The sequence below is a fragment of the Zingiber officinale genome, chromosome 6A (assembly GCF_018446385.1).
Source record: "Zingiber officinale cultivar Zhangliang chromosome 6A, Zo_v1.1, whole genome shotgun sequence".
Classification (NCBI taxonomy): domain Eukaryota; kingdom Viridiplantae; phylum Streptophyta; class Magnoliopsida; order Zingiberales; family Zingiberaceae; genus Zingiber; species Zingiber officinale.
In genome coordinates this window covers 87,066,569-87,138,657 of record NC_055997.1, presented here as the reverse complement: position 1 = coordinate 87,138,657, position 72,089 = coordinate 87,066,569, and the positions used below count along the sequence as shown (strand labels likewise).

Below are 72,089 nucleotides of genomic sequence, written 5' to 3'. Positions count from 1 at the left end.
AAGACAAGTGAAGAAGAAGAAGAAGTCTTGGAAGTCAACCTAGTGAGCACCTCCACCGAAGCAAAGTCAAAAGATCGCATTGTGTGCTTCGGGTGCAATGAAAGAGGACACTATAAGAGTAGATGTCCTATGGGTAAGAAGAAGGTATCTCCTAAACTCAATTCAATTCATTTTGAATCTAATTTGAGTTGTAGGAAGAAGAAGGAGAAAAGGTACATTAGATGCTTCACGTGTGGAGACATGGGTCATTACCACACCAAATGCCCAAAGAAGAAAGAAATCAAGAAGTTGGCGCATTTGAAGAAGGAGGAGAAGAAGTGGAGAAAGAATGGAGGCTCAAATCAAGGGGGAACTTCAAGGGTAAGGGAGGTATACCCGAACTTGAATCGTAATTCAAATTCTTATAATCTCATACATGCTAGGAAAAATAATGATTATCATTATGTAGCCATGCAAAATTTTGGTTTCAAATATCATAATAGGAGTAGGGTAATTGTAGATCAAAACCCTAGGAGGCTCATTCATGAAAAATCTAGAAATGGTAGACCTAAGGAGACCCAAGGTATTAATCCCAAGAAGAGGAGACATATGCCTAGAAAGGGTAGGTCTAGGAATGTCCAATTTGGACAAATTAACTCTAGGGTTAGGAATCTAGAGAAGGAGAATCAAGCCTTAAGGGGAAAGCTTGATAAGTTAGAACAATTCCTTAAGAGATTCAATGTTGGATCTAAGGAATTAAATATGGTGTTGGGTAGCCAAAAACCCAACCATGATAGATCGGGCTTGGGATACCGATCTAGTCCCTCCAAGGCTAATAAGAGATCATATGCTAGGGTGGTAAATGATCATGGCAAGGGAGAGTCCTCCAAAGCTAAGGGAAAGTCTTATGCTAAGGTTGCATATGACTATAGTAAGGAGAAGCCAATAAATGGCAAGGGAAAGCCATTTAAAGGTAAGGAAAAATTAACCAAGGATAAAGTGTCTAAGGTTAAGAAAGTTAGGTTTGTAGGTCAAGTGTCATCGGAGGTGCACCGATGTGGCCTAGCCATTGTGGATGAGTCACCTAGGGAGGTGGCTAAGGTTAAGAGCTCTAAGGGGAGCTCTAAGAGTCAAGTTGGGACCCATGGAAAATGGATCTCAAGTGGGTACTACTTGGGAGTCTAGATTGGGTCATGAAATGTGTCAAGTGGTTTGGAGACAGACTTGAGTCTCAAACCTAGGATTTTGGCACAATTGAGTTGTGTTTCATGCTTGAAAATATGGCATTGGGGTTATATAGCATGATAATTGATTTTGGATGTAAAGATGTCATATAAACCAATGCTAGGGATGCATTGTGGGTTAGTATGGGCAAATACATCAAGAGGAAGCCAAAACTAGGACTTTAGGTCAAGGTTCAATTGAACTTTTTAGCTAGTTTTGTGTTTTGTGTCAATATTGGAATTGGTGATAGATATATTTTTCTATATATTTTTCCCAAGTAGACATTGATATAATAGACCTCTCCACAAAATTTGAGAATTTTTGGAGGTCTGTGGAATTTCTGGCGTATTTCTGAAGTTTGGCAGAAAAGGTTGATTTTTGCATGAATAGTGTACCAATCGACTGGTACAGTTACCAGTCGACTGGTACAGTTACCAGTCGACTAGTAACAGTGTTTTTGAGCACAAAATTTCTCTGTAAGCTCATTTTCATGGGGGCAGTCGACTGGTACTTCTTGCAGTCGACTGATACCAGTCTGAAAGTGTTTTCAGCACTAGATTTTGACCGGGTCAGCTCTTATAGGTGTATGAGATCCATGGAGGATAAATACATGAGTTTAGGGTCAATTTTGATGACAAGTTTTCAACATTTGGGATATTGTTGGAGAACTTTTTGGATGTTAGGCAAAGGGGGAGAAGTAAGGTTAAGTTGGGAAAACCTGAAAGGGTCTTTGCGTAGGGGGAGCCTTGGGATAGGTCCTTAAAAAGTCTGTGGTAAAATCCTAGCTCAATGGGGAGCATAGGTGTAGGGGGAGTCTTGGGATAGGTTCTAATGCATGATGTATTCTTTCGGCGGTGTAAGTCCAAGTGTGTAGCCTTGGCAACGTAAGTCCATTCGGCGTTGTAAGTCCAAGTGTGTAGCCTTGACATCGTAAGTCCATTCAGCGTTGTAAGTCCAAGTGTGTAGCCTTGGCATCGTAAGTCCATTCGGCGGTGTAAGTCCAAGTGTGTAGCCTTAGCAACGTAAGTCCATTTGTTTTAGCATATTTATTTGCTATTGTTTTCCCTAACTTAAACGTATTGCCAAACACCAAAAAGGGGGAGATTGTTGGAGCAATCCCAATGGTCCGTGGGACCATATGTTTTGGTGTTTGGGCAAAGGGTTTAAGTTAGGTTCACCTTTGTTATTTGATATGTGTATGTGAGTGTGCAGGTATGCAGGATACACATGTGACTCAAGTTGATGGCTTCGGGTCCGGTGAAGGATGGAGCATCCGAGGGACCGTGGACAAGGCAGTGAGGACAAGGGCCGAGGGAAGCGACTTCGAGGCATACGCGAAAGATGACATTGGGGACGAGCCGCGGGCTTGAATGCATCCGAGGGACGAGAGCCAAAGGAAGTAGGCTTGAAGACAAGAGGTCAAGGCTGCAAAGAAGCGTCAAATGAGTCATAAGGGTGAGGGTACGAGTGCACGAGAGATTGTACTCGGAGTAAAATCCTAGTTTTAGCGTTACTGTAGCAGTACTGTAGCGCTACTGTGGCAGTCGACTGCATGTTTTAGCAGTCGACTGGTGCAATCGACCGCGCAGTCGACTGGGTGCGAACAGAATGGTTCTGTTCGTTCGGTCAGTGTGGATCAGTCGACTGCATGTTTTAGCAGCCGACTGCACTAGTCGACTGCAAGTTTTAGCAGTCGACTGGTATCGAGCTGTTGGGATGTAACGGTCGAATTTCCACAGAGGGCAATCGACTACATGTTTTGGCAGTCAACTGGTAGGCGGGTTTTCAACCCGCGACCTATATAACCAAAGCTTGGAAGCTTGGTTATCCCTGACGAAATTAGTGGTGGGTAACCTCTAATTAGTAGTCAACTAGTGCCCTAGCAATCCAAGTGCTCTTGATCGAGTTGTGGCGAGGTTTCTCCACCGACAAGGAGGATTGTGCTAGCCGGAGTTTCCGGGGATTAATCCACCGACGGATTGAGAGATCGTCCACCTTATGGATAACCGTGGAGTAGGAGCAAGTTATCTCCGAACCACGTAAACGAGCTTGTTAGCGGTTTGCATTCTTTCTTATTCTTGTCTTTAGTTTAGCTTGTTTGTTTTGTATTTCCGCTGCGCAAGCTAACAATAGTGTAGAAAGCAATCGATTTGGGGGTGCCGTCTATCCAACCCCCCTTCAAGCCGGTTGTCCGATCCCCAACAACAGTTTCCTTCTATAATCAATAACACACACTATAAGTAATATCATTTCCCAACTTATCGGGCTTATTGATTTATCGAGTTAAATCTTACCCTTTAATAAGTCAAAGAAATAAATACTAAATATATGTGTTTGTTATTATATTAGGATTAAGAGCACACACTTCCATAATAACTAAAGTCTTGTTCTTTTATTAAGTCAGTATAAAAAGAACTTACCTTAAATGGTCCTGCTCAATACACTCAGAGTATACTAGTGTAATTTATCAGTCAAGATAAACTAATATCTAATTACACTACGACTATTTCAATGGTTTGTTCATTTCCATCTCAGTCGTGAGCTACTATTTATAATTTATAAGGAATTGATAACATGATCTTCTGGGTGTGACACCACACACCATGTTATCTACAATATAAATTAATCGAACAACTACACTTAACTTATAAATATAGATATTTGACTAATATAATTCTTATTTCTAAGTAAATGTTTATACAAAAGCTAGGCTTTTAGTATACATTCCAACAATCTCCCACTTATATTAAAAGACTATGCTATAATATATCCTGTCATACATCTGATTCCTATCCCTTCAACATGACCATCAAAAGTTATTGCCTTAAGGGCCTTAGAGAATGGATCTCCCAGGTTATTACCTGATGCAATTTAGGCGGCAACAACTTCTCCTCATTATACGATGTCTCGTATTGGGTGGTACTTGCGCTCTATTGTGTTTACTTGCCTTATGGACTTTGTTAATACAGTCTGACCTGGCTGTTGTTTTGATGTTGACACTGATTTAAGTTTGTATCAGATATTAATTAAACTCAAACTGATTAATGATCAAGGTTGATCATGTGGAGAGGAAAAGTCCAAATACGGATACTTGGCACGCGAAGTCGGAGAGGGCTCGGTAGCTCGTTCTCCGGACTAGGTCAGAGAGGGCTCGGTAGCTCGTTCTCTAGACAGGACGAAGTCGGAGAGGGCTCGGTAGCTCGTTCTCCAGACTAGGTCAGAGAGGGATCGGTAGCTCGTTCTCTGGACCGGACGAAGTCGGAGAGGGCTCGGCAGCTCGTTCTCCAGACTAGGTCAGAGAGGGCTCGGTAGCTCGTTCTCTGACCCGGACATGGAAGTCGGAGAGGGCTCGGTAGCTTGTTCTCCAAACTAGGTCAGAGAGGGCTCGGTAGCTCATTCTATGGACCAGGAAAACGTTAGGATTTTGGGCTGGGAAGCGCTAAAACCAACAGAGGCATTGGATCGGTCTGTTAACCGATCCAGTGATACTTTGGCTGTCTGGATCATTCTGTCGACCGATCCAGTGATACCTTAGTTATCTGATCGGTCTCGTGACCGATCAGTAACCACACAGTAGCTTTCTGTGGGTTATCTGATCGGTCTGGTGACAGATCAGTAACCAAACAGTAGTTCACTGTATGTTATCTGATCGGTCTGTAGACCGATCAGAAGGAAGCGAAGGATTCAGAGGACTATAGGGGATCGGTCTGTGGACCGATCCACCTATAGGCTGATCGGTCCACAGACCGATCAGAAGCCTTCCAGACCGATCAGGATATGTCCTGATCGGTCCAGAGGGTTATGGATCGGTCTGTTGACCGATCCACAACGATGTCGTTTATCTTCTGATATTTCTCTACGATTTCTGATTCATCTGATCTAACTATCTGCTGTAAGCTTTTTGAGTTACAGATTGCAAGTGTCATGCCAATGCTTGAATTCAAACTAAGCACCATCAGAAGAATAAGACAGTGCTCTTTCTGCTGTGTTTCGCTGCAAATTGTGCAATTGGAGCGTCAACGTTCACTGGCTGCGATCAGTTGGCAACAGCTTGACTCTTGCTTATTGGTTCGAGCTCAGAAACACCAGTGAAGACCATGGATGGTATTGGTGTGAGTTCAGAGAACCAGATGAGGAGGAAGAGTGATTGGCGATGCCTGAGTTGGTCGCAGTGATTCGATACAGGTGACAGTGATTCGGTTCTGGCTGAAGACAGTGAGAAAGCAGAGCAATAAGAAGAAGGAAGAAGAGAGGTTTGAAGCAGAGTTTTTGAAAAACTCTCTGTCGATCAAGCAAGAGGCTGTGTGTTTGAGCTCTTGGCTGAGGAACTTCTTCTGTCTCTGCGTTTTGATTTCATCGTGGCTGTAAGTTGATTGTTCATTCCTTTTGGCCACTAAACTCTGTAAGTCTTGTGCTTCATTTCAAATCTTTTCTGAGACTTTGTGGAGAGGTTACTCTACCGAGAAGGAGAAATACTTAGCCGGAATTTGTCCGGGGTGTGATCTACCGAAAGATCAAGGGATCGTCCACCTTACGGACACGCCGAGGAGTAGGGGCAAGTTATCCCCGAACCTCGTACATCCTTGTTGTGTTAGTGGTGGGTTGTTTCTTTTCCTTGCATCAGTTTTCTTTTTGCTTATTTCCGCTGTGCTAACAAGTTTTTGTGAGGAATTAATTGAGTTTTTAGTGGAGGCTATTCACACCCCCCTCTCTAGCCATCCGAAGGTCCTAACAAGTGGTATCAGAGCAAGGCGCTCTTCATCCGGATTAACACCATAAGAGCAAGAAGATGACTATGAATGAAGGTTTTAGCACCAATCGTCCACCCTACTTCGACGGAGCGGACTTCCAATATTGGAAGAGCCATATGGAGTATTATCTCAAGACCGACATCTCCATGTGGTTCTCGGTCAAGGAAGGGTTCACACCTCCGAAGGACGAAGAAGGTAAGGAACTAGAGTCGTCAAGGTGGTCCGCCGAGCAAACTCGCAAAGGACAAGCCGATGCCAAGGCGGTGGTCACTCTACAATGTGGGATATCCAAAGATCAACTTGTCAAGGTAGGTCCATTTGTGAGTGCAAAAGATTTGTGGAACAAGCTCATCGAGCTCCAAGAAGGAACCCGAGACTCTCGGATCGCCAAGAGAGACTTGTTCCTAAACCAACTACAGAATCTCACCATGAAGGAGAACGAGACGGTAAGTGAACTACATGGAAGGTTCAAAGAGATCATCAATGGTCTTCATTCCGTAGATGAACGCGTAGAGAATCGCGATCTTGTAAGGTACGCTCTCAAAGCCTTTCCGAGGAATGCCTTGTGGTCATCTATGGTAGATGCATACAAGGTCTCCAAGGACCTTTCAATTGTTAAATTAGATGAATTCTTTTGTGAAATGGAACTTCATGAACTTGCTAACAAGGGTTAAAAAGAGAAAGGTATTGCCTTAGTTGCAGGAGAAAAGAGCAAGGATGGAAGAAGGAAGAAAGAAAAGAAGAAGGAGATAGAGATTCCTACATCCTCATCCTCCTCCGAGTCCGATGATGAAGGTGGATCATCATCGAGCGAGATGGCCAATTTCGTAAGGAGAATCATGAGAAGGAGTCGGAGATACAAAGGGAAAGGTAAGTCTATTGATCAAAATGTTGATAAGACTAACGTTACGTGTTATGAGTGTAGCAAGAAAGGACATTATCGGAGCGAGTGTCCAAAACTTAAGAAGAAGGAGGAAAGGGCCAAGAAGAAGAAAGCCCTCAAAGCTACTTGGGATGAATCCTCCTCAGGCTCATCGGAGGAAGAGAAGAAGGAGAAAAGCACTCGTCAATTAGCGCTCATGGCAAGGGAGGAATCGGATTCTGGAAGTGATACATCAGTCGTGGCTTCATCATCTTCGGATGATGAAGAGGTAACTTCTCCTCACTTAGAAAAATGCTATAAAACTATTGCACATTTATCTACTTTGCTTAAGAAATCAAAAACTGAAATCAAATCACTAAAAGATGAAGTAGAACACTTGAAGACTCTTAGGGAAGATGAGGTTGATGACCTACATCAAGAGCTTCTTGAGGATGAAAACAAAGCCTTAAAGAGTGAAGTTGAGAAACTCAAGAAAATGCTTGAGAAATTCTCAACTAGCTCTAAGACCTTAGATATGATTCTAAATGCCCAAAGGGCGGTCTACAACAAGGCTGGGTTAGGATATCAACCTAAGGAGTCTAGTTTCATTTCCCTAGTGTCTAGAACTCAATTTCATAGATCACATGCTTCTAGGGTTCATGAGACTACGAAGGGTGTGACCAAGGCATGGGTTCCTAGGTCTTTCATTGTAGATGCATTAGGTCCCAAGATTTGGGTACCTAAAACATCTATCTTTCGTGTCTTGTAGGCATTTGTCAAGGGGGAGCATCTATCAACTTGGTTTGTTGATAGTGGATGCTCCAAGCACATGACCGGGGACAAGTCACTCTTTACTATCCTTCAAAACAAAATTAGAGGTAATGTGTCCTTTAATAATAATGGTAGCCTTAAGGTTATAGGAGTTGGAGATATTCAAATATTTGAATGTCTCCAAATCAAAAATGTCCTTCTAGTCAAGGGGATGACCTTTAATCTCCTAAGTGTCAGCCAATTGTGTGATACGGGTTACACAATTGAGTTTCATTCAAGTCAATGTCTGGTCAAATACATTGACACACTTGACACGGTACTAGTAGGCACAAGGGTAGATAACATTTATCAAGTATTTTTTAAAAGTGCTACTAATGCCTCTGCTAAGTGTTTCATGTCAAAAGAAGAAGAATCATGGCTGTGGCATAGGAGGTTGGCCCATGTGAACATGAAGAATATTCGAAAGCTGGCCAACAAAGGATTAGTGCGAGACTTACCAAGCATCAAGTACCAAAAGACAAAATTATGTGATGCATGTCAAAAGGGTAAGCAAACAAAAGCGTCTCATAAAGGTAAAAGCGTTGTAAGTACATCTACTGCTTTAGATTTATTGCATATGGATTTGTTTCATTGTAGTAATGTCATTTCATTGAATGGAAGTAGATATTGTTTAGTGATCATTGATGACTTTACTAGATATACATGGACTTTCTTTTTGAAAAATAAGGATCAAACCATAGATATTTTTGTTTCCTTTTGTAGAAGAACTGAAAATGAAAAATCAACAACAATTAAAACAATTAGAAGTGATCATGGTGGAGAATTTCAAAACCATAGATTTTTAGAATTTTGTCAAGAAAAAGGATATAGGCATGAGTTCTCTACTCCAAGGACCCCACAACAAAATGGGGTTGTGGAGAGAAAGAACCGAGTCTTGCAAGAGGCTGCACGAAGCATGCTCAATGAGTACTCGCTACCGAGCTACTTATGGGCTGAAGCTGTAAATACCGCCTGCTATGTGCAAAACCGAGTCTTGATACATAGGTTTTTAGGAAAGACTCCCCATGAACTTTAGTTTGGGAGACCCCCTACAATTAAACATCTTAGGGTGTTTGGTTGTAAGGTGTTTATCTTGAACACCAAGGATCATCTTGGAAAGTTCACGGCTAAGGCTGATGAAGGGATACTAGTCGGGTACTCTCTCATCAGCAAAGCCTATCGAGTCTACAACAATAGGACTAAATTGATTGAAGAGTCCTCGGATGTAGCATTTGAAGAAATTCCTAAATCAAATGATCAATCAAGGGATGTAGGAGAAATTCAATTTGAACTTAGAAATCTAAGTTTAAATGATCAAAACATGGAAAGAGTCGAAATTGACTCCGATGATGATGAGCAAAGGCAAGAGATGGCTCAGTCTGATCCTCTGCCTGATACTGAGCCCTTGCCTGTGTCTAGTGAGACCACTCATGAGGCACCGCCAACACCAAGGCAATCTAGGATAGCCTCTAGTCATCCCCATGACCAGATTGTGGGAGACATTCAACAAGGGGTTAGGACTAGATCATTCTTTAGAAATGAGTCTAATGAGGTCGCCTTGATCTCAGAAATCGAACCAAAATTAGTTGATGAGGCATTGCACGATCCTGATTGGATCTTAGCTATGCAAGATGAGTTAGGTCAATTTGAAAGGAGCCAAGTGTGGGACTTAGTTCCTAGACCTAAGAAGACCACCATTATTGGAACCAAATGGGTCTTCAAAAATAAGTTAAACCAAAAGGGAGAAGTCGTAAGAAACAAGGCAAGACTTGTAGCCAAGGGCTATAGTCAAGTCGAAGGGCTCGATTATGATGAGACTTATGCTCCCGTGGCTCGATTAGAGTCCATTCGTTTAATGCTAGCTTTTGCTGCACATAGAGGTTTCAAACTCTATCAAATGGACGTTAAATTGGCTTTCTTAAATGGTTTCATTAAAGAAGAGGTCTATGTTGAACAACCACCGGGGTTTGTGAATACCGAAGCTCCAAACCACGTGTACAAGCTCAAGAAAGCTCTTTATGGGCTTAAACAAGCACCTCGAGCATGGTACGAAAGGTTGTCAACTTACTTACTAGAAAAGGGTTTTGTAAGAGGTCAAATAGACCCAACACTATTTCTGCGTAGAGATGGTGAAAACATATTTATAGCCCAGGTGTAGTCGATGACAGAATTTGTGGCTCAAATAACAAGGGCTATTTGAATGAATTTATCACTCACATGGAAAGTGAGTTTGAGATGAGTCTGGTGGGAGAATTGACATTCTTCCTTGGACTTGAAATCAAACAAACTCGAGATGACATTTATGTCCATCAGACGAAATACACTCAAGAGATGCTCAAGAAATTCAAAATGAGTGACTCTAAGGAAGTCTCCACTCCAATGGCGACGAACATTCGCCTTGACAATGATGAAAATGGAAAACCAGCTGATCTAACGCAATATAGAAGCATGATCGGTAGTCTTCTATATCTCACAGCTAGTCGACCGGACATACTTTTTGCTGTGGGCATGTGCGCTAGATATCAAGTATGTGCCAAGGAATCTCATTTAATTGTAGTTAAGAGAATTATGAGATACCTTAAGGGCACAATTAGAGTAGGCCTCTGGTACCCTCGTACTGAGTCTTTTGATTTGATAGGTTATACCGACTTCGATTATGCTGGGTGTAAATTGGATCAGAAAAGTACTAGTGGGGGTTGCCAATTTTTAGGTTCATCATTGGTTAGTTGGTCAAGTCGGAAGCAACATTGCGTTGCTCTCTCCACAACCGAGGCTGAATACATTGCCATGGGAGAGAGTGTATCACAATTGTTGTGGATGATCCACACCCTAGAAGATTATGGGCTTTCATATAAGGGAGTGCAAGTGTTGTGTGACAACATCAGCACAATAAACCTAACAAAAAATCCAGTTCATCATTCAAGGACCAAACATATTGAAGTGCGTCATCACTTCATTAGAGATCACGTAGCTAGGGGAGACATTGCACTCACATATGTTGAGTCAAAGTCAAACCTAGCCGATATTTTCACCAAACTTCTTCCGAAAAATGAATTTAGTCATTTGAGGAGAGAATTGGGAATGTGTTTGGCTCAATAGGCCATTAGGACTTCATCATGATCGATAAGGACATTAAAACGACAAGAGGAATTGGGAAATTAACTTGGGCAACTTGGGGACATCTCACACAAACTATAAGGTTTAACAAATTATTTTTGTTTGCTAGAAATGGGGTGAGATGCTAGGATCAGCCGAATTATTCAAAATGTATCATGCATCCCTTGAATAATTAGGTTGAAGAGACATAAATTGAGTAGGGGGAAGACTATTACATAATCCATGTGTATTTGGTTCCTAGATCTTACTCATATATTCCAACCAAGGAAACTTGGTTGGACCTTTACCTAGAAATTATGTAACTTTGGTTGATGGACTGGTTGATACCTTTGATCGATACTTTTCATGATTTTGATTGAAACTAGGACAAGTTCTTGAAATAATGATAGCAATTTGGTTATATTTTGACAAACTTGAAACTGAACATAACAAGGTCGAAAATCTCAGTTTTCAAGGCTTGAGTTGTCTATTTTTCTAAATGTCTGAAACTTTCGGACTATAAACAATTTCATACCATAATTTTTAGGAAATAGTTATGCTTGTAGATCCTTCAGGCTCTAGGTACTGAATTTGGAAGTTTTACTAGAAAAACTTCTATGAATTATCGAACACCTCTACGAATTTCAGTTACTGAAATTACTGGAGAAACTTCAGTATCAGACACTGATCGGTCTACAGCCCAATCAGGAGAAGGTGGATCGGTCTGTCGACCGATCCAAAATCTCTCCAGACCATTCTGTTTGTAATCTGATCGGTCCAGGGATAGATCAGGTTTGTTTTGTATGCCAGGAAGCCTACTGATCAGTCTACAGACCGATCAAGAGTTCCCTGATCGGTCTGGGGACCAATCAGGTCAGTCTGGCACGCAGAGAGGCTACTGATCATTTTCTGATCGGTCTACAGACCGATCAGGAGGTTTCCTGATCGGTCCAGAGACCGATCAGGAGGTTCCCTGATCGGTCCGGGGACCGATCAGGAAGTTTCTGATATCTCCTGATCGGACAGCCGTCCGATCATTTCGACACCTGGACACCGATCTCTCTTAAATTTTCCCGATCCTTTCTCTTCTCCTTTCACACTGAAGCCCTAGCCGACACTTTTTTACACCTCAACTCTTCTCTTCTCTTTGCACGCCGAAGCCCTAGCCAAAGCCCTAGCCAAAAGATACTTCAATGGCACCAAGGTAACTCCATACTTCCCTAGAACTACTCACCTTGGCATTTCAGTTTCATTTCTCACCATATCTGTGCATTTTGTTTTGACTTTCGGTTGTTGGTGGCTCCGGTGCTCATTTACTTGCCCCATTGTATCACATTGTTAAACCTTAGGAAGAAACAAGTGGGTGAAGGGACCTCTAAGTCGCCTGAGAAGTCTAAGTCTAAGGTTCCCTCCCGACCCCAACCATCTGTCTCCGGGAGATTCCCAAATCACCATTTTGAACAAGCCTTTAAACAACGGACCTTCAAATTGCTCCCTTGTAGGTCTGTGGATCGAAAATTCATGGACGAATTTTGTCCATCTGTATCTGAAATCATTGCCTATTACAAACTTGATTCACTTGTCTATTTAGAGCGAGATATCAATTATAACTTAGTATCTGAGTTTTATAACAATCTTCATCAAACTAATGATGTAAGTTATAAAACAAAAGTTGCTAAGCAGACTCTTGATTTCAGTTTCTCGGCTTTCTTTGATTATCTAGATTGCCGGAGGTGTTCAGGAAATGTCTTTTCTATATATCCTGATCTACCAGACCCCTTACCTTCACCTTTTGATATCTCATCTGACTCCATCTATGAGTATTTCTTCGGACATCCTAGACCAGGTGGGCTAGATGAATTAGATGTTGATTTTCCTACTTTTGCAACCTTGAGATTATCTGCCCCAGATTACATTCTTTTTAAGATTGTCATGAACTGCCTTCTGCCAATCACATCTATACCCTTGTCTGAGATCCGACCATATCATTTCCTGATGCTTTATGGATTGCGTCGGCGTCTCGACTTTGACATCATATCTAGCATCTATTCTTCGATCATCTCCTATAGTGAGCCAAACAGCTTCACTGTTTATATGCCTTATGGGCATATAATTACAGATTGGCTCGAGACCCTTCAGATTGATGTCTCCAAGGGTAGAATAGTCAAGATGGTCAGGCAGGACTGCAGACTTGGGAAACGAGCATTTTCCAAGTCTGGCATCATAGGACTGAATGGGGAGGTTCGGTGGAAGGATGGGAGAGCACTAGGTGAGCTACCACAGGCACCTCCACGATAGGTTGCGGCTGCTCCTGTTGCTGCTCCTCCTGCTGCTGCTGCTGACGATGGAGAGGCAGATCCTGATCTGCGCTGGCAGATCGCCGAGCTGGAGAGTCGCATTGATCGGCACGATGAGCTGCTGGTTGCTGAGCTCCACGGGCTGCGCGTTCGGATTGACCAGCACTACGATGATCTACGCAGTCAGCAGTTGACGACACATCAGGCGATTATGGGATGGATGGCCAGATACCCACCTCCGCAGTATTTCCCGGGCTATCCATCCTCGAGCAGCGGCATGCCACCTCAGGGACCCACTCCTCCAGCTGATGATGCTGATGCTCCTCATGATGAGGAGGCTGATTGATACACATTATTCTATGCTGTCATTTTGATTATCTATGTTTTGGATGTTGTTGGTTGGATACTTATGTCTGACCTGGATACTTGCTGATTTTATATATTTATGCTGCTCATTTGCTTGCTTATGTTTCACTTCCTATTGGCTATTAATATGTTGTTCATATGTCATGTCTTGTATGTCTCTTATTTCTTTATCACTGTCTTATAATACACTTAGAGGGCATTCTAGGTGGATTAAGAAAAAGACAGTATGGGTTAAGGGGGAGTCCTTTAACGTTTTCTTACCTAATTCGCACATTTTCGGTGTTTGACAAAGGGGGAGAAGATAACTAAGTTTAGAGATAAATGAAAGTTTGGTTTTAGGGGGAGGATCTTGATTCCCCTAAAATTAGGGAAATATGAACATTTCTGATCTAAACTTAAATCGTGATGTCAAACAACAAAAAGGGAGAGATTGTTAATACAGTCTAACCTGGTTGTTGTTTTGATGTTGACATTGATTTAAGTTTGTATCAAATATTAATTAAACTCAGACTGATTAATGATCAAGGTTGATCATGTGGAGAGGAAAAGTCCAAATACGGATACTTGGCACGCGAAGTCGGAGAGGGCTCGGTAGCTCGTTCTCCGGACTAGGTCAGAGAGGGCTCGGTAGCTCGTTCTCTGGACCGGACGAAGTCGGAGAGGGCTCGGTAGCTCGTTCTCCGGACTAGGTCAGAGAAGGCTCGGTAGCTCGTTCTCTGGACCGGACGAAGTAGGAGAGGGCTCGGCAGCTCGTTCTCCAGACTAGGTCAGAGAGGGCTCGGTAGCTCGTTCTCTGACCCGGACATGGAAGTCGGAGAGGGCTCGGTAGCTTGTTCTCCAGACTAGGTCAGAGAGGGCTCGGTAGCTCATTCTCTGGACCAGGAAAACGTTAGGGTTTAGGGCTGGGAAGCGCTAAAACCAACAGAGGTACTGGATCGGTCTGTTGACCGATCCAGTGATACTTTGGCTGTCTGGATCGGTCTGTCGACCGATCCAGTGATACCTTAGTTATCTAATCGGTCTCGTGACCGATCAATAACCACACACTAGCTTTCTGTGGGTTATCTGATCGGTCTGGTGACCGATCAGTAACCAAACAGTAGTTCACTGTATGTTATCTGATCGGTCTGTAGATCGATCAGAAGGAAGCGAAGGATTTAGAGGACTATAGGGGATCGGTCTGTGGACCGATCCACCTATAGGCTGATCGGTCCACAGACCGATTAGAAGCCTTCCAGACCAATCAGGATATGTCCTGATCGGTCCAGAGGGTTATGGATCGGTCTGTTGACCGATCCACAACGATGTCGTTTATCTTCTGATATTTCTCTGCGATTTCTGATTCATCTGATCTAACTATCTGCTGTAAGCTTTTTGAGTTACAGATTGCAGGTGTCGTGCCAATGCTTGAATTCAAACTAAGCACCATCAGAAGAATAAGACCAAGTGCTCTTTCTGCTGTGTTTCGCTGCAAATTGTGCAATTAGAGTGTCAACGTTCACTGGCTGCGATCAGTTGGCAACAGCTTGACTCTTGCTTATTGGTTCGAGCTCAGAAACACCAGTGAAGACCATGGATGGTATTGGTGTGAGTTCAGAGAACCAGATGAGGAGGAAGAGTGATTGGCGACGCCTGAGTTGGTCGCAGTGATTCGATACAGGTGACAGTGATTCGGCTCTAGCTGAAGACAGTGAGAAAGCAGAGCAATAAGAAGAAGGAAGAAGAGAGGTTTGAAGCAGCTTTTTTGAAAAACTCTCTGTCGATCAAGCAAGAGGCTGTGTGTTTGAACTCTTGGCTGAGGAACTTCTTCTGTCTCTGCGTTTTGATTTCATCGTGGCTGTAAGTTGATTGTTCATTCCTTTTGGCCACTAAACTCTGTAAGTTTTGTGCTTCATTTCAAATCTTTTCTGAGACTTTGTGGAGAGATTACTCCACCGAGAAGGATAAATACTTAGCCGAAATTTGTCCGGGGTGTGATCTACCGAAAGATCAAGGGATCGTCCACCTTACAGACACGCCGAGGAGTAGGGGCAAGTTATCCCCGAACCTCGTACATCCTTGTTGTGTTAGTGGTGGGTTGTTTCTTTTCCTTGCATCAGTTTTCTTTTTGCTTATTTCCACTGTGCTAACAAGTTTTTGTGAGGAATTAATTGAGTTTTTAGTGGAGGCTATTCACACCCCCCTCTCTAGCCATCCGAAGGTCCTAACTGTTGGGATCGATGATCGCGGCTAGAGAGGGGGGTGTGAATAGCCGACCCCAAATCTTCGCGTTTCTTCCTACGAATTAGGTTAGCGCAGCGGAAATAATATAATAGAAACGAGAACGAGAAGATCAAACCTTAGACGCAGCGATGTAACGAGGTTCGGAGATGAAACTCCTACTCCTCGGCGTGTCCGTAAGGTGGACGAGGCCTACCAATCCGTCGGTGGATGAGACCCCGGAAACCCGGCTAATAATCACTCCTTCTAGGTGGAGAAACCTCGCCACAAAAACTTACAACAGCAAGAAGGAGTACAAGTACAGCAAGAAGCAAAATACAATACAACTGTAAAACCTTCGCTTACTTGCCTTCTCTTCGACTGGATGAAGCAGCAGCTTCAAGCGACGCCTACAACAGCAAGAACCCAGTCGAAGAAGCTCACACGAAGCTTCGGAACTCAACAAAACTTAAGAGCACAGCAGCAGCTCAGTAGGAAGAAGAAGAAGGAAACAGTAGCTTCTCAACCCCTTTTTTAACCTGCGAAGAAGACACAACAGAAACTAGCCGTTGCTACGCAATGGCTAGGATGTGGACCGATCAGGCTTCATCCTGATCGGTCCACAAGGGTCCTGATCGGTCACAAGACCGATCAGGACCTTCCCTGATCGGTCATGGTGACCGATCAGGTCCTTCCCTGATCGGTCCCATGATCGATCAGGGCCTTTCCCTCCTTCTGATCGTCTCCTTCTGATCGTCTCCTGATCGGTCTGCAGACCGATCAGGAACTTCACTGTATGCTACTGATCGATCACTGATCGGTCTCCAGTCCGATCAGATAACACACAGAAGCTCACTGTGTGGTTACTGATCGGTCACCAGACCGATCCGGATACCCAGTGTATCACTGGATCGATCCAGAGCTTGGTTTTCGTCCAAACCAAGTCTCAAGCCTTCCAAACCAACATCCGGTCAACCTTGACCTGTTGGTACATCATGCTTAGCCTCCGGTCACTCCCTTGACCTGCTAAGACTCCCCACCAAGTGTCCGGTCAATCCCTTTGACCCACTTGGACTTTTCTCTTCGTGTCAAGTATCCGGTCACTCCCTTGACCTACTTGACCTTCTCAACACCAGATGTCCGATCACCCTTGATCCATCTGGATTTTCCCTTGCCCGGCTTCACTCACCAGGACTTTCACCTAGCTTCACTCACTAGGGTTTTTCACCTGGCTTCACTCACCAGGATTTCCAATCTGCCCGGCTTCACTCACCAGGACTTCCAATCTGCCCGGCTTCACTCACCAGGACTTTCCAACTGCCTGGCTTCACTCACCAGGACTTCCCAACTGCCTAGCTTCACTCACTAAGACTTTCCAACTGCCTGGCTTCACTCACCAGGACTTCCACCTAGCTTCACTCACTAGGATTTTCACCTGGCTTCACTCACCAGGATTTCCCAACTGCCTGGCTTCACTCACCAGGACTTTCCCGTCTGCCTGGCTTCACTCACCAGGACTTTTCCACATCCGGTCCATAGTACGAGCTACCGAGCCCTCTCTGACCACAGTTCGGAGAACGAGCTACCGAGCCCTCTCCGACTTCCATCCGGTCCAGAGAACGAGCTCCCGAGCCCTCTCTGACCACAGTCCGGAGAACGAGCTACCGAGCCCTCTCCGACTTCCCATGTGCCAAGCTTCCATACTTGGACTTTTCCGATGTCAGGTCAACTCACTTCGGGTCAACCAGGTCAACCTTGACCACAGGTTGCACCCACAATCTCCCAAGCTTGTATCCTTGTCAAACATCAAGATACAACCATTGTCAAACATAACTCGTCAAACATCAAAACACAACTCGAGTCCAGTCAACTCGAGTCTAGTCAACCAGGTCAACCTTGACCTTGACCTAAGGTTGCACCAACACTAACAGACTTATGGTTTCTTCGAGTTTGCTACTGCACCACTATTATTACAATAAATTGTAATAATTTTTAGGCAAACCAGAAATCATGTGTAAGTCCATCATGAAGTTTCTGAGTCATTCAGCTTCTATGGTGGAATCTGAAAAGCCCCTATGCTTAACACTCTTCCATTATTATGGCTTCACTTCCTAAAGTAAACACAAAACCCCGAGGTTGACTTACTATTATCCCTATCTGATTGGAAGTCAAAATCCATGTAACATTCAGGGAGAAAATTATCTGCTTGATAAACCAGCATATAATCTCTAGTCCTTCTCAGGTACTTTAATATATGCTTAGCAGCAGTCCAATGTCCCTGTCCAGGGTTACTTTTGATATCTGCTTACCATGCCCACGGCAAAGCAGATATCCGGTCTCGTGCATAGCATACATTAGGCTTCCGATAGCCGAAGCATAAGGAACTGCCTTCATGTCCTCTATTTCCTTTGATGTCTTTGGAGACATCTCTTTAGATAAAGTTACTCCATGTCTAAAAGGTAGAAAACCTTTCTTTGAGTCTTGCATGCTAAAATGAGCTAGGATCGTATCGATATTTGAAGCTTGGGATAATCATAATATTCTTTTCTTGCAATCCCTTATTACTTTGATCCCAAGAATTTGTGTATTCTCCCAAGTCCTTCATATCTAATTATTTGGACAACCATACCCTTATTTCCGACAACATTTTGATATTGTTTCCAACTACCAAATACGTCATCTACGTATAGTATAAGAAATACCATCACATTTTCATCACACTTCTTGTATATACAAGACTCATCCGGACACTGAATAAATCCATAGGTCTGGATTACTTCATTAAACCGGATGTTCCAAGACCTTGAAGCTTTGCTTCAGTCCATAAATAGACTGATTAAACTTACATACTAGATGCTCTTTGCCTTTCGCAATGAACCTCTCTGGTTGCTTCATATGGATGTTTTCTTCAAGACTTCCATTAAGGAAAGCTGTCTTGACATCCATTTGCCAAATCTCATAATCCATATGAGCAGCAATAGATAAAAGAATCCGGATAAACTTAAGCATGGCTACCGGTGAAAAAATTTTCTTTTTCAACAAGCCTTGCTTTGAAAATTTCCACTTTCCCGTCTATCCCTTTTTTCCTATTGTAGACCTATTTACACCCAATGGGTTTTACACCATTTGGTGGTTCTACAAACTCCCAGACTTTATTAGAATACGTAGATTCTATTTCAGTATTCATTGCTCTTTGCCAAGATGTTGCATCTTTATCTTGGAGCGCTTCGTCATATGTCCGGGGATCAGGTTCATGTTCATCAGGGATCAAGTCCAAAGACTCTCCCAAAATATGAATCTTTCAGGTTACCTAACAACCCCCCCCCCCCATTATGATGAGACACTGCCTATAATTGTGCATTATTTGTGACACGTGTTGCAGTTTCTTGTGGTATCTCATCTTGTACTATTGGTACTAGATTATACATGTCATTTATTATTTCCTTAAGAACAAATTTACTTATCGGCATGTGGTTCATTACATAGTCCTCTTCTAAAAATCGAGCATTGGTGCTAACAATGACCTTCTAATTTTTAGGACTATAAACCTCCTTTCGTTTCTCTAGGATAACCCATAAACAAGTGAACTCTTGTTCTTAATTCTAACTTATCAGTGTCTTCCTTCAACACATGTGCTGGACAACCCCAAATCCGAATATGTTTTAGACTAGGCTTAAGCCCATTCTACAATTCTATGGGAGTAGAGGGTTCTGATTTATAAGGTACTATGTTTACTTCCGTTTCCAAAGTATACCCTCAAAATGAATTTGGTAATTCTTAATAATTCATCATCGATCTAATTATTTCCATAAGATTCCTATACATTCTTTCTGCCACACCATTCTATTGGGGTGTACCAGGTGCAGTCAGTTGAGATTTTATCCCGACTTTTGATAAGTGTCTCCTAAACTCTCCTAAGAGGTACTTGCCACTACGATCTCACTGCAGTGTCTTTATACTTTTACCTTGACGTTTCTCTGTATCAGCCATATACTCTTTGAACTTATCAAAGTACTTAGACTTGCGGCGCATCAAGTAAATGTACCCGTATCTCGAATAGTCGTCTATAAAAAAGATGAAATATTAGAAACCACCTCTTTCCTGGATAGTCATAGGTCCTCACAAATCAGAATGAACCAATTCCAACACGTCTTTGGCTCTATACCCCTTAGACTTAAAAGGCCTCTCGGTCATTTTTCCTTCCAAGCAAGACTCGCAGGTTGGAAAGTTTTCCACCACCAATGAGCCCAAAAGTTTATCGGTTATTATCCTTTGAATCCTACTCAAGTTAATATGACCTAGCCTTAGATGCCAAAGATATGATTTGTTCATTTTTGAAGGTTGTTTTCTCTTATTAGAGTTAGAAGATGTGTTATTAATTTCCATTTGTTGCATCGTGGAATTTATTGGATTTATATAAATTATCATCCAATGTACTAGAACAGATAACTTCCCTCTTTTTCTTGATAACAACTTTATTATCAAAAGAGACAGAATATCAAGTTCTTTGAATAGTTTAGAAACTGAAATTTAGTTCTTTCTAAACTTGGTACGTTAAGACAATTTCTCAAAATCCATGTTTTATTCCTATCGGAGGATAAACATCTCCCACTGCAACAGCTGCTACTTTTGCAGTAGTGCCCATGTAGATGGTGATTTTCCCTTCATATAATTGTCAAGTTTCCTGGAACCCTGCAATGAATTGTAGACATAATCAATGGCTCCCGTATCTACACACCAGGTACCGGTAGATAACACCACTAAACATGTTTCAACAACTAATGAATAAAATACACCTTTATTGTTCTCAGTTCTGAGAGTACAATCCACCTTAGAGTTCAAGTTTGTTTCCAATCATAATTGGGACTACTAAGTCTATTCTATAGTATAACAACTAAGGGATTGGCAAACATTTGAAATCCTAAGAATCACAAAAATATTTGGTCAAGACCAACACCTCAAAATCCTTGTGATTTATCCATTAATTTTATTATCTTGTCAACCTAACTTTATGACAAATAAAATTAATAGTTGGTCTGTCTTTGATCAAATATTTGGTCAAAACTTTGAATTTAAAATAATATTGATTCCTCAAAATAATATCATTTAAATTCACCAACACCTCTAACACCGTGAATTTTGTATGCCACGTTAGTGTGGACGTATACAAAATCAAACATTTGTAAAAGGAGGGTCTTACCCATTAATTATCTTATCAACCTTAAATTACCTCAAACACCATGAATTTTGTATACCACGTTAGTGTGGACGTATACAAATTCATTTGTTTGTAAGAGGAGGTTTTACCCATTTTATTTTGTCAACCTAACTTTATGACAAAATTACCTCAAATACCGTGAATTTTATATGTCATGTTAGTGTGGACGTATACAAATTCAGACATTTATAAGAGGAGGTTTCACCTAGCTTCATGACAAATTAATAGTTGGTATTCCTTTGGTCATGCAAAACAATAGCAGTGACTCCGTTGGGGAGGATACTATTGAATGCGTCTAAGTGTATACCATTACTTGATACTTAGTCCATTAAATAGGATTGTGCCTCTTCAGTTGGAGAAGATCACACGCTCCTAAATAATTTCCTAAAACCATCCATAAAGGAAGTTTGATCTAGTGATCCGCAACAAACCCATCCATTGTGGAGGTAGACACTCAGAGCCAACACGCAAGCTTGTTGCATCACTTACAAACCAGTAATGGAGACCATGGAATTTATTTAAAAATCTCTCTCCCACTTAGTTATTTAAGGTGAGGAATTTTAACCTAGCAAGCACACATCACACACATCACAGTAAATAAAAGCAATAAATATGGAAATTAATTTTCCAACTATTATGACTTCTTCCATCACTATCCTCCGTGTGAAGTCAACCCTAGGGTTCATGTCGTCAAGTCCATCGAGCTTCCTTTTCTGTTTTGTCTCTGGTCCTTCAATAGTACCACGCCTCACAAGGATACGATCCGCGACAGAAAAAAAAAGTTACATACATCGATCTTATATTCCACAAGGGAACGTACATCAAGTCTAGATCGAACATAAATGTAAAATCCTAGGGCTAATACAGCTCCTGCTGTATTAGTTAAATACAATCATGCACACACAATAAATTGCCCTTGACATGTCCAAGGGTCCAATCACACACAATCACATTAAGCCATAATAGTTAGAGCCTACAACCACAGAGTTAGCATATCCTACTATTATCCTGTTGGGACCGAAAAGTAGCTAGAGGGGGGGTGAATAGCTCGTCGCGTGTTCGTCGTGCTTCGTTGCTTGTTTCTTCAAAGTGATGCACAGCGGAATACAAAGAAACAAACTACAACAATGCTAACAATAGGATTTTACTTGGTATCCACCTCACAAGAGGTGACTAGTCCAAGGATCCACGCACACACACACACCTCCACTAATAAACACTCCTTTTCGGTAACTACCGAAGGCGGAGAAGCCCTACAAGACTCTCAATACAAGTAGAAGAAAGGGTAGTAAAGAATAAGCAAAAGCTTACAAGAGATGCAGTAAAAACCCTAGCTTCTTCTTCTTCTTGTTGCAACTCGCCTCTTGACTTGGATGAACCTCCAAGAACCTTCAAGAACTGGCGGTGAGGAGCTTAGAGAGTGCTGGGGAGGAGCTGTGTTGAATCTGGAATGAATTGGTGAAGTTCTGCTGCAGCCATCGCACGCCTGCAGCTCAAATACGACGCAACGGTCAGATCCCGATCGATTCGAAAACTCCCAATCGATCGGGGAGGCTTTGGATCGATCCACGGATCGATCCAGAGCGCCTTTGTGCTCTGGGAAAACGCCTGGATCGATCCGAACCAGCAGCGTCCCAATCGATCGGCTGATTGATTGGGACCTCTGGATCGATCCACTGATCGATCCAGAGGCTCTCTGTTCGCTGGGAAAGGCCTGGATCGATCCACTGATCGATCCAGAGGCTTTCTGTTAGCTGGAGAAAAGTCTGGATCGATCCACTGATCGATCTAGCTCTTGGTTTTTGCCCAAAACCAAGTCCCAAGCCTCTCAAACCAACATTCGGTCAACCTTGACCTGTTGGTACATCATGCCTAGCATCTGGTCACTCCCTTGACCTGCTAGGACTCCCTCACCAAGTGTCCGGTTAATCCCTTTGACCCACTTGTACTTTTCTCCTCTTGCCAAGTATCCTGTCAAATCCTTTGACCTACTTGGACTTTCCTTCATCATGCCAAGTATCCGGTCACTCCCTTGACCTACTTGGACTTTCACCATATGTCTGGTCAATTTTGACCCATCTGGATTTCCCCATGCCTGGCTTCACTCACCAGGACTTCCAATCTGCCTAGCTTCACTCACTAGGGCTTCTCTTCTGCCTGGCTTCACTCACCAGGTCTTTCACCTAGCTTCACTCACTAGGATTTTCACCTGGCTTCACTCACCAGGATTTTCTTCTGCCTGGCTTTACTCACCAGGACTTTCACCTAGCTTCACTCACTAGGATTTTCACCTGGCTTCACTCACCAGGATTTTCCCTTCTGCCTAGCTTCACTCACTAGGACTTCCTTTCTGCCTAACATCCCAGTTAGGACTTCCCAGTCAAGTATCCGGTCAACCTTGACCTACTTGCCTCTTTTTCATCCAACCTGATCAGAGGGGAATTGCACCAGACAATCTCCCCAAATGCACAACTGCATTGTCAAACATCGAAACTCAAACCAAGACTCAAGGTTGGTCAACCAGGTCAGCCTTGACCTGAGGGATATTGCACCAACAATCTCCCCCTTTTTGATGTTTGACAATAACACATTTAAGTTAGGCTAATCCCATAGCCTCAACCTCCTTCATGTCACTAGGTAATGAAGATATAAGTTAAACCCTTCATTCTCCTCCTAAGAGGGCAAACTCCCTCTAGGTAATGAAGTCCTAACTTAAACCCTTCATTCTCCCCCTATTGGCACACATCAAACCATGCCCCATTTTTGGGCACACATCAACAAATTCACTTGTTGAAAACTCTCCTCCTGAAGAGTTGCTCATCATTGTTCACAACTTCACTCGTTGTGATCAACACGATAATGAAGGTCTCATACCCTTCATTATCCTTAACCCTACATTCTCCCCTAATGTAGGCAAATGCCCATCCTTGAGCATTATCCACTTGAAGCCACTTGAATAATGAGGATATCCACTCCCCATTAAAATTCAAACGCTCAACCTTGAGCATGTTCTTAACGGAAGGTTAACCACCTTCCAAGGTTCATAAAAAATAATTTTCATGTCTTTAAAGAGTCCTCCCCCTAAAGACATGATGGTAACTTTTGTCATTGCACCAACAATGACTTGGAATCCCTAAAACTTTAGGAAACCCAATTTTAGAAGTTTTGAGGTTCAAATATTCAAAATTTGAAACAAACCTCACCCTAAACTTCAACTTAGCCTTCCTTAACCAATTCATCCTTGTTTTCCACACGAAAACACCCTTTTTATGTATACAAATGTATTTTCAGGGGTTTGGAATGGTTACCTAGACTAAAATAGGTTCAAAGATGCTGAAATCAGACCTTCCCAGCCAAAATCAGCATCTTCGATCGATTGGAGTTGGGTTCCAATCGATTGAACCCTGCTGAATCAATCCACTGATCGATTCAGTCTTCTTGGATCGATCAGCTGATCGATCCAGCGAGCTTCTGCTCGCTAGAATTGCCTTCTAAATTGATCCACTGATCGATTTAGACACTCCAATCGATCCATGGATCGATCCGAGCTCTGATAGTTGCTGAATTTCAAATTCATCCAACTTCAGAAATCCCTAGAAAATTCTACAAAAATCTAAAAATCATGAAATTTCGTGTAGACATTATTTAGGGCATACTTTATCATGGAAAAATAATTTTCTTTGAAAATACATCATATTTTCAAAGATTGACACAAACTTGAGAACTTGCAAAAACTTTAGTGTTTTCTTTAAGTTTGTGTATAACTATTCAATGGTGATTACTATCAAAAGATAGCCTTCACCAAGTTTTTCCAAAATTATTTTTTAAAAACATTTTCAAAACCAATATGCCACCATGTTCCTTGGGCTTAATGCACATGACTTGTACATTAGCTTTCCCAATGATGGGAAAACACATAACTATGCGTTTTGATGAACTTAAAACTCAAAGAAATGCACTAAATCAACATGTTGAGTTTTGTTCATCATCCTAACATCTCACTTGTATCTATTGTGGACAAAACACATACAAGTCATCTTATAGGTCTTTGTGAGATGTAAACTTTGGTTTTGCCCTATTCTAGGGATCATGCTTATCTATCTAGGCATGTTAGAGATATTAGACATCCACCTAGGATGTCACTTGTTAATAAGTGTTGTTAAATGTCATTTGTCCTTAATTACAAGGAATTAAACTTAATGCATGATTATGTTATGGCATACATCAAAAGGAAATAATTTTCAAAAGAAAATATCCTATAACTACATGATGTATGAATGTCATGACATGGTATTTTTGAATTTTTCATAATAAAACATGAATGCAAAAATAGACATGATGTCATGGCATATGATGGGCAAACAATCATGGCAAGGTTTAGCATAAATAAAATATACCTAGATTTCCTTTTTAAGTATCCTTAACCACTTAGCTAACTCAAAATATACCACTTATTTTAACTTAAAACGTTAAACCTAGATTGCCCTAAATGCTTCAAAGAAATGCCAAAACCTAAATTGACATTTCTATTTCTCTTGATTTGTTTATGCCACTTAAAAATTAAGCATATCCTCAAATGTTTACATATTCCATTTTTTCTCAAGAGTAATCACATAAATCAAGGTCCGGATTACCTTAAATTTCTAAGAGAATACCAAAATCCCAACTTGGTATTTCTCTAGGTTTTCCCAATTTATGCCATTTTAAGATAAAATCAATTTTTCCACCATTAGGCACATTTTACTCTTTCAAGGAGTAAATAATAATCCTTTTCATTTTCAAAGGTTAATAATAACCTTGAAAATACTTCTTGAGTGTCAATTTCTTCAAAGTTGGGTTAACTACCCTTCTTCTTAGAGTTGACACTCTCTAACCCATCTATGGGGTAGAGAAAATGCTCCTAGGAACCCAACACCTATTGGTGCTCCTTGGATGCTCTAGGTATTTACTAGGGATAACTTCCCTAGATACCTTCCTAGTGACCTTGTTTGGCTTCTTGGAAACCTTGGTCACATTTTCTAGGTCAACTCTAGGGATAGTCTCCCTTGTGACCTTGTTTGTGACTTTCTTAGACTTCTTAGAAGCCTTAGTCACATTTATTGTAAAAATACTCTTAGGGATGACTTCCCTAGTATTCTTGACTTGACCACTAGACCTAGGGTTAGTTCCATAACTATATAGAACCCTATGGAACGAAATTTTATCCTTCTTAGCCTTAGGTTTGTATCCCAAACCTCTATGGTCATTGGATGACTTTGATACTCCTAGACCTAGATTTTTACCCTTAGACCCTTGTGTCATATTTGTGATTTTTCTAAGGGTCTTCTCTAATTTATCAAGTCTTGACCTCAAGACTTGATTTTCCTTCCATAATCCCTCAACCATAGATTTTTCACTAAAATCATGATTTTTCTTCTTCTTAGGTACATACCTAGAATCCTTAGGATTCTTACCTAAGTTTCTATCTACCTTTCTAACCCTAGATTGAGAGGTTTTGGCATGATAAGCTACATAATTTTCCTTAACTCTATCATGCTTCCTATTTTCATGGTAAATAGCATTAAAATGATATAAATTTGACCTAGCATGTTTTTTACCATTTTGCAAGGAAATAGGCTCAATAAAAGATACCTTCTTTTTTACCTTGGAGGCTCCCCCTTGAGTTGAGCTTCCTCCATGAGCCTTGACCACCTTCTTCCCATTAGGGCATTGACTTCGGTAATGCCCCTTTTGATTGCAAGAGAAGCACACAATGTGCTCCTTGCTCTTCTTTGTTCCGGGGATGGTCTCCTTGGGCTTCTCCTTGCCCTTTAATGCCACTTGGCCCTTCTTCTTGGCCAATTTGGGGCACTTGCTTTTGTAGTGCTCATGTTCCCTACATTCAAAACATATAATATGATTCTTATTATTAATTGAACTATTTATACCTTCTTGTGTAGGGGTGGCACTTGCTCCTCCATTTGATATGAATGTAGAGGCTTCCTCTTGGTCCGAAATCGATTTCCCTCCAATTGATTTATCTTGACTTGTGGAGGTGGAAGCTTCTTCATCCTCTTCTTCTCTTGACCCGGATGTGGAGGATTCTCCTTCTTCTTGATCCGGTGTCACAAAGAGTTGCTCCCCCTCAATCCTAGAGGTGGAGGCTTCACCTTCTTCTTCATCCTCTTGTACATGAAACAAGGAATATGCTCCTTCCTTGCTCTTTTGATTACACTCCCTTGAGAATGAAGCTTCTTGGATTTCCTCTTCTTCGGAAGTTGAGCATCTCTCAACTTCGGAGTCCTCCTCTTGATCTTGCTCCAATGAGTCACCCTCTTTGGATTCTTCTTGGTTAGGTACAGTGGAGGGATCTCATGAGCCTTTTCAATTTGCTCCATAGCTCTTTGGCATCTTCAACTTCTCCAATTTTCTCCAAGATGCTGCTCGGCAATAGATTGACCAAAAGCTTGGTCACTTTGTCATTGGCCTCACATCTTTGGATTTGTTCTTGGCTCCATTTGCTCCTTTTGAGAACTTTGCCCTTTGAATTCCTTGGAGCCTTAAAACCTTCCATTAGAGCAAACCATTGCTCTATCTCCATCATCAAGAAATTTTCAATTCTTGATATCCAAGAATCGAAGCTTGTGGATGTGTATGGTGGAGCCACCCTTGTATCAAATCCAAGTCCATCTTGGAATTGCATCTTGAAGTTGAGGTTCTTGAATTCTTTGACTTTGATGAATTTGCTCCAACTTCTTCACCCTCTAGCTTTGCTTGTTATGTTTGCCCCTTCCGGCGGTGATTCCGGTGAAGAGCAACCTTGCTCTGATACCACTTGTTGGGACCAAAAAGTAGCTAGAGGGGGGTGAATAGCTCGTCGCGTGCTCGTCGTGCTTCGTTGCTTGTTTCTTCAAAGTGATGCGCAGCGGAATACAAAGAAACAAACTACAACAATGCTAACAATAGGATTTTACTTGGTATCCACCTCACAAGAGGTGACTAGTCCAAGGATCCACGCACACACACACACCTCTACTAATAAACACTCCTTTTCGGTAACTACCGAAGGCGGAGAAGCCCTACAAGACTCTCAATACAAGTAGAAGAAAGGGTAGTAAAGAATAAGCAAAAGCTTACAATAGATGCAGTAAAAACCCTAGCTTCTTCTTCTTCTCGTTGCAACTCGCCTCTTGACTTGGATGTGTTGGATCGAGACCGTGCTAGAGGGGGGGGGGTGAATAGCGCTCGTGGCTAAAATCGTTCGATTATCAGAATCGTAAAACGTAAGAGTTAATGCAGCGGAAATTAAGTAAAGAGACACAGACACGAAGGAGTTACTTCGTTTGGAGCCTAAGGCGACTCCTACTCGAAGGCCCGCGATCCTTGATCGCTTTCCGTGGGTAACAACTATAAGCTCGTAAAATGTACAATAAGATATTACAATTGAAGGAACTAGAACAAATTATACCGACAACAATAAAGTAGCAGAATCTGAAGCTCCGGGTTGTCGGGGACTTGTAACAGCACTTCTGGGCGTTTCTAGAGTAGCTTGTAGCGTAAGGATTGCTTTGAGTTCGTTGTAGAGAGCTGCTGGTCGAAACCCCTTATAAAGGGTGTTCAAGGCGCCTTCTACTGTTCACCAAGGCGCCTTGAATGGCCGAGTCAGCCGCGGAGATAAGGGGCGAACTGGTTGAACCTTATCACAGATTCAAGGCGCCTTCCACTGTTCACAGGGCGCCTTCATCTGTTCACGCCTACACAAGGCGCCGCGATCCTTGATCGCCTTCCGTGGCAACACAGGCGCCTCCAAGCTCCATGAAGGCGCCTCGGACACTGTTCATCCGAGGCTTTAGGTTGCTCCTTTGCCCCTGCAGGATACGTTAGTCCCAAACACTACCCTGCAACACAGAGTTAGCACCTAATGCAATAAATGTGATAAATGAAGTATAGACAGTCTCCGGACTGTCCGAATCTGACTTCGGGTTTTCCTACCAGAAACCCTAGGTCGACCCGACGCCTATTGTTCCCTCTACGGGGAATGCGTCCTCACCTACTCCACTCAGGAGATTTACCTGTTGCCAGTGCGATCCTCCAGATCGACTGGACTTTTGCTCAGCACTCGACGCTTCCGGACTTTCTGCTGGACATCCGCTTCCCGGCTAGTCTAGACTTTAACCTGGTTCGCGACAACAGGACTTTCCACCTAGGGTTACCACCCCCTAGGACTTTTGCCTGAAGCTATCGACCTGCCAAGACTTTCCGCATAGGGTTGCCACCCCCTATGACCTAGGGTTACCACCCCCTAGGGTTTTACCTGCCTAACCGCAGTTAGGACTTCCCTGAAACACTCAACAAAGCTGTCAGATCACAACACACCTTAACTTTGAATCCTTTGCCATTATCAAAACTCAGGTTCGATCGTTAGATGCTTCCCGCACCAACAGGATGAACCTCCAAGAACCTTCAAGAACTGGCGGTGAGGAGCTTAGAGAGTGTTGGGGAGGAGCTGTGTTGAATCTGGAATGAATCGGTGAAGTTCTGCTGCAGCCATCACATGCCTGCAGCTCAAATACGACGCAACGGTCGGATCCCGATCGATTCGAAAACTCCCAATCGATCGGGGAGGCTTTGGATCGATCCACGGATCGATCCAGAGCGCCTCTGTGCTCTAGGAAAATGCCTGGATCGATCCACGGATCGATCCAGCGCTTATCGCGCGAACCAGCAGCGTCCTAATCGATCGGCTGATCGATTGGGACCTCTGGATCGATCCACCGATCGATCCAGAGGCTCTCTGTTCGCTGGGAAAGGCCTGGATCAATCCACTGATCGATCCAGAGGCTTTCTGTTCGCTGGAGAAAAGCCTGGATCGATCCACTGATCGATCTAGCTCTTGGTTTTTGCCCAAAACCAAGTCCCAAGCCTCTCAAACCAACATTCGGTCAACCTTGACCTGTTGGTACATCATGCCTAGCATCTGGTCACTCCCTTGACCTGCTAGGATTCTCTTACCAAGTGTCCGGTCAATCCCTTTGACCCACTTGGACTTTTCTCCTCTTGCCAAGTATCCTGTCAAATCCTTTGACCTACTTGGACTTTCCTTCATCATGCCAAGTATCCGGTCACTCCCTTGACCTACTTGGACTTTCACCAGATGTTTGGTCAATCTTGACCCATCTAGATTTCCCCATGCCTGGCTTCACTCACCAGGACTTCCAATCTGCCTAGCTTCACTCACTAGGGCTTCTCTTCTGCCTGGCTTCACTCACCAGGTCTTTCACCTAGCTTCACTCACTAGGATTTTCACCTGGCTTCACTCACCAGGATTTTCTTCTGCCTGGCTTCACTCACCAGGACTTTCACCTAGCTTCACTCACTAGGATTTTCACCTGGCTTCACTCACCAGGATTTTCCCTTCTGCCTAGCTTCACTCACTAGGACTTCCTTTCTGCCTAACATCCCAGTTAGGACTTCCCAGTCAAGTATCCGGTCAACCTTGACCTACTTGCCTCTTTTTCATCCAACCTGATCAGACCCTGATCAGAGGGGAATTGCACCAGACAATCTCTCCAAATGCACAACTGCATTGTCAAACATCGAAACTCAAACCAAGACTCAAGCTTGGTCAACCAGGTTAGCCTTGACCTGAGGGATATTACACCAACATATCCTGCCTAAAATATGTATGACATGTACATAATTAAACTGAAAATCAAACACACAGAGGCAAACCCTAGCTCTGATATCAATTGTTGGTTGGTCCTAAGAAGATCGCACCGGTTCCACTGTATAAAAATTTTTGTACAAGTGTCGAACCTTTCCTAACAACCTATTGTGTTCTTTAGAAATTAGATTCGGAATCACAAATGGAACTTAACATTATTGATTCCAAATTTAACTTATCTGTTCTTAGTGGTTTAGACTTGGATCGCAAACGATTCTTAACATTATAGATCCAAATCCACCTAGGTTACAAATTTAATTAAATATTTATTTCAAAAATCGGCTCCTAGGTCAAACATAGTGAGACACTTGTCCTTCTTGGGTATGGGAACATCCACCACGGCCTCGACAAAGCCTCTTAATGAAATTCAATATTTAATTTCCTTATATAACTTTAGGTTTAACCAAAAAGAACAATTGAATCACAAGATTGACAAATAAAACAAAAGAAACACCACTTCGAATTACAAATTTGAAAATCTAGAATCTCTAGCCTCTTGTGTTTGGTATTTCAAAATCCATACAAAGAAAAACTAGTATGATGTGGGAAAGAATTACTAGTTATACCTTTCTTTGTAAGAAACAACCTCTTGATCTTCTATTGTATTCCTCTTCTTATCTCGGATGTTGTGTGAGCAACGATCTACCAAGACGAGAATCACCCAAGCCCTTCTTCTTCCTTCTTCCAAGTTTCGTCCAAGCAATTTTTTCAAAGAAAAACAAGTCTCGGCCACCAACCAAGCTCCAAGGAAAACTAGGAAACAAAATCCTCCTTTCTCTTCTTCTTCTCCAAGCTAGATCCGACCACCAAAACAAGCTCCTAGAGATTGATGAGGTTCGGCCACAAAGGAGGAGAAGATGCTAGGGCCGACCACCACCAAGGAGGAAAAGAGAGGAAGAATAGAAGAGAGTTGTGTCTCATGAAGGCACCCCCTCCCTCTCTTTTATAATCCTTGGTCTTGGCAAATAAGAAAAGTTTTAATAAAAACTTCCTTATTTTCTTTGTCATGGAAAGAAAATTTTAATTAATTAAAAACAATTTCCTTTTCTTAAATTAAAGTGGTCGGCCACCTCATAGCTCCAAGCAAGGAAAGTTTTAATAACATAATAATTAAAACTTCCTAATTTGCTTCCGGAAATTTTAATAAAAATTTCTCTATTAAAATTTCCTTCATGGTTGGTTATAAAAGGAAACTTTTATAAATTAAAATCTCTCTATTAAAACATGTGGATGATTTACAAAAAGGAAAGTTATCTTTAAAATTAAAATCTTCCTCTCAATCTACAAATAAGGAAAGTTATCAAATCTTTTCTTAATCTTTTATAGAAACTATAATAGAAAAGATTTAATTTTAAAACTCTCTTTTAAAATCATGAACATGGTTTCATAAAAGGAAAGTTTTATCAAAAATTAAAATCTTCCTTTCAATCTTCAAATAAGGAAAGATATCAAATCTTTTCTTAATCTTTTGTAGAAAGCTATAAAAGGAAAGATTTAAATTTTAAACTCTCTTTTAAAACCATGAGGATGGTTTCATAAAAGGAAAGTTTTATCAAAAATTAAAATATTCCTTTTAACTACAAATAAAGAAAGATATCACACCTTTCTCTTAATCTTTTGTAGAAAGCTATAAAAGGAAAGATTTAAATTTTAAACTCTCTTTTAAAACCATGGCTTCCACATAAGAAAGATTTAAAAAATAAAATCTCTTTTTAATTTAATGTGGTCAGCCACACCAAGCTTGGATTCAAGCTAGGGTCGGCCACACAACTTGGTTCATCCTATTTGCTTGGCCGGCTCAAGCTTGGGTTCTAAGCTTGCTTGGTCGGCCACCTTAGGATGGGTATAAAGGTGGGTATAATACTTTATAAATAAGAGGCTACGATAGGGACCGAGAGGAAGAATTGGTTTTGGTCTCCCGATGAAATTAAGCTTCCCCTGTTCGCCCCGAACACCCAACTTAATTTCATCAATTATAATTCATTCCACTAAAGAATTATTATTGAACTATCGCACTAATCCCAAATTACATTTTGGGCTCCTTCTTATCATGAGTCTATTAATCTCCCTGTGTTTAAGATGTCGGATGTCCACTAATTAATTGAGTTACTGACAACTCACTTTAATTAATATCTTAGTCCAAGAGTAGTACCACTCAACCTTATTATCGTGTTGGACTAAGTCCACCTGCAGGGTTTGACATGACAATCCTTATGAGCTCCTCTTGGGGACATTATCAACCTAGATTACTAGGGCACAGTTTCCTTCTATAATCAATAACACATATTATAAGTAATATCATTTCTCAACTTATCGGACCTATTGATTTATCGAGCTAAATCTCACCCTTTGATAAGTCAAAGAAATAAATACTAAATATATGTGCTTGTTATTATATTAGGATTAAGAGCACACACTTCCATAATAACTAAGGTCTTGTTCTTTTATTAAGTCAGTATAAAAAGAACTTACCTTAAATGGTCCTGCTCAATACACTCAGAGTGTACTAGTATAATTTATCAGTCAAGATAAACTAATACCTAATTACACTATGACTATTCCAATGGTTTGTTCCTTTCCATTTCAGTCGTGAGTTACTGTTTATAATTTATAAGGAATTGATAACATGATCTTCTGTGTGTGACACCACACACCATGTTATCTATAATATAAATTAATCGAACAACTACACTTAACTTATAAATGTAGATATTTGACCAATATGATTCTTATTTCTAAGTAAATATTTATACAAAAACTAGGCTTTTAGTATATATTCCAACATAATGATGGTTGGTGTTTTACTATGGATGCATAAAGAAAGAGGCAACGAAGACCATTTCTGATTAGATGAAAAAGAAGGTTTGTGCTACCTTTACCATAGATCTTTTGTTGTCTAGAGCATTGCATATGTTCCTCCTGTCTGTATGACGTTGGATGGTTGTTGCCAAGGTTTTGAGAACTACCTTTTCATGTTCATATTAATTTGTACCTTGGAATTTGCTCGACCATTCATCATTGGTTCTTAAAAAATGTAAGCAATGATATAGTGCAGGGTATGATTGGCAGTCTACATTCTAGACCACAAGGTTAATTTTTCTCTTGTCTTTGTTCATTCCGGAGTTAAGATAGTAATTGTCATCTATAACAGATTGACTAATGTATATTTTGTGTTAAGGTTGGTAGCATTCCGCTATCTAATGACATCAAGTGTTTGAAAAGGGAACGATGAGAGGCTAAGAAAGCAAAACATTTTGGAGAAAATCAAGCAAAGAAACAAAAGATAGATTTTGAATGATCACAGGCTCGCTATCTAATTTGTTAGTAGATATCATCTTGTATTAGTCAATCGACTGTTAAAATATCACTACAATGCTGCCGACCAGAAATTATATCATAAAAAAAATACATAAATATTTTTAACTGGAGGCCCCATAATTTCGGAAACCCATATCAAAGGCTCCAAATCCTGCACTGCTCAGCCTATAGCAAATTTCAGCCAATTGAATAAACCTGTTAACCACTCAGACAAAGCTTCCCCAGATGCCACTGAAACAAACAACGCCAAAAGATCTAGAAAACCCACATTTTAGGCTCTGATAATGTTCAACACCCATTAGAAACCCACATATACCAAATGCAAGCATATCATACGTGTCCCCAAATGTTCCTTCAATTCTCCAATATTCTTTACATCACCAAAACCATAAAAAAATGACTTCTTTCCTGTACAAAACTCGCAAAAGAAAAAGCATGCAATGGAACACCATGCATCCACAAAGGATAACAAACTTCATATGATCAAATGAGCTAGTCACAACAAAAATAATGTTAGATTAAAGGAGCAGATGGATTGTAATAAGTGTAAAATTCAGTACCAACAGCCTAGAATTTATCAAATCAAAATAAAAGAGAATAGTTCTTTAACATTGTCTAATTGAAGAACTTGAAGGTAAATGTCAAAGTCAAAGATTTCAGGCTTAGGATCAGTAATAGGACAATCTTAAAGTCGTAAGCACAAAAAGAAAACAAGTTACATCAGGAAACAAGTTACACTATTTAGAGTTATATCACAATGTCAAGTTACATCACAAAATAAGTTACATCAACCACATACCCATCATCACAATCCAAGTACATACAACTACAACTGAAAGCGCTGGAATTCCGTTCTGTTTAAATTTCCCTGTACAAAAATTGTACAAGTACAGAACTATTTCTAGCAACCCGCATGTTCGATCAGACATGTGTCTGATCAATCAAGTAAGTTCTTGAATGATCAAAGCACACCTTGATCGAAGTACAAGATCGCTGGCCTCTTGTGTTGGTATTCCAAAAAAAATGATACAAAGAAAACTAACTAGTTACACAGCGGAATTAAAGAACTAGTTGTACCTTTTCTTTATAGCTAAAGACCTCTTGATCTTCTGCCGTATTCCTCTCCTCTTCTTGGACGTCGTGTGGGTGATGATCTACCAAGACAACACCACCCTCCTTCTCTTCTCGGTTTCCAAACCGCCGACTACAAAAGGAGGCTCTAGGATGGGACACCTTCTAATCTTCTTCCTTCTCTTCTTCCTCTTCTTCCTCTTCTTCAAGCCACCAGCCACCAATGGATTGCTAGGAAGGGGCGCCGACCCTAGCTAGGAGAGGAGGGGGTGGCCCTTGCAAGGTGAGGAAGGGGCGACCCTAGCTTGGGAAAAAGTGGCATCGACCCTAAGGAGGGAAGAAGGGCGTCGGCCATAAGGAGGGAAGAGGTTTTGGGAAAATTAGGTTTTAGGGGTCACCACCTACTCCTTTTATAGACTTGCCGTCGGTTACAAAGAAAGAAAAAATAACAGAATTTTGTTTAGAAAAAATCTAAACCAAATCCAAGTTAAGTTAAACCAAACCAAGTTAAGTTAAATCAAACCAAGTTAAGTTAGACCAAGTTATGGATGAGTGGATGCAAGGCTCTATAGAGGCTACAACAGGGACCTAAAGGAGGAATTGGTTTAGGCCTCCTAATGGGCTTGGGCTTCCTGTGTTCGGCCTGAACACCCAACTCAAGTCCATCAATAATAACTCATACCACTAAAGGGTTATTATTGAACTACCGCACCAATCTCATATTACAATATGAGCTCCTTCTTATCATGAGTGTGTTAATCTCCTTGTGTTTAAGATATAGTATGTCCGTTAATTAAATGAGCTACTGACAACTCAATTAATTAACATCTAATTCCAAGAGTAATACCACTTAACTTTATTATCATACCGGACTAAGTCCATCTGTAGGGTTTACATGATAATCCTTATGAGCTCCTCAAGGGGGCATCATCAACCTAAATAATTAGGACACAGATTTCTTCTATAATCAACAACACACCATATAAATAATACTATTTCCCAACTCATCGAGACTATTGATTTAACGAATAAATTTCACCCATTGATAAGTTAAAGAAATAAATACTAAGTATACGTGCTTGTTATTATATAGGGATTAAGAGGACGTACATCCATAATAACAGAGGTTCTGTTCTTTTATGTAGTCAGTACAAATCGAACAACCTCAAATGGTCTTACCCAATACACATAAAGTGTACTAGTGTAATTTTATAGCCAAGACAGACTAATACTAAATTACACTACAACTATTCCAATGGTTTGTCCCAATCCATCTTGGTTGTGAGCTACTATTTATAATTTATAAGGAACTGATAATATAATCTTCTGTGTGACACCACACACCATGTTATCTACAATATAAACTAAATAGACAACTGCATTGACATATATATAAATATAAAATGTAGACATTTGACCAAAGTGATTCTAATTTCAAAATATTTAAAACAGATGTTCATACAAAAGATAGGCTTATAGTATACATCCCAACAACAACGATAGCAACTCTAAATTTTCTATTCAATGAACATATTTCATCACTCAACTGCATAATTACATGATTATTGTTCTCATCATCTAGAACATCATTGTATTCACCTGCACCCCCTAACTAGTACTTTTCTTCAATTCATTGATCTTTAACTTTAATTTTTTATTATTCATCTTCACCTCATTAATAATTGTCTTACTTCTCTCTAACGGTTCTGGGTCATGCCATAAGAAGAAGTCGCATCCCTTTTGCTGAATTTCAAATCAACTTAATCAAAACTCAATAATTAAAAAACTCACAATACCATATTGATATAACAAAAACTTACTCTATATTTTGGATATAAAAAAAATCGCCATCCTGAATTAGATTCTGTCCATGATGTTTGGAGAGTAGCTCATAACCCACAATAACATAATATGTGGGGAGTGTCACTGTGCTCATCATTCATACGTTTTTAAGTGAAAGATGATTTTGATGAAGAGCCAGCTGTCATGATTTTCTTTCCTTGTATCTGAACAACACCAATATGCAAAAAAAAAAAAAAAGACATAAATTAGAATAAAGCATATAATTTTGGACCAAAAAAAAAACTAACAACAACCCCCAAACTTGCATAAAATGCCTCAATTCAGTCCAAGGATGTCATGCTCAACATTACATGTCCATCATGTAAAACCTTTAAGTAACTAATACTTATTGTCATTTGCATGAATTTTATTTTACACTCACACAAGCTAAATGTGAAAGGGTATGTACGAAACATTGCATAAACTTCCTATGAATCAGATAATCAAATTAAGATATTTAAAAAATAGTAACTCGAGGGGCATCTAACATGAATTGTAATACCTTAAACCAAATCAACTATAGTTTAAAGGATTTGCTTCTGAGAAGGATCAGCAGCACAAAAAAGAATAAATGACAAGTTTTTCAACAACGATTCAAAAAAATAGCACATCACTAAGCTTGGGAATCGGCCGGCAAAGTTCGAAATCACTAGTAACTACAACAATTATACTTGTGGAAATCAAGTAGCAATTGTAGCGCAAAAAAAAAAGAAACTAGGAAATCGAAACAGATTAAATCATCTAACATGACCAAGAGGAATCAAAATTGTAGCAAAAAATGAGAAGCAGGATTAAATCATCTTCCACACGGTGCCAGGGAGGGAGGCCGCTAGAGGTGCAGAGCTCACGGGAGGGAGGTCGCGGTCGGGAAGCTGCAGAAGGGAGGTCGCTGAGGATGTCAGCGACGTAGCAGGGAGGTCGCTGGAAGTCGACGACGTAGCAGGGAAGTAGCTGTAGGGCTGTAAACAAGCCGAGCCGAGCCGAGCTTTGGGGTGTTCAAGCTTGTTTGATAAGATAACCGAGCCGAGCCGAGCCGAGCTTAAAATGAACCAAGCTTTTGAAATGAGTGTTCAAGCTTGGCTTGGTTTATTTTTTATGAGCTTGAGCTTGTTTGAAGCTTGGCTTGAGCTTGGCTCGTTTAGATGTTATCAAGCTCTCAATTCAAGCTTGGCTTGAGCTTGGCTCGTTTAGATGTTATCAAGCTCTCAATTCAAGCTTGGCTTGAGCTTGGTTCGAGCTTGGCTTGAGCTTGGTTCGAGCTTGGCTTGAGCTTGGTTTGAGCTTGGTTCATTTAGATGTTATCAAGCTCTCAATTCAAGCTTAGCTTGAGCTTGGTTCGAGCTTGGCTTGAGCTTGGTTTGAGCTTGGTTCGTTTAGATGTTATCAAGCTCTCAATTCAAGCTTGTTTGATTGTTTGAAACTTTTAATTGTTTGATTGATTATTAAGATTGATAATTTAAATTTATTTATTTTATTTTATTATTTATTTAGCATATTGAAAAGAATTTTATTAATAAATATTGTTCGTGAACATTGTTCATGAACGTTGTTCACGAACGTTGTTCACGAACGTTAACGAGCTGAACACATATGTGTTCAAGCTTGTTTGTTTAGCTTAACGAGTTGTTCAAGCTTGTTTGTTTAATTAATCTAATGTATATTGAACGAACATAAACAAGCTCTTACCAAGCCGAACACCAAGCTTGTTCACGAACGCTTGGTTCATTTACAGCCCTAAGTAGCTGGAGGTCGACGACACAACAGGGAAGTCACTGGAGGGAGGTCGCAGGATGTCGCTGGAGGGAGGCCGCAGGACGTCGCTGGAGGGAGACAACGTTGGAGGAGGAGGCCGCAAGATGTCGCTAGAGGCCACGAGAGGGGGGGCAGCGGGAGGGAGGAGGGAGGAGGGAGGCGACGTTGGAGGTCGAGAGAGGCTAGGGCTTTCGCGTTGGTGCGTGCACGTGTTTTACACGTGAGGGAGATTTTACACCAATTGTGTGGTCCAGGGGTGAACCAGGAAAACTATGTTTTGTAGTCTTCTGAAAGCTTTGAAACGTCAGAGGGTTTAGACAAAACAAGTAAGTGCTTTAGATAATTTATTGCTTATTTCAAAATATACTTTTTATTTTTAAAGAATATTTATTTTAATATTGTTATATAAAGAGTCTTTGCTATAACTACTAGTTATTGCATTTAAGAACTCCAATATATTAATTTGATCAAAAATATTATATATAAAATATAATTTAAAAAAATATTTATCAGTTGGGTTTAAAATCAATTTAAAATTATTATAGCAACAAATTTCATAGTCGGTATAATAATTTTTGGATGATTTTAATCTTTTAAAAATAATATTGATCAAATTAAATAGTATTAATCAAGTTAATAAATAAATTTTTAATATAAAAATATTTTATACATTTTAATTTTATTAAATTGGACTTAAAAATAATTTATGTTAAACATTCTATTTACTTTGTTTGCTCTAGTCATTTGTTTGCTCTAGTCAATTGAAAGTAATACTATCTAGGCAATCCCCTTCACTTTTAGCACATTGTTAGCTCATCATAAGATAACAAAATTAAGTAGGTTGACAAACATGACTTGGAAACATCACAATGTTGCAAAAATTCAACAATGAAGTCTTAGGTAGTCAAATTTCAAAATACATATTCACAACATTACACTTCACATCCAAATATAACTCAAGATTACAACATATGATCCAATATAGCATTCTCATGTCTTTGGTCCTCTAAGTTCAATGACAATACACGAGTCCTTAACCCAATCAATCAAGCTCCTCATTTCGATTCATGATCTTTGACATCGAAGCTTGATGTCTATCTTCAAGCTCTACAGGGAATGACAAGTCTTGCACACTTGATGCACCACATCAAATGCACATTTAACTAAATTGTCTTATGAAATCATCAAAACATCATGGTCAAATCTAACAACAAAAGAGAAATCATTATTTCAACGACATATATACCGGTCATGAGCTAAGTGGATAGAATTTGTCCAAAAAATAATTGCTCACACTGCCCCCATGATATAATAGTATCAGGTGGCAGAGAAGCGAACCACAACTTGGCTCTATCTCTCAAAGAGATCCTGAATAGCATTAATCTTACTGCATCTTCTGAGACTCCGTTCATCTTTATGATCCCGTATATCTCATAAAAGACTTCCAAATGTTTGTTTGGATCTTCATATAGTCTGCCCCTAAATTGATGTTGTTGTATCATCGTAATTGTCGTGGACTTTATCTCAAAATTATTAGTTTCAATAGTTGGTCTAGTGATACTAGATCGAAGTCCACGTGCATAAGGTGCTGCATAATTTTTAAGAGGTTTGTTCACCATTTGAAATGTTGCTTGTTCTTCTTGTTATCTCTATAGGTTTCTTCTTCTTCGAAAAGTTTTATCTATCCCAGGATCAAGTGACAATAAATCCCCTACAGAATTAGATCTTCGCATACAAGAACAAGATTACTATAAATCAAACTTGCAGAAATGTTGAAATGCATAAATTAAGTTACTCAAAAATAGAATATTCAAGTGGAAAAACAAAAACTAAGTGCAGAATCAAAATGTAGAAAAGAAATTGTAGAAATATTTACAAAATAAAAAAAAATTATTTAATCTAACTCAAGTTGTTATCAACTAATGTTATATATGCAGTCCCCGACAATAGTGCCAAAAACTTGATGTGTATAATCCGGAAGTACACGGTTGTCGTCAAATAATAAAAGATATTGAACCCACAAGGACTGGATATAAGCACTTGAGATCAATCTGGCATGCCCCAAAGGAATCTCTGCCCGATAAATGGATAACATTTTACCTATAACTGTGACAAATGAAACATGTATACAATGTCACCAGGATACTCACAAGTTATCAACAATAGCCTACACGGCTAGAACATACACAACCTCACAGTTATATACACAACCTACATGGCTGGAACAAAAAGAACATAACCACGTAGTTCGCGTAATTGTATAATAAGCAGCCCACACAGTTGTAACAAAACATAGCGAAAGTCACAAAATAACGAACGTAAAACTATAAAATAACTAACTGCGAGCCGGTTCAGCTTAACACAAAATTATCAAACCAAATACTAAAACCCACAGAGCTAAACTCAAAATCCACATCGAGTTATTATAATATCAAGTCCACAAATTTAAAACACAAAAAAAGCAAGAAATAAAACTAGAAAAACATCCTCGGATATGACGTGGGACTGACAGTTAGAATCCTCCAAGTGTCCTTGTATCATCTACCTGTTTCCTGGCGAAAGTAAAACCAGTTCAAGGGGTGGTGAGTGCTGGAACTCAACAGGTAATAGACAAATAGTGCATGAGCATAATAAATCTAGAAAATCAAAGGTATAATCTCATAAGGAAAAATATCATGAACTACAAGATATCATAAAAGCATATCACATGGATACAATAAAACAACATCATAGGTAAACAAACAATAACATAAGCAAATATAATAACAAAAACGTATGCATAGATGGTCACTCCCGTCCACCCCTTTGCACCACGACCCCTATATGGTCGAGAGGTCGGGACAATGATAATTGTACGCACTTCAGCTACCACTACTCTCGAGTGGCTGAGTGGACAGGTATATAATAGCTAACTAGCTACGTAGCAATGACATCTCTGCTACTCACAACTCCAACCACCACTACCCATGAGTGGTGGAGTGGGGGCATAACAGGAAAAGTGACATCTCCTCCAGCTACCACTATCCATGAGTGACCGAGTGTGCGGCGCTGACCAACAACTCACTCAACCATAAGGGAGACATAGTCATTGGTATGTATGTAATGACATGATGAGTAAGAGACAACAATCATCTTATATATAAATAGAAATCAGGTATGCTATAGTAAGCCAGCATGCTCAATAAGGTATGTGAAAAAAAAGTAATCAAAGCAAGTAAACATGGTATCTAGTATCTCATAATTTCATCAAAAGAATACTAATCTATCAATCTCATCAAGAGAGCACTACTCATCTAGTCATAAGATCTTAACTAACTCCATGGTATCATCTTACATACATGAAAACAACATGTCACAATCAGTCCAACATGGCAGTTCAACAAGATAACATAGTAGAAAACTCTACCACTTTGCTATCGTATAACATCTATCACATATAAGTGTTGGTTGCTACTCCGGAATATCGTACTGGTTCCCCTATACAAAAATTTTATACAAGCCCTGAACCATTCCTAACAACCTATTGTGTTCTTTAGAAATTAAATTTGGAATCGCAAACAGAACTTAACATTATTGATTCCAAATTCAACTTATCTATTCTTAGAGGTTTAGACTTGGATCGCAAACAATGCTTAACATTATTGATCCAAATCCACCCATGTTACAAATTCAATTAAATATTAATTTCAGATATTGACTTCCAGGTTAAATATGGTGAGGCGCTAGGCCTTCTTGGGTATGGGAGCATCCACCACTTCCTAGACAAAGTCTTTCAACGAAATTTAATATTTAATTTCCTTATAGTAACCCTAGGTTTAATCAAAAAGAACAATCGAATTACAAGTTCGAAAAATAAAAGAAACACAAAATCAAAAACATAAATTCGATAACCTAGATTCATTAGTCTATTGTGTTTGGTATTTCAAGATCTAAATAAAAGGATGAACTAGTTATGATGCGGAAACTAATAACTAGTTATACCTTTTATAGCTTATAGACCTCACGATCTTCTGCCGTATTCCTCTTCTTATCTCGGACATTGTGTGGGCGACGATCTACCGAGATGAGAATCCACCCAAGCCTCCTTCTTCTCCTTGCAAATTTCGGCCACCAAGAATCTCCTAGAGATGAAGGTCTTCGGCCACTAACCAAGGTCCAAGGGATGCAAAGAAACAAAGCCTCCTTTCTTTACTTCTTCTCCAAGAAAAATCCGGCCACCAAGGGTCTCCTAGAGAGTTGATGCCGCCAGCCAAGAAAGAAGAAAAGGGGAAGAGGAAGAAGAGAGGGAGGGTCAGCCACCACAAGGAAGAGAAGAGAGAAATACTAGATGTATATTGTTATATGGTGAGACACCTCTACCATCTTTTTTATATTCCTTGGTCTTGGCAAATAAGGAAAGTTTTAATAAAAACTTCCTTATTTTCTTTGCCATAGAAAGGAAAATTTAATTGATTAAAAAAAATTTCCTTTTCTCTATCAATGTGGTCGACCACCTCAATTCCTCCAAAAAAGGAAAGTTTTAAACACAAAATTAAAACTTCCTAATTTGTTTCTGGAAATTTTTAAAATAAAAATTTCTCTTTAAAAATTCCTTCATGGTTGGTTATAAAATGAAACTTTTATAAATTAAAATCTCTCTATTAAAACATGTGGATGATTACAATAAGGAAAGTTTTCTCAAAATTAAAATCTTCCTTTCAATCTACAAATACGGAAAGATATCAAATTTTTTCTTTTAATCTTTTGTAGAAACTATAAAAGGAAAGATTTAATTTTAAAACTCTCTTTTAAAACCATGACTTCCATATAAGAAAAGATTTTTAAAAAAAATAAAATCCTTTTAATTTAATGTAGTCGGCCAATTAAGCTTGGGTTCAAGCTAGGGTCGGCCACCAACTCACCTTGGTTTGGTCGTCCCTAGCTTGGGCTCCAAGCTAGGCTTCGCCGGCCACCTTAAGGTGGGTATGGGTGGATATAACACTTTATAATTAAGAGGCTACGACAGGGATCGAGAGGAGGAATTGGTTTTGGTCTCCCGATGAACTTGAGCTTCCTGTGTTCGCCCCGAACACCCAACTCAAGTTCATCAATAATATCTCATTCCACTAAAGAGTTATTATTGAACTACCGCACCAATCCCATATTACTATATGAGCTCCTTCTTATCATGAATATGTTAGTCTCCCTGTGTTTAAGATATAGAATGACCACTAATTAAATGAGTTACTGACAACTCACTTAATTAATATCTAACTCCAAGAGTAGTACCACTCAACCTTATCGTCATGTCGGACTAAGTCCACCTGCAAGGTTTACATGACAATCCTTATGAGCTCCTCAAGGGGGCATCATCAACCTAAATTACTAGGACACAGTTTCATTCTATAATCAACAACACACCATATAAATAATATCATTTCCCAACTTATCGGGCCTATTGATTTATCGAACTAAATCACATCCTTTGATAAATTAAAGAAATGAATATTGAGTATATGTGTTTGTTATTATATCATGATTAAGAGCACACACTTCCATAATAACAAAGGTCTTATTCTTTTATGCAGTCAGTATAAAAAAAACTTACCTTAAATGGTCCTGCTCAATACACTCAGAGTGTACTAGTGTAATTTATTAGTCAATATAAACTAATACCTAATTACACTACAACCATTCCAATGATTTGTTCCATTCCATCTTGGTTGTGAGCAACTGTTTATAATTTATAAGGAATTAATAACATAATCTTCTGTGTGTGACACCACACATCATGTTATCTACAATATAAATTAATTGAACAACTACACTTAGCATATAAATGTAAACATTTGACCAATGTGATTCTTTATTTTAAAAATAAATGTTTACAAAAATCTAGGCTCTTAGTATACACTCTAACAATAAGCACGAGTCTAAGCATATAACTATGGTAAAAATGCACGAGCAAAAGTCTACCACTACACTATGGTTTGGCATATCCTATATAATCAATCCAAGCATAAAATCAATGAAACTACATAGTTGTCAATATCGACAAATAAATAAGGACAAGCAACAAAAATCAATCTCAAGAATAATATAGAGTGGATATAAGATAAGCAAGTAACTACTACCTAATCAACATATAACGATAAATAATCATGCACTAAAATCAATAAAACTATAGAGGTCAAAATAAAAACTACCTACATAGATTGTAAATCGTCTCAATGATCTTCAAACCAGAGGGTCCACCTTTAGCTCACATCTACAAGTAACAGATATGAACCAATCTAAATAAATCATCCTACTAATTAATTAATATAATCAACATATCTATGAATTAATTAATATATTATCCCATCAATAAAATTTTCATTTGTTAATCTATTAATCTGGTTAATAACTTAATGAAATTAATATCTTGCTAATCCATTAAATAGATTTAATCAATCAACTGATTAATCGTTAACATTTAATCAACCTTAATAATATAATGTTATGTAATCTGATTAACTTAATTACCAATCTACAATTAATCAAAATTTCTTAATATGTTAACAAGTTAATTTGTTAATTAATCAACCTAATTAACATGATCAAATTCTAATTAACATTGTTAATGAAATATATTACCCCCAAATCGACTGGCGACTCCCCCTTCGGCAACTCGCGATGGAGTCCGAAGGTTGGCAGGGAGGGCAAGGCAATGGTCAAAGGCAGAAACGATGGCATGCGGCGATGGGAAAAACCGAGGAAACCCAGCAGGCGGTGGCTATTCATGGCCAGCATTGTGGGCAACTTTGACGCGAGCATGCGAGGGCAACAGGGAGTCTGCTCATGGTGACTAGCGAGGATTTTTGGCTTCATTAGTGGAGACAGTGGCCAGTGTAGTGACTGAATAGAAGGACGATGCGTCTCGTGTGCAGGGAGACCGGCACGATAGCAGAAACATAGAGGTCAGCCCTTGCTAATTGCGTGGTAGAAGATTGTCAGTGGTCGGACGGCTAGTGAGTTCTATGACGGACGGAGAAGGGGGCCGCAAAGCCCGGCTGGGCGTAGACGGCAGCAGTCGCTTCTCGCTTTTGCGGTGGAATGAAACTTAAGTTTATATAAAAAATAAACTAGGTATTCTAAATAGACTTTCTCAAATCCTAGCCAATTTATCCCCATAAAAATTTAATTTAAATTCTAAAAAAATCAGAAAAATCCCAGTAATTTCTTAAAATTCACCTATACTCTTTTATATTTATTTCTTTATTTTTTTAATTATTTTACCTATAATTTCATCTATAATTTGTATTAGATAAAATTTTAATCGTTTTGATTTTTTTCTCTCCTGAATATTAAATATATATTGGATATGTTACAAACTTACAATCATATTTTGATAAAACATAATTTTAAACTAGGATTATATATCGGGTAAAAATCAAAAGAACTCCCCAAATTAAGAGAAATATCAAATGGGCGTCTCTTTTAAAAAAAAAATAAATGGGCATCTCATGAATAATTTTATCCCAAAAATACCCCTTGACCCAATGTTATTGTAACAGCTATGGGTAGTTGCTATAATGTATAACAGTAGCTACAACAACATGTTTAGGATCATTTTAGGATTTAGAATTTATACCATATAGAAACTATAGAGTAGTTGCTACAACATGTAGAAATTGTAAGTACCCTAAGTTGATTTTGATATGATCAACTAAGTTAAGTTAGGTTCTGTGTATTTTGATGTCTTGTGTCTAAGTGTACAAGAACTTAGAAATACAAGAAGTCGAGTGAAAGACGTGACGAGCAAAAAAGATGGCACAGGAAATGAGTCGATAGACTCAGTGCATCCCAGAGACGAAAAGATATGAAAGAGTATAAAGGTGGATGAGAAGGATGTGCGTAGAGTGCTTGAGAGATGAGAAGTCAGGAGGAAGCATGTTTGAGAAGAAGATCATAGTTGGGTTCGAGTGAATTCAATTCCAGACAAATGGAGCATCACCCATGCGAAGAAAGTCAAAATACTCAACTCTAAAGTTGACTTTTTGAGTTATCAATACCTGAGACACCTTGGATGAGCAGAATTGCTTCTGCTAGCCGTCGAATTAGAGGCACCTCTGATGGAGCGAATGCGCCTCGGACGAACAGTGTCGAGGCGCCTCCAATCACATTGAAGGTGCATCTAACGAAGTAGTCATTGGTTGACCATTACTACATGGATAAAATTTTATCTACTTAGAGGCACCCTGGATCCCTTTGGAGATGTCTCCAACCCATGTTAACTCACCGATAATTTTTTTTCAGGAGGCTATCACTATAAATAACCCCTAGAAATAGGAATTAAACATTAATTACTGTATTACTTTTCCTAACTATTTATATGCTTTCAAAGTCTGTAAGAGACTACTCCGCCTTCAACGAAGGAGTCTTTTCTAGTGGAGTTTTTTCATTACCTTGGATTAATAATCATCCCAATTGTAACCAACTAAATATTTTTGTCCTCTTACTTATTTTATGTTATTATTTTTAATATTAACTACTTATGCTTAATTAATATTGTGTCATTATCAAGTTCAAAGCAAGATATTTTTTTAACTTTCTTTTCACCCCCCAAGCCAGCCAACCTGCTTGGACCTATCGAAGTTATATAGTAGCTTTATACACAAACATGTTTAAGATGAGCTTAAGGTTTAAGATTATTATAGCTATATAATAGCTTCTACAACTGTTTTAAGTGATTTTAATCAAGTTGGTAAATAGTATGTTAATATAATAATGTTCAAAAGGACCTAAATCCTAAATTTTATATCCTAAATTCACCCTAAACACATGCATTATAGCAGTTACTAGGTCATTTCTATATGTTATATTAGCTATTGTATATTTTTCATACGGTGTAAATCCTAAATCATAAATACGTTGTAGCAACTTTTACATATTGCAGTAGTTACTTGGTAACTTTTATACATTGTAGCAGCTATTATAGTTGTTACAATAGTGTTGGATTAAAAGATATTTTTAGGATAAAATTCTTAGAAGGACACTCATATCTTGACTTTAATTGGAAATGGACGTCAATTTGACGATTTTGCAAATGAGGGTGATTTTTGCCCTTATATATTTGATCGTGCTCCTAAATTATTTTAGAATGGTTAAAGGTTATTTCTAAACGTAAACCACAATTAAAAGACATAGCATGGTGTAAACTCACACATTTTAAAAATTTTGATGTTGTGGATACTTCTTTCCCTGGATTCCATCTCACTTTGACTCTTTAAGCCATCGAACCAGCAACTCACATGATCATGTGAGCCATGTCAAGCTCTTAGTCAACCTCTTGATATATTTCAAGCAATCTATCAAGCTCTTAGTCAATATTGATTTTTTTTAAATTTTCAATCATCTTATAAAACTCTTAGTTAACCTCTTTCAATCAATTATTGCTCAAATATAAACATTCTATTTGCTCAAAACTTGCATCTAGTTGACTTACCTACTCTAGTCAATTGGAAAATATAAGCTAGCTAGCCAACTAACACTATCTTGGCAATCCTCTTACTCCACATTTAGCACATTGTTAGCTCATCGCAAGATTACAAAACTAAGTAGGCCGATAACCATGACTTGGAAACATCACAATGTTGCAAAAATCTAACAAGGAAGTATTAAGTAGTCAAACTTCTAAATACATATTCACAACATTACACTTTACATCCAAAAATAACTCAAGATTACAACATATGATCCAATATAGGATTCACATGCCTTTGGTCCTTCTCTAAGTTCAATGGTAATATAGTCCTTAACCCAATCGAGCCCCTCATTTTGATCCATAATCTTTGATGCTGAAGCTTGATATCTAATCTTCAAGTTCTAGTGGGCACAACAAGTCTTGCACACTTGATGCACCACATCAAATGCCCATTTAACTAAATTGTATTATCAAATCATCAAAACATCATGGTCATGATCTAACAACAAAATAGAAATCATTATTTCAACAACATATATACCGATCACGGGCTAAGTTGCTAGCCCTATGGAGATGGGTGGATAGTTAATATAATGGCATTGTGGGAAGGAGTTCTCAATCTATTTTCTTATAAGTGGATTTTTGCATATATCGTTGATACACTAGGAACCCTAATGGGTCACTCATTAAGTGTCCAATCCTTTAGGTATGGTACTCGCTTTAAGTGTATCTATAAATTTATTTAATTTTTATAATTGTTATAAAATTTTTAAAAAGATTTTCTTTATTTTTTTATAAGGAAATTTTATAAATAACTAGTTTCTTAAATTTTAAAGATCTTTTATAAGATTGCAATTCTATCAATGCATGTGTAGGGTGTGACCTATATATAGTAACATAATGCGACATAACCCTAGCCTCGTCGCTGAAGCAACCGCCGCCACCCACCCTCTTTCTTTAAGTAGTTGTTGACACCCTATTGACTTCGATCGTCTTCTTTGCTACATTTGAGATCAAACCCTAGCATCTCCTCCGTTGCCACAAGAGTGAACCATGTGAGCGATATAGAGATCATACATCTGAATGATTCTTCCTCGAAGTCAAGGTACTTTATGAATATGCCCATAGATTTTGCTAGATCTAATGTAAATGTCGGTAAAATCTTTTATTTTTGCCATGTTTTTTCTTTAATGTCAATAACATTGAGATCTAACATTTACTTATTTAGATCGGTTGACAAGCTAGCTTTTAAACTATCTATCATTACAAATATTGCTATAAGCACATTCATTTCCATGTGAACCACTATCAACATCTTTAACATTAGATTTTAGAGAATCATTAATGATTTTTTAAGGACAAACTCTTTGTCCTTCAATCATGTTCACTTTAATGAGTTTTTTCTTAGATGAATAGCCATTAGTATGAAATACCAAAGATGATAATTTGGATCTATTTAATACGACCATATATACAAGATCTTAATTTTAAATGAATCACTATGACATTAGTTCAATAGTTATTCTATGTATGTAAGTGTATGATCTTTTATTTATACATATAGATGATCTCCTATTCATTATGTGTCTACTCTAATAAATACTACTCAACATCTTTTCTATAAATAGATTATGCATCCACAATTAGTGGCTAGTCACCTCTAGTCAACTATATGAAGAGTCCTAGGGCTACTATATGACCACCTCTAGTCAACTAGAAAAGTCTTTTGATCGATTAAACTGTCAAATATAGTCATCTTTAAGCTAAATTGACTAATAGGGGCCAAATTGATTACAAATATTTGACTAATAGTGTCAAATATTTCACTAAACATATTTATAGAATCTAATATTAATCGTCATTTTTATTCTCTCTAAATTGCTTGTTTTGTTAGAATCAGTCGTAAAGACACCTCTTAAGTATCCATAAACAAAATTCTTGTACAATCTTTTGGGACAAAATAAATTTATCAACAAAAATAGCTTTTCACTATATAAATCTTGTGTCTCTTTTATATCTAAAACAAGAGATCCCCACGTATAATCCTTTTTCCTTCCTTTGTTATTTCATGATTAATCTCCTTTTATATTAAGTATTTAATGTTTAATAAAAATTGAAATTTCTATCTAGTAGCAATATATCTTTGTATATCGGAATGAAGGAGCTTGAAGCTCTCTCCTAATTTTAGGGAGAGAGCTCCAAATAAAATCCTTTTTTTTTCTTTGATTGTTTCAATATTTTATCTCCTTTAATTAAGCATTTAAGCATTTATTTTTTTTAAAAAAAATATGTCTAATTTGCTAGGTGCTATAGAATTATCTAATTAATAGTAATATAATTAATTAATATGTTTAAATTTACGATTAATCATCCCTCAACCGTCCAATTACTACACAATTAGTACATGTTAATTAACATAATTAAGAGCGACATTGTTAGATCTACAATTATCATTCTCATCTTCCCCTCTCAAGCAAGTTGGGTTGAGTCCAAGTCATCCATAGTTATCATCTACTAGGTTGACATTCAAGTTATGAACCTCAATTATGTTAAAGGTTGGCATTCTCCTCAAGTTATGTGAAGGAAGATAAATTATAGAATCAACTTATAGTCGATTATTAAATGACTAGAGAATGTATGAACCTCAATTATATGAACAATTCGTTCGTCCCAGCGCCCTTGCCAATCCTTTCCTAGATCAACACAGAGGAAATAAATCACGAGTGACTACTAATCATTAGTGCAATGACCAAGATATAAGAAAAGACATACTTAGACATGTTAAATTTTGACTCTATAATTTAATATGACAACACTTTATAACTTAATTACTGGACCATGTCTAAATTTTGACTCTATAATTTAATATGACAACACTTTATAACTTAATTAGTGGACCACCCAATGGGACATTGTACGTCAATTATCCTCCCATCACTAGTTGCAATCAACATCTTCGATAAAGTTGAATTAAACTTTTTTTTCCCCTCTGTGTTGATGGCGATGTCTAAACAAATTGCAAGATAGATCGCAAATTCCTCGCCCTAATCAATTATGACGTAAGCAATCACAACACATGAGATTGAGTGACCAATGAGTTAACCTAGGACGTGGCCCTCCGATGTTCCAACCCATGGAGATTGAGTAAAATTGGCAAAGTGTGCTTCATCACGATGATATTATTGACAAAGTTGACACTTTGGGTGTCTACATAAGTAATTTGATAAAATTGAAGTAACCAATGTTATCTTCGAAAACAAATTCTATCTACAAACAATTAAAATAATGGTGATCTTTGGCCACCTGACACGACTTTAATTGAATTTTTTTTAATACCTCTCAAATCTCATCTGTATACAATAAATTCTTTTTTCCTTTAATTACATACAGTTTGTATAACCGATATTAGTCTTTAAAAATAAGTATCTTCTTGATACTTGTTTTTAAAGACTAGCACTAAGGATGTTATTCTTGGTGTTGATTTACAAACTAAGGTAATGTTAATGTGTATAAAATGATACTTATTTTTACAAACCAATATCAAGAATATAAACTAGTACCATTTAGTCTTGGTACTAATTTGTAGAAATCAATACTAAAGTGATGTCGATTTCAACAAACAAACACCAAGGCTATAAATCAGTATCAATTAGTTTTAGTGTTGGTTTGTAAAATCTAGTATCAAGGTAGTGTTGATTTATAGAAATCAACAACAAGATTATGGTGTCGGTTTATAGAAATTAGTATCTTAGTTCGTAAACCAGTATTAAGCGGTGTTAGTTTATAGAAATCTAAACCGCGTCAGATAACCATATTGGATGCTATCCATTGTCGTCGCTCGTATAAGAATGGGTAAGATATTCAAATTATAGATATTAAAATTATTTATAAATTTAAATTCTTCATATGGTAAAAGGTGATTCGCTCGCCTCCAATGCCTCTGTCAACTTGTTCCTAGACCAATACAAAAAAGATAAATTACGGATGACTAAAATATAGGAAAAAGCATGCTCAAACACATCAAATTTTAATCTCAAAATCTTATATAATAATATCTCATATTTTAACCACTATACCTGCTAAGGAGACATATATTTAAATTCTTCAACTTCAATACAAAATGATTTAATAAACAAGGTCTCTTGATCTAATTCATTTATCAGTTGATCAAGAAACTGACACGAATATATTTTTTTAATAATAATAATAATAATAATAATAATAATATACCTTACTTATCAAGCATCCATATCCTGTGTTAGTTTTTTTTTTTAAAAAAAAAATTGTTAGCCTCCTTCCTAAATCTAAACTCTTAAAAATAAATAAATAAATAACACTAGGTGTGCTAAATGAATAGGGTAACAAAATCTTAAAATTATATATATATAAATAAAGGGTCTAAGGAGGATTTAATTGTTTAAGTTTTAGAATTTAATATTTAAACTAATTTTTCTTTAAAAAACTAATACTAAATACCCGCACGTGTTCGCTGTACATCCATATGTGAGCACCATGCGAGTATTTAATATTATTTTTTTATAATTTTTATTTCTTTTAGTTTAAATATTAAATTCTAAAATTTAAAGAGTTAAACATCCTTAAACCCTAAAACCTAAGCCTTTCTTACATCTTAAAAAAAAATTAACTCACGGAGTGCTCACATATGGATATAGATGCACATCTTACCATATATATAACAATTTATCATCTATAACTAACTCCTAAATTTTAAAAATAAAATTTAATTAAGATAATTTAAATATTATGCTGCGAAACTTATAGGGACAATCTTTGCTGCAAAACTTATGCTGCAAACTTTGTCCTCGATATAAAGGCATTGTTTTATTTATTTATTAACTTATGAGTATATTATTTAAGCTTTTATCTAATGTGTAAATATATCAGGATAGTCTAATAATTAATACATAAAATATTATTTTAATAGAGATATTAAAAACGAGTATATTTATCTTTTATCATCGTCATATTATAATATGAGCGGCACGCATGTGCAGCTCACTGTATGAGATGCGCACACGTGTGTATATACATATATATATTACAGTTTGATATTGACACGAGTGATAACGTCGGTTAACAACTGAAGCCAAACTCTGGTTTCCCCTTCGCACGCGTGAACTGCCCTCCCCGCCCATGCGACCGCGTGCTGTACCCTCAGTGTCCGCGTCGCGCAACCACCACCGCCAGATCCGACCGGCATCCAACCGTTCTCCAATCCGCCAGATCCGGACAACGGCGGCCGTCTTCTCTATCCACCCGGCCGCGAGATCGCGCAGGAATCGGGCAGCACGTCCTCATCCGCCTTCCTCCCCCTGTTTCATCTCCGCCTGGGAGGCTTCCACGAGTTTCTTTTTTTTCAGCCGCCCGCTAGATCCCTCTCTCCCTCCGGGTATCCTTCGTCTATGGAGCCTGATCGAAACTGAGCAGCACCTGCGAGTGCCCCTCCGCGTCGCCACTCAGTGTCGAATGGTCAAGCAGTTTGACGCGAGCGAGCAGAGCCGACCTGGTTCTCCTCGCGCGAGCTGTAAGACCGCCGCCTGCCCCTTTTCTGTCGAGAGCCGCCAGTTAGTTTCTCTAGCAGTGACGAACGGGGGCAGCAAGATCTGCAAGCAGTGCTTGCCGCTGCGAGGGCAGAAGGCAGAAAGATGAGATTTTGTCTTCGTATTTGAGTTTAAACGCCTCCATCCATCGACAGTGCATGAAGAAGAGTATGGGGATCGATTTAGTGGCTGCCCGTTTTCCCCCTTTCTATTATTTTTCCTTTTCCTTTTGTCGATTGTTGCTGCCGTGGGCTAATTTTTATTGTTGGATGTCAAATTGATGCAGATTTCCTCATTATCACGTGAAATCTTCGGGGAGATGGAAATGGAGCTGTAACCGTGGTGTTACATCCTTGAGAATTTAAGTGCCTAGATTCAGGTGTGATCTTGTATTTACTATTTCCATTTGTTTCCTTTTATTCCTGACTGAAGCAGCGAAGAAACCACCCACCCCAAATCTCATCTTCGGTTTCATTTCTCTTGCAGTGGAGAAGGTGGGAGGGTCTGATATTTCCTGCTGCGAGGCTTCAGGCCATGGGATCTGAAGCTCTCGTGGAAGAGTGAGGCGAAAGGTCCGAGCTTGTCTTGTTGAGAAGTGATGGACTTGAATCAAGGATGTCCATTCTGGGAGCCACAACCTTGGGCTCCAATCACGCTGGAAACGCCTGTGCCCAGCAAGTTGGAGATGAGCTGGTTTGACATTTGGGATGGGAACAACAGTGGTAGCAGCAACATCAGCCATAGCTCTTTTCTGGGATCGAGTTCCTCTGTTGCAACGGGTTATGTTGACCAATTCCAGGATTCAAGTGCTCCGGCCACTGCATTGGGTTATTCCAGTCAGGTTTATATTCCCCAAGCCAGTAGTTACAGAATTAGGCCTGCAATGGCGACCACTGGTGATCCTTCTGTTGGATGGCACCAGACACCTCACACAAACCTGATGGCCTTTGCAGACGCAGCAGCCATCTCTAACAATTCACCATTTTTCTCGCCATTCATTCATTCAGGCAACAACCCTGGAGTTTCTGCTACTCCTAACACATTGTCGCCTGATAAAGATTTTTTCCTGAAACTGGACCATCATAACTGTAAGTAATTCTTACCCCTGATGATGATCCGTTTTTTCATTGTTTAAATTGGATTTATTTTGTAGATGGATTGGCTAACAGTTCAACACCCAATACTAATTCATTGATGGGAAAAACAATAAGCATGGGTGGAGCAGATGTGACACCATATCCATGTACACCAGTATGTTTGGAGAAAGATAAATTTGTGCAAGATTATTCACTTTGCCAATTCATCGACCTGTTAAATGATAGTTCAAATGCACAAGATAAGTGGGACAGTACATGCATGTCACAAGCTCCAGTTCCAAAGCAAGTGGAGTTTGGCATTTCAGAGTTTGTATCACCACCTCCTTCATTACCAGTTATATCAAATTCAGGAATGGAAATGCCGCCTGAGCTACTACTCTCTCTTCAACAATCAACAGCAGTTGAGGCTGTTGTTATACCTGAAGAAGTTCATGACCAAAGACAGAACCAAATGACACAAGGAAAGCTGCAAAACAGTGATTTTGACCTGAACAAGATGCCACAACAGAAGCCTAAAATTAAAAAACACAGACCTAAGGTCATTCAACAAGGCAAACCAGCTAGAACGTCAAAACCAGCCACTCCCATTGCAAAAACTCCCTCTCAAAAGCGTAAATACGTAAGAAGGAAAAACGTCCAAACCTCTTCAGAGATCCTATGCGACAAACAAAGTGAAACTACTCTACCACACTGTAATGCTGATTTAGGTTCTTCAAATGATATAGGAAGCAACTCATCTCATAAGAGGAACCATGTGGGGAGTGATGATAACACTTTATTTAATTCAATCAGTAATCCATGTGGAGCAACTGATCCACAGTATATCTGCGGGACTAGGTCAGTTAGAAGAAGGTTGTTCTTTGAATCAGAAAGAAATGCAGTCGAATTATCAAAAGTGATGTCTGCATACAATCTGGAATCTCTAGATCAAGAGATATGCCCTTCAGGTAACATTACTAACAGGAATGCAGCAGTAAATATGCTTCATACTGGGTCTCTGGAGGTGATGGACAACTTAGCACCAGTGATTCCTTTTAGCCTCAACAGCTTTATAGATGAGCTGCCAAATAATCAAATGAGTTTCACAGAGAAAACTGTAACGACACTTCCTCAAGCAGGTAGAGATGGAACAATTACAATTGATCAAGTTCACAATAGGTGTACAACGCTATCAGAAAATCCACCTACACCTCAGCTTGCTAGAAGGGAAAATTTGAAAATATTAGCTAGGAAAAAGTTCATTAGCAACACTCCAAACTTTGATTCACAGAAAACATCCAATTTGCTTCAGAAGAAGAAAAGAACTGACCATGTGTTTGAGGAATATGCATGTGCCAATGTTGGTGAGAAACTTGTTGAATATAAGGATGCAAGTCACAATGAAGCAAACTTATCTCAGGGATTTGATAAGCAGAGAGGAGAGACTGAGAACAAACTCAAATCATGTATTGCTTCTTCCTTGACACGTATGGTTTTGGATGCATCTATGAATATTTCTGTGGCTGATGTGAGAAATTTAGTGAACCTCAAAAACCAGCTAGATGCTGAAGCTATTTTGTCTCTTTATCAAACTGAAGGCAACACAGAAACAAGATCAGATCTGAATTTTAGACCCGATTGTGTAACTTCTGCATTTTCTGTGGCAGAGCATAACAATATGATGCAACCTAGTAAAGGGCATGGAAGATTGAATACTTTCGCACAAAACAAATTGTCAACCCCACCAGACATATTTGGAGCTAAGGAGAGATGTAGTGACAATCATGAGAACCAAGTTGAGATTAAAAGAAAACGACCCAGGAAGAATAAAAATACTCAAAACGGAACTCACATGACAGATACAAATTATGTGGATTTGCAAGGCCAAAAGGTGACTTGTAGAAAGATGATACCTTTTGAGTGTTGTCCAGGTCAAAAGACTATGGAGTTACCTATGTTTTCTACAAGGGATTTCAGAAAGCAGGGTTGCAATCCTGTGAGTATAGATAGTTTAAGTTCAGATGTGATGGTACCGTATACAAATTTGTTGGATGATGTCACTTGTAGTTTGAGAGCTCTTAGGATTTATGAATCTGATCCAACTAAAATGCAAAATGCTATTGTTCCTTATGTTGGAGATGGTGTTATTGTTCCATATGAGGGCCCATTTGATCTCACCAAGAAACGACGCCCTCGACCCAAGGTTGATCTAGATCTTGAGACAAATAGGGTCTGGAATCTTTTAATGGGGAAGGAAGCGGGTAACAATGATCAGGGAACAGATGTTGAAAAAGAAAAATGGTGGGAAGAAGAAAGGCAAGTTTTTCGCGGGCGTGTAGATTCATTCATTGCGCGAATGCATCTTGTCCAAGGTAACTTTCTTTCAGTTTGACTATTCAATGCTGCTGGGCTGTTAATATTTTTTTCCCTTTTACTTCAATGGTGTATTTGTGCAAATAGACACCGGTTTGAATGGTTTCAGTTCAGTGGCCATTTTTTCTCCCAGTTTCCACTAATGCCTGTCCACTCGGTATAGTGGTTGTTTTTGGCATACTGATGATACATGGCACAGGCATCATGCAAAATTACAAAGATAATATAAATAAATTGTGCAGCACCGTGACAGACAATTTGTTGGATTTTATTAAACAATGAAATTATCTGGATTTTTAGTGTTCCTCACGACCGAGCATAATAGTGAAATTTCTATATATGTTTTGAAGTTGTCCAACTCCTAAACAATAAACTTGGCAATTTGAATAAAAAAAACAGTAATATGTTTTTCTTATATGTACTACTAATTTTTTTAGCCCCTACACATCAGTCAAGGCTTCTCATATAGTAACTAGGATATGCTATAAGTATTGTCTATTTTTTTTTAAGACATGCAAGCAATTTTCTGAATTAATGGAATTTTTTGGCGAAGACTTTGCCTTCTGTTCTCATTTTTTGGGTCTTACAGCTCAGATCCACATTATAAATATGCCTATTAATATATGAAAATGAAAGGGAGAGATTGTGCAGAACAGATCATGTGGTCAATAAGTTGTACTCCTTATTTGTCATCTACGTACCATATCAAACAGTCAGCAAAATGAACTTTATATCTATCACATTTGTACCATATCAAACAGTCAAGAATTTCAAGTGTTATCTTTATCTAATCATATTTGAATAAAAAAAATAGACATGACTCCTTCAGTGCTTCATGTTCTATGAATATTACTTCTCTATTCTTTCTTTTTGTAGGAGATAGGCGTTTCACTAAGTGGAAAGGTTCAGTGGTGGACTCAGTAGTTGGTGTTTTTCTTACCCAAAATGTTTCAGATCATCTTTCAAGGTAAAACATAATAGAATAATTTCATTCTGGGATTTTGTACCCAATACTTTACCTATTTTTACAAAATACCCCCAATTTTTTTTTGAAGATATTAGTTTAATCCCTTCACTTTCTAGATCTGTTTTGGTTTGTGACCCAACCCATATTCTGTTAGGACTACTAACATTGTCATCATGTGGTAGCTACATATGGCTATAAATCTTAATTACAAAATAATTTTCTATTTTTTGTTCTAATTTGCCCCCAAGTTCAACTTTTTCATGATGTGGCTACAACATGGACCCAATACTATAGCACCTTTGATCATTGGTGAACCTAACAATAAATTTGTCTTGCTAACCAAACCAAGAGGAATCTTTATGGCTAACCAACATTACGTGTTTTGCCAAAACCAACTGAAGTAGGGCAGAGTGAATTTCCAAGAAAATTTGTAGAGTGGATGAGAAATCTAAACACACATGAAATTTGGAAAATGAAATCTTTTTTCTCCTTATCTCAACTTCATACAGTTTGATGATCATATTAATCATCACAGCTCTGCTTTCATGGCACTTGCTGCAAGATTCCCTCTAAAGTCAAGGTGCAAAAATTCAGAATTCATTGAACAAGATACATGTGCCAAGCAGGAAGATGGCAGCATACCGTGTCTTGATGGCATTAGCAAATTGCACGGACAGACAGTGGATAGACAGTTGCATGTCACAAGACCTTCGGTTGCTGGTGGGAATAAAACTAAATATAATAATGGGTTATTTTCTATTAATAATACTACTTGCACAATATATGACTGTTCAAAACTTAATTATACAGGCACAAAAGAAAATGTAATGGGTACCAGTCATGAATCACCAGATAGAGAGTCAGGCCCCTCAGAAACACAGATAGGAGGGTGTGCATGTGTAGCAGAGCCTGAAGACAGATGGTCAATGGAAGATGTTGGTTCCTCCCAAGACTCTGTTGTTTCATCTCAAGACTCTTCAGAAAATGCAGTTCAGATAATTGATCACATTAGGATAAGTTCCTTGCCAAACATTAGAGCAGAAGATTTAACGGTGCAAAATTTGTGTCATGGTATTGACAAGTCAACTTCATTTACTGGGCTTTTAAACTATGTCTTGGATGTATCAGACAATCTCAGAAAAAAGAATCCACCCATTTTAACACCTATCATCAATTCTCAAGATCATAAGCATGTTGAGACAAATTTATCTGCCACACTTCCATTGCCACATCTATTTGATGGTTCTTCAAGTTCAGGATTAACAGCCATGGAGCATCTCAATGCACATACTAAGAGAAGCGTGTCTCATCCTGATTCAAATCTGTCAGAAATAAAAAAGGCAAACACAACTGAGAAATTAAGTTCATCCCATGGAGTGATACATCCACAGCATTTAGTAGACAATATTTCTGGAGTGATACATCCACAGAATTCTGAAGCTGTTCCTGGGACTCAAACTGCCATTGGTTTATTTTCAGATGCATGTGAAAATTCTCTAAAACCTCTCTCTAGCGCAGAAGCAGAATCTTGCCTTAGAAAGCCATATTACTATCCTAGCTGCCTTGGAACTGAACTAAATGAAGCCTTGCTAGGTCAATCCATTTACCAGGGATGCTCTCTTATATCAGAAAATTGTTTGATCAAACTCCAACAAGAGGATAGAATTTGTGAAACTCAGAGCACCAAAAAGGCCACTGAATTTGACCTACAAAAGCAACATTATGATACTCAGCAAAAATCCCGAGTCTTGCATAATGACAAGGATCCATTGGAAATATCTAAGAGTCTCCAATTAGACTTGAAAAATGATGATGCTCTCATTTCAAATAGGGTATCGGCTGAAACACCAAAAAATAAAGGTAAAGCGAACAAGTTGAAGATTGATAATGAAAGAAAGAAGGTCTATGACTGGGAAAGTTTGCGGAAAGAGGTATGTTATGATGGCATTGAGAAGGAGAGAGACCTGGATAACATGGATTCCGTTGACTGGGAAGCAATAAGGTCTGCTGATGTAAGTGAAATTTCAGCAGCCATTAGAGAGAGGGGAATGAACAACATGCTGGCAGATAGGATAAAGGTATGCTAGACAAAATAACTTGTAAAATGTTTCTTATTTACCACTAGGTATAACATGATTATTTATTATGCTTTGGTTGGTATACAGGATTTCCTAAATAGACTGGTCAGGGATCACGGAAGCATTGACCTAGAGTGGTTAAGGCAAGTTGAACCAGACAAAACCAAGTAAGAATATAGAAATGCTTATGATAATTCTTGTTCTAACTTCTAACATACTATCTGAAACATGTTAATAATTTGTCAGTTTCATAGACAGTAGATTCATTTATTTCATAATGCTTTACCTGTGATTTTGATATTTTTCAGTATCCAGATGAATATTAGTGAAGGATAAGACAAATTACAGACCTACAATGATTTATCTTTATCTTAACTTTTATCCATGAGTATTTCTATCATGGTTTGAAAACTCGTACCATGTGGGTGAAACAATCAAAATGTATCGTTCTAGTAAATCACCGAAACTCATACTAGTTAGCACCAAGGTTCAAAATTTCTAACCGTGCCATAGTTTTGATATTTGACTGGAACCAATATCATGTCAATGCTCCGATACATAGTGTCGGTGATAGGTTAGATGTTAAAGGAGGAAGGAGACGAAGCGAAGGAATGAGACATTGTCTTTGCTGAGTGGTATTGAGTTTTGATGATTTACTGGAATGATATGTTTCAACTATTTCATCCAGCATGGTACAAGATTTAAAGCATGCTCGGCACATACAATGTCTCCTTCCTATGCTTCATTTCCTTCCTTTTTCAATTCCAATTTATTAACGATAGCATGCATCAAAACATCGGCATGATACTGAATCATTCTAGTCAAAGATTAAAACTTTGGCACAACTCAAGATTTTGAACCTTGATTGCTATTTTAGCCTAAATTTTGAAAATGGTTATGAGTGACAAGACTATGTCTGGATGAAGTCATGTATTAAGCTAAGACACCAGTCTGCTATAATCAATGGCCTGGAAGTTAAAATTTGTAGTATTATCAGGAAAATTTCTTTATATACATGAATCAAGAATAATTGGTAAATGGAATTATGCCTGTTACTCCACAACCTTGTTAATCTTGTTAGGATAATGCATTATTTTACACTTCAAATGTTGTTTTGTAACCTTTTGCTATTGTCAGGGACTACCTCCTAAGCATACGAGGATTAGGACTCAAGAGCGTTGAGTGTGTGCGGCTTTTGACACTTCATCATCTAGCTTTTCCTGTAAGTTTTCCACTTTGTTCTGCTCAACAGTGTTTAGTAGACACATGCTTGCTTAAGCTCTCAATTTTCATAGGTTGATACAAATGTTGGTCGTATAGCTGTCAGATTGGGATGGGTACCACTACAACCTTTGCCTGAGTCCCTCCAGTTGCATCTGCTAGAGCTGTATGTTAGTTTATTTTAGAGTTATCCAACTTACCAAGATAATTTTAAACTTTTTTCCCGTTTTCTTTTAAAAGCTACCCTATGTTAGACACCGTTCAAAAGTACCTTTGGCCGCGACTCTGTAAGCTGGACCAGCGGACTCTGTAAGTTCATATCCTCATTCCAAACAAAGTAATTTCATTAGAAACTATCAAACAAATTATATTCTAGAATTTTACAAGCTCCATTTGCCATTTTTGCATCAGTAGATGTCCCAAATTCATTGTTAAAGCTTCTTATCACTTATGATTGATTGTTTACTCAGTAAAACCTGTGTACTTGACTGTGCAGATATGAGTTACATTACCAAATGATTACTTTTGGAAAGGTAATACTTATGAACTAGTTTGGAGAGACAACATATTATTTGTTATTTAGATTTATTATTTCAGATGCATGTACTAATAGAACAAGTTTTGTGCAGGTTTTTTGCACGAAAAGTAAGCCAAACTGCAATGCATGCCCGATGAGAGGAGAATGCAAACACTTTGCAAGTGCATTTGCCAGGTTTGCTTATGGAATAACATCTACTTCTTGACATTGTAGTACAAGAAGACCTATAAGATGTATATTTTTAACTAAAAAGGGTACACACAATAAAGAAACTAGCATATTACAGTATTTCACCCATAAGATGTATTTTTAGTATACTATCCTAGGCTCCTATCCATGTGGGAATGAAATGAAATATAATTGCAAAGCCGATTCTAAATAGCTGTGACAAACATGACTTAATGAAGATGACCGTTGTTCTTTCTATTGAGCAAATTCTGTAGGGATGGACGCAATCACATATAAGCTTTGAGCTTCAAGCCAAAAGTAGTTACTGAAAAAATTCAAGAAGAGGGTGTGTGCACATAATTGTAATCCTATATACAATAGTCTTGGATGTTTTTTTCCCCAAGTGACAACATTTCTTCTGGTCAACATGCAAGAAGAAAGTTGTTTGTGGAGGTAGTAGAGTTATTAGGGTACAATTAGTGGGTTTTAGTTTTACGGTTTTGTCATGGATCTTATATATACTATGTAAAGGGTACACTCTTAGAAAAGAGTTTCAATATCATTAGATGTTTGTTCAATATAATATTTTCTTCACACAATTTGCTATAGTATCAAAGTATCAGTTTCTTCTAAATTATTTTTTAGGAGGAGGTTGCTGTCCAAGGACAATTTCGGCAGCCTCCCCTCATTTTATTTGTCTTTCCTTTCCTCTAATTAATGTTGATATTCTCTACTTCTTCCTCTTTATCATTTGCTCACAATGATGGTGGATGCTTGCCCCCACGGGTTAGCACAGTTGGTAACTATATGGGTGATTACTCTAATAGGTCTTGGAGTCAATTCTCAATGGGTGCAAAATGCTCCATTGGGTGCCTGCATGCAAAGGGTCATTGTGCTAGGTCAAAATGCCCTTGTGATTTATCTTCTTGTATCTAGTCGAGAGCCGGCGATACTAGGCCGCTAAGCATGAGCGTTATCACCTTTTTCTCCAATGATGGTAGATGCTTTCACCTTGGGAGAAGCTCTACAAGAGTAGCCTCCGGCCTCCACTTCTACTTTGATAATGAGAGGGTTGATTTACTGATACTTGTCTCGGATCATCCCCTCTTGTAGGTCACCAAGGTGCATTGGTCCATGAGTGGTCATCCAATCAAGCATATTCTCTGTCTCAAGAATTTTTCCGAAGCGAGCCTCCCTCCTGTTCTTCTCCTCTAGTTGATAGCTTACATTTGTTATTGATGGGAGACTGCTACTGCAACATCTTCTTGAATTACCTCCCTTCTAGAACAAATTTGCTCATGAATGATGTGCTCCTCTGCCTTTCTATCATTCAGGAACTTGTGACTTTAGATAAGTATATTAATAGATACTTAGAGAAGAGTATAAATGGCACAAAGATAACTTTGTCACCCTCAAAGGCGATGACGTAGTAGCTCACGTGAAGGTTGCAGATGCTGGATGGATCATCTCTTCAATCTTGAAGCCCTGGTCTCTACCAAACTCGTTTAATGTTTCTATAGGTCTGCAACATCTACAGAAAATCTAATCGTCTCCCTAGTCTCTATTAGCTGTTCATCAACTGATCTTGTACTCAAATATAGTTTTCCCTTTGAGTGTACAACAACCTCTGGTGACCTCATTCCCGTGTGTATTTCATCTATTATCCTGTTTGTTGTGCCTTTGGTTTTGGTGTTTGCTGATCGTTACTGTTGTTACTATGTACACATTCTTCCTATATTCCCTTCCAACTTGTCTCTTTGTCTTCTGACCAAATCTGCCAGCTTCTTCATTCATATCCCTTTGCTTTTGCAAATCTTCTTTACAGTTTCTATTATCTCCTGCCTATCTCTTCTCCCATTTCCTGCTTATTTTACTGCTTCTTCCTTGACTTCTTCATATCCCTCCAAATCTGCTTGCCTTCTTTATTCTTAACTGCTATGTTGGTGTGCCATTGTATGCTAAGCATTGACCTTGGGACGTTCATGTCCTCTTTCTTAGGTTATGTTTCGTAAGACTGAAAAGTAGGTGTGGGAAAAGGTGTAAAGTATAACTTTTCCCTCTGTTTCCTTGGGAATGAAAAGTCAAGGGAAAATTTTCTGGAAGGAATCAAATCCCTCCAAATTAGCCGAAAATCACTTGGCAAAAATGGGGGGATTTTTTAACACCACTTTTCCAATGTGGTTGTCTGTGATTGGTTGACATCACTTTTCCCAAAGAGATTTTCCACCCTTTATGGGAAACATATGGAAGTGAATATTTCCATTGGGTTTCCACAGTTTGTTTTCCCAAATTATTGATGCTTTTTTTCCTCCTCATTGTTTTCTCCATAACACAGCCTTAATCTTTTCATGTGTTGCAGTACATGCTGCTTTAGGGAAGCCCAATTGAGAAACTGTTCTTTGAAGGCTTTATCTCATCCTTTAAGCTTATCATTATCAGGATGTCATCATATGTTTTCCTTCTCACCTTTCATATGTTTGCCATATTCTATTCCTTGCACTACTGCAAGAGAATTGTTCCTAAAATTTCACTTGATCCTCTCTATCTTCATCCTTCCTCTTTCAGCATGTTGCTCTTAGGCCAAGATGTTGTTACCTGCATGAGTGCTTTTCTTTTTTTGTTATAGTCATGTCTTAATCATTTTAATTTCTTAGAATTTTTTAAGTTTATTGAACAAGCTAAACATACATTGTAACTTTGCTCCAACTTAAGGGAAGAATTAAAGTTATTTGAGTATATGAGTCATATATAGTGGTTTAGAATCACATTGGTGTTTAGGTTAGGATTTCTAGGGTGAATCTATGTAGCTATGTAAGGGGTATTTCCTAATAACAAGCAATGCAGCATTTTCTTTACACAAACTTAACAAATATAATTTTCTAATTTCTATATGATATTAGAGCTCCTTTCCTAGATGGGAATTAGGAAAAATATTCCTTGATGGGGAGGTTGTTGATTCTAATGTGACAACTACCTTCCCTTATCTCCTCATCTCATCTCCCATCATCCCTGCTCTCGCTCATTCTCTTTTTGTGAGTGCTTTCTCTAGGCGCATGGTGGCTCCTCATGTCTACCTGAGTGACCATGTATGCGAGCTGATTTCGAGACGACTTCCTCATGCATTGATTCAATGACCATCGTTTGCACTCACCTCGTTTACATATAATTTGCTAGCAAACTTCTCTACCATTCTAGACAACATTTCACTTAATCAACTTCTAATTGTTCTGTGATTTTAGTAACTAATTATTGCATTTCTTCAAAATTCTTCCTCTAGAACTGTCTCTTCTCCTTTCTTTGCACAAACTTCTTTTCAACAACATCATCTTCTTGCTTATTTTCAGCAGTGTCTTCTTGTTTCCAGCTTTCATCATTAGTTGTTTCTCTTACAAATTTGTTTCTTCTGTTTGCGTTGATCTATTCCTGTTCACTTCCCTTCCGCTTTGTTTTCTTCCAAACAAGCAACTCCTTATGCTATTGGTATGTGCCTCTTGGTTTCTTCTGCTTTTTCTTGCTATCTAGTCATTGTAATTGTTTTTCCTCCAATTCTTACATTTTTTTCCTTTACCTCCAATTTTGTTTCTATGTTTGCATATTATTGTATGTGCCATGTTGACCTTAAGACTCTCATCGAGTGTCTTCCTACTCCCTTTCATATGTTCACCAATTGTTGTATGTGTTGTTGCATAAAGAAACCCACTCGAAAGATTTGTATCTTGTGGTCTTATCATGGTTTAAAATTTGATTCCATGTGGGGCAAAACGGGCAAAATTTATCATTCCGTCCACCGTCCGACACCGAGCTATGGCCAACAATAGCATGATGGGCCATCGCGGGATCGCGGCAACCTCTGTGACCCCACAGAGTTCGCCACAGGATCTCCGCGCCCCTGTAGAGGCTATCACGGAATTAAATTACTTAGGTTAAACTTAAAACTTTGAAGGGGAGTCTTAGTTTGCTCTCGTGTGATATGGAGATCACAGATTTAAGTCTTGGAAACATCCTCTTAAAAAGTAAGGTAAGGTTGCATACAATATACCCTTTCCCGATACCCGGCATTGGAGCTTCATACACCGAGCTGCCTTTTAACTTAAAACTTTAGGTTAATAATTTCAATAAACTGATAATCTAAACATGCTTAATCAAACTCTAATAAAACTATCCCATTATATATATATATACATATATATATATATATATATATATATATATATATATATATATATATATATATATATATATATTTTATATTTAAAAAATACAAAAATTATATTGTCACGGTACGATACGGTACCGAATCCAAATCGTTCCGAAAACCATGGGTCTCACTTCATTCTTTCTTTATCAATGTGCTGATCTAAGGTGTAGGAATCATCTTTTGTATGCTCCAACTCTTTCTTAAGTTTTTTGCATCATCATGTGAGTATTATCTTATGGGTTTCATTATTGTCTTACATAGTTTGCTTGTGAGAAGTTCTTTAGTTTACATAACAAGTCAAACATAGATGGTGTCTATATTCTCTAGCATGAAAGGGGTAAGTATTAGGTATTAAAGTCATTAATGTATGTATGGTGGGATTAGTGGCATGACCACTGCACCTAATAACATGTGCATTAGGATTTTACAACATGCCACACTGTGCCAAGAATTTACTATTATCCTTGCTATGGTGTTCTTGCTAGGATAGTGTATCTTGTTGTTCCCACATTTGACAACTCGGATCCCAATAAAGGATCATCACATAACCAAGCTGTCAATATTGGACTCTCACGTTGTAAGGCAAAATGAATGTCTGAGTCTGTCATTTTAAGTGTACAATAATCAATGCAGATTATCAAGAACAAGATGATATAGAAAGGACAATGAAAAGTAACTTCTTATTAGGCTACGTTACTAGTATTGTGTTGTCACAGTACGATGGTTGATCTGTTAATCATTTAATTTATATGTCATGGTATCAATTTTCAATAATATCATTTCCTTCTTTCTTATTTCCTTCTCTCTTACAATTTATGCCTAGCCAGAACTTTGATTATTTTAATTAAAACCTTTAAAATCTAAACATTTGATTAAAAAATCACGCATGTAATCAGAAGAATCATTGTTAACTAAAATATTAGTTCAATAGACTAAACAGAACATAATCTGTTAATCAAGATTACTTGTCAAAATAATGTAACATAAGATACATAAGTTCTATATAGACATGTAATTGGTATACTCCTGACTGTGCTATACTATTTTACTTATCCAAAAAAAAAAAAGTAATTGGTAAACTCTATATACATTGGCTCAATACAATTTTCATAACTTCACTATTAATGTATTGATCCTTGTTGCAGTGCTAGATTGGCACTCCCAGGACCAGAGGACAAAAGCTTAGTGAGTTTATCTGTGCCCATTGCCTCTGAAACCAACCATGAACCGGGTTTCAGTCCAAGAACTGCATATCAGATTGAGGGAATCAGTGACTTACAGGCCATAACTGTTCAAGAAAACTATGGACCTATCATTGAGGAACCTGCAACACCAGAAGCTGAATGTGGTCAAATAGAAGAACAGGAAATCGAGGATGCTTTTTATGACGATCCAGATGAAATTCCTACAATTAAACTAAATATTGAAGAATTCACACAGAACTTACAAAGTTATATGCAAGCAAACAACATGGAGATTCAAGATGTTGACATGTCAAAGGCACTAGTCTCTATCAACCCAGAGGTTGCTTCAATTCCCATGCCAAAGCTCAAGAATGTTAGCCGCCTACGAACAGAGCATCATGTGTAAGTATTTCATGGCTTGGTTTATCTTAAGTTATCAAAAAATAGTCATGATTTCCATATTCAAACTTGTTTTTTTTTATGAAATATGTCTATCTCAAGTGAAACAAACTTATCTAGTTGTCTTCAATACAGATATGAACTTCCAGATTCACACCCTCTTTTGGAAGGGGTAAGTTCCCTAATAGACAATATTTATCACTACTCTTCATGGTGATTTTCATCTATTATCTTACGTACACGATGTGTCACAGTTGGATGCAAGAGAGACAGATGATCCTTCTTCCTATCTACTGGCTATATGGACTCCAGGCAAGAACTCATTCTACTGATTGTAAATTTTAATCTGAAATTATCTTCATCTTTTTGACATTGTTGAAAATACTTTTAGGTGAAACTGCACAATCCACAGAACCACCACAAGCATCTTGCAACTGGCACGAAACAGGTGCATTATGCAACATGGCAACATGCTTTACCTGCAGCAGTAGACGAGAAGCACAGGCGCAGATTGTTAGAGGAACAATTTTGGTAAACATTTTTACCTGTTTATCAGTTTTGGATTATTTTCAAAAGAATTATTGACAAATGCTAATCTTGTGTCTACTTGGAGAGAGAAAATAATTTTCATTGAAGGAATGGAAAAAAGAAAAATTATTTGGAGGAAAGTTTACCGGGAAGACATTTTCTTTCATTTCCACCTGGTTTAGGTGGATAAATGATGCTGGGCTTGAACTTCTCTCCTCATTTTCTTCCCTTTTCTTCTGTTTACAATTTTCTCAACTCGTTCCTTTTCCTTTCGTTTTCATTCAAGTAAACATGAAACCAAAGAACAAGGAAAGAAGAAAATAAAATAGAATGTGTAAATTTTCAATACTGACATCGGATTGTTTCTCTCTTAAATTGTCACAAACAGATTCCATGCCGAACAGCTATGAGAGGATCTTTTCCACTCAATGGAACCTATTTCCAAGTTAACGAGGTGATAACTTATCTGATCACGGAATTGATGATTTGCATTACCCTTTAGGAATAAAACTATAATTTTAAATTACTCGTCTCTAGAAACAGGTGGCCTGTCTTTGTTTTTTTTTACTACAATGTTTGCATCAATGCAGGTCTTTGCAGATCATGAGACAAGCCGGAACCCAATTGATGTACCCAGGGACTGGATATGGAATCTGCCTAGGAGGACAGTTTATTTTGGAACATCAACGCCATCTATATTTAAGGGTATGAATGCAGCATCTGTTTCATGGTTTTGAAACTTTACTAAGACACATTCTGACAATAAAATCCTATTTGGCTATGCTTTTCAGGTCTAACTACTGAAGAGATACAACTCTGCTTTTGGAGAGGTAGGCAGTGATAATTGTTAATTGTAGTATCCATTGCTTTGATAATAAATAAGTTATTTAGTGAATCCCAATTTCTGCGCAGCATACTGAAACACAATAGGACAAGCAAGTACAGATAACTGAAAATGCAACTAGGACAAACATAATAATATTTTTACCATGATAATAATTACTATGCACGACTTATAGATATTAGTGAATAGACTTATATGAATTAAAGAAACAAGTAGGAGGTAGGATCAGTTTGTTTTTTCAGAAAATATTTTTTGAAACTTCAGCATTTGGTGCAATGCAAAATCATGCTCAATAAATCTTTTCTTGCTAGCCATCCATATTATCCTCCAATGCCTTTGGCATCCGTCTCTGCCCCCTCCTTTGACACTTTGATAGCTATTGATGCCCTCTCAAGGGCTCAAGGCCAAGCTTAGTAAGGCGGACATCCCTTCTAGTGGAGCTCCAGGCACCTTTTGTGCACTTCCTCCAGCTTGAGCAGGTGCAGGTCTCCCTCAAGGTGGATCAGGTGCGAATTGAGCTTCCCGTCTGTTCGATAGTGTGTCCTTGAGGCAGAGCTTTCAGTGCCCTCTCACAAGACTGCTTGAGGCAGAGCAAGTGCTGATCAAGCTACTCCTGGCGGACTATGCGGGAATTGAGGTGAAGCTTGATTTGGTGATGTAGGCATGAATTGAGCAGGCATAGCTTAATCCTGCAGATCAGGCATGACACGAGAAGGCTAAAACTTATTGTCGGAAGAAAGGCAGCATAAGTAGCAGTATAATAGCAATGCCACTACGGCAGAGCTCATTGCAAGGAGGGTTATTTTTCTTATATTTCAGTCCTTATCCAAGAAATGATTAATGGATGAAAGTGATTGTTCCCGTCGATTGTGTTTATACTGCTTGTTAAATTCTGAGAATGTCCAAAGATGCTACCACGACTGTCTAACGGATGCAAATATTTTGCAGGATTTGTTTGTGTGAGAGGATTCGACAGAAAAACAAGGGCACCAAGGCCTCTCTATGCAAGATTGCACATTGCAGCAAGCAAGGCACTGAAAAATGACAAACAAGATAGAACCAAACCGTCAAAGAAGACGGCAACCAAGGCCAATCAGAATGGATCCGCTTGAAACTCAGTAACTGCTGCAACAGCAGCACCTCACTAACACCAGGACTAACCATCCCTTTAGAGGTGCTGACAATGAATTATTAATTTGATGATTCAATAATCTGAAGCTCAAAATAAGCAACCCTTCTGAGAGCAGAGCTAATTGTTGTTTCTGCATTCAACTCATTCATGCCATCCATTTAACTTTTGAACAAGCGGAGGGCTTCTCAGCGCTGATCGTGAAATAATCTTTCAGACGAATTGTTGATTGTTTCACTAAGATGAATGTTATTCTGATTCATTTTTTTTTTCCTTTTCATTTGTAGACATGACAGTCTAGGAAACTTTGATGTAGTTGAAGTAAATTGCATTCCATAAGCTTATTTGGTTTTACCAAGAAATGGGCAGAGATGTTCTGTGGCTTTGGAAATTAACTACTCGAGTTGTTCTAAAATGCATCTACAGGTTCTTGGTTACTCAAGGGGCTCTCTCAAGGGGCTCTCTCGAGATGGCTAAGAAGAAAGAACAATAGGATGCCGCTTGCTCCATTGTCATCTCTACCGAGAACTAGCCATTTCTCATGTGTTTTCAATGTCCTTATAGGTATAGGAATGGGATTGGGTGGAAGGAGGCAAAGGAGGAGATGAAATGCACAACAAAGTCACGGTGATTGCTATCTGATTTTTTTTTTTAATTTAAAATAAAATACAATTAATTTAATTTTAAAGACGCCAATTGATATATAAAATAGTTTGCAATCTGATTTACCAAAAAGAATTATTTTTTTTAAAGTAAGAAGATAATATTAATATTTTTTATAATTTAAAAGAGTTTATTTTAATAAATAATTTAGCCTTTAAATTGTTTCATGAGATTGTACGGACGCGTGCCACGTGGCAACTGCATTGTACGACGGCGAAACTGGCTCCGATTCTCCAACTAACTTTTGAGATATGTACGGCGTCAAAGTAGACAAGGCCACGGAAAGGGTTTCGCTCGTTTAAGCCGTTTGATCTCTTCGAGCACGAATCCTGATGCCCTCTACCAACTTGGCTCTACCTCTGCTGAAGCCGCTATATAAGCTCCGGCTTTCCAAACTATCACAGAGAGAGAGAGGGAGAGGGAGAGGAGGAGGAGGAGGAGGAGTTAAGCTCCGGCTTTCCAAACTATCACAGAGAAAGAGAGAGAGGCAGGAGGACGAGGACCATTAGCTTTCTCTGCTCGAGGGATTGACGATACGGCCGTAAGTGAACGGGACAATGCGGGAAGGAGAGATGCAATTGGTAGGTCGAACTCGTCGCTCTGTATTTTTTTTTCCCCTTTCTCTTCTCTTAGCGCTCCCTGTTTTGCTTCTTTAGCGAAATCGGTTTTTTTCCGAATATGGATTCTTGGATTTTTTTTCCTCGCCGCAGTACAGAGTATTAGTTCGGTTTTCAAGATTCGGAATGCTGGGTTCGTTACGGGAAAATGGTTTAGAGATGCATTGTTCTTATGCGACCGGTACTAAAATCTGTATGACGACCATGATGATGAATGCCGATTGTGTTCACGAATTTTGTTTGGAGACCCTTTTCTTGTCACGCAAAAGGTAGAATTTATATTGTGTGTTTTGTTTTATTTATTGCAAGAACAGGTGAAGAGCGACGAGTTAATGGCAAGATTTTGAAAGAGGAAAAGAACCACTTTTTTCTAGGGTTTTTAGAAGTTTTGATGCTTGAGAGGGTGGTCATTTAACCATGAACTAAAATAGAAAACCGAAGTGATAAACTTTGCAGAGCTAAACGTATTCTTTTTTAGTCTTACATTATTTGCTTCCTTTCCAGAGAATACAAATCAATATCTTTACCTTAGGTATATGTTAGGAGATAGATTGTAAAAAAGGAAAAAGGTCCAAACTGATTTGTTTCCTTCAGGTTAGGCTGCGGAGACCA

At 38.6% G+C, this 72,089-nt stretch overlaps 1 protein-coding gene across 1 annotated transcript; it reads left to right on the top strand.

Annotated features, from left to right (window-relative positions):
- Window positions 1-53,033: 53,033 nt before the first annotated feature.
- On the top strand, window positions 53,034-70,555 carry LOC121996810 (protein ROS1A-like). Its single transcript, XM_042550927.1, has 21 exons — window positions 53,034-53,662; window positions 53,781-53,873; window positions 53,981-54,582; window positions 54,648-56,942; window positions 57,820-57,910; window positions 58,446-58,630; window positions 58,721-59,988; window positions 60,076-60,155; window positions 61,126-61,210; window positions 61,284-61,375; window positions 61,450-61,518; window positions 61,706-61,742; window positions 61,839-61,921; window positions 67,259-67,699; window positions 67,832-67,868; window positions 67,951-68,008; window positions 68,088-68,227; window positions 68,613-68,678; window positions 68,815-68,929; window positions 69,016-69,054; window positions 70,017-70,555. Exons 3-21 carry the CDS (start codon window positions 54,093-54,095, stop codon window positions 70,178-70,180), a joined length of 5,835 nt encoding a protein of 1,944 aa, XP_042406861.1. The 5' UTR covers window positions 53,034-53,662; window positions 53,781-53,873; window positions 53,981-54,092; the 3' UTR covers window positions 70,181-70,555.
- The last annotated feature ends 1,534 nt before the right edge of the window (window positions 70,556-72,089 follow it).

Excerpts from the sequence above, each read along its gene's own strand:
- LOC121996810 (XM_042550927.1), top strand. The coding sequence starts at position 54,093 with ATGGACTTGAATCAAGGATGTCCATTCTGGGAGCCACAACCTTGGGCT. Across the intron at positions 59,989-60,075 it reads TGCTGGCAGATAGGATAAAG|GATTTCCTAAATAGACTGGT; the intron begins GTATGCTAGACA and ends GTTGGTATACAG. Across the intron at positions 68,679-68,814 it reads CCTATTTCCAAGTTAACGAG|GTCTTTGCAGATCATGAGAC; the intron begins GTGATAACTTAT and ends GCATCAATGCAG.